At 36.6% G+C, this 72089-nt stretch overlaps 1 pseudogene; it reads left to right on the top strand.

Annotated features, from left to right (window-relative positions):
* The first annotated feature begins 26805 nt into the window (after positions 1-26805).
* LOC114097870 (PC-esterase domain-containing protein 1B-like) lies at positions 26806-51712 on the top strand (annotated as a pseudogene).
* Positions 51713-72089: the final 20377 nt, after the last annotated feature.

The raw sequence follows: 72089 nt of genomic DNA, 5'->3' as shown, positions 1-72089 counted from the left end.
TACTGAATGCCATCTATATATAGACCCCTGTGTTTGACCTTCAAGGGACCCGAGAGTACTAACAACTGAAAGTGCAAGATGGCTTGGAGAAGAGTGCAAATGGACATGGTGCAACCCATTGAAAGATTCTCACACTTTGCCTACCACAGAAAAGTGATCTGAACTAAGAACCTTGGCAGAAATGCAAGATAATATAAAGGAAAATCATTAATAAATAAGGACTGACTAGTGATGATAAGAGGAAAGAGTAAAAGTCTTGACTTCTGTGAGTCCCTACTGTATACACTGCACTGGCATTAGAAGTAGCTATAGCTTAGGGAATTAAAGTACCACCGATAAAAATATGGTGGAAAAGTAAAAATTTTAGGTAATTTAATAATATTGATTTTGAGACAATAATGGTAAGATAGTCAGCCAATAATATTCAGCTAACAATTGTTCTGGAGGGTAAAGACTTCAAAAATCATTTCTAAAAATGTGTAAGAATGAATGAAAAGGCAAAGAAGGAATAAATAAAACCTAGTGTTTTCCTCTTGTTGAGTGTCAGCACCTTCGAATATTCTCAATCTATAATTATATCGTCCTCACTATCTCTCCAACACCGGTTAATGTTTTGACAATTTTCACTAGGTCTCTCTTCCAAGCTTCCACCATAAATCAAACTTTATACTCATAAGGTTACGAGATTGTATTCCAGTGAATTTTAAAATTTGTCTACTTCCTGGTACAATCTCCTAATTACTCTGACAAACAGAAAAGTATTTTTATACTGTGGAAATGTACATGCAAAGTTTGTGTATTTTGGCACCTGGCCCAGTTAAACTGCAGGAACGTAACCCATTAATGTATAGTTGTTTACAAGCAATTCAGGCAATTAAGAATATCTTTCAGGTTTAACGAGTACTACAAAAACAGCTGAAACTGTTTGTAGTATAAACTCTGTGGACTGACGGTTGCTTTTGATGTTGAACCTGAAAAACATAGCATTTTAAGAATGAGATAAGGAGGATACAGGGCTCTACTTTTGCTAAAGGCAAATGATATCTACATATTTCTTTGAGTTTGTGACAGAATAATTTACATCATCACATCTCCGTGTTTAATGTGTATTTATATGTATATTTTTACATTTAGTACAACTGCATTTTAATTAAGAAGCCACCAAATTCAACAGGACTATCCGTGACTAGGATTTGGGTGGCCACAGTCTACTTTCAAAAGAAGCAAAACAAATAGTCTGGAAAATTTGAAACTTTGCAGGAAGACCATGTAATTAAACTCATTCATTCATTAGATAAATGAGTTGGTTTATAATAAAGGTATAGAGTGACAAGGAATGACAGAAATAGCCAGGGCCTGTGATGCATGCCTATAATCCCAGTGATTTGGGATGCTGAGACAGAAGGGTCGCAAGTTCAAGGCCAGCCTCAATAACTTAGTGAGGCCCTATCTCAAAAATAAAAAATAAAATAAAAAAGGCTGGGGATTTAGCTTGGTGATAAAGTACCCCTTGGCTAAATCTCTAGTGCCAAAAAAAAGAAAGCTCACTTTGCCTCATCTAGGGAATGAGGTAGGGCTCCCTAGAAAGTAACTTTTCAGCTGAGTCCTGAAGGATGAGCCATCCAGAAAAAGAAGAAAAAGAAAGCAATATATGGGTGGAGAAAACGAATAGATCTTATTCCTATAACTTCCCATCCTTAAAAAAAAAAAACAACAGATATATCACAAGTACAAAACATATTAATCAACACAATATTATACTTTAAAATCTTCGAGTGATCTTCACTATACCAGACTTATGAAGATAAGTTAGCTACTCCAACAATTGCAGGAAATTATTTTAAAACAAAGAAACCTTTCTATGTCCTTTGAAAAGGGCATTAATCAACTAAAGAATTTTGCTTTTTACCGTTGATCACATTTCTCACTCATAGACTAAAATCACCCCTGTCTTCCTTGGGGTTGTGTTGCTATTAATGGAAACCCACAGATAGGGAAACTTATAAAGAGAGGAGTATGTTTGGCTCATGGTTTGGAGGCTGGGAAATCCAAGACTCTGGTATCAGCTCCTTGTAAGGGCTTTCTTGCCATTTCATAACATGGCAGAGACAGTAAGCATGGCAGGTCAGGTCTCTCTTCTTCTTCTTATAAAGTCCTAGTGCCATGCTGGGTACCCCACTTTCAGGACCTCCCCTACTCCTAATTTACTACCAAAGGCCTCACCTCAAATACCATTAACATATGCATTTTAGAGATGATACTTCTACCACATGAACTTTTGGGGGACACATTCAAACCATGGCAACCCCCAAGTAACAAGAAAAAGAATTTGATAATACTACCATCTCCCCCCAAGGAAACTGTTTGCAATGTCTCCTAATTTTTATAACTCTGGCTTGTAGAATACTATCTGTTTTAGGATATATACAAATATTATCACATGTAAACAGCATCTAGAAATCCTAGAATTCATGTTTGATTTTAGTTGCTTTTATATGGATCAGACTACTACTATAGTACTGGAACCTTCCTGCTGATTTCTAGACCATGAAAATGATTAAAAATCATTTTGAACTGTTGTCTCTTCTAAATGACTTCTATGTATGTGTGTCTAACATGCATAATTTTAAGTTCCAACCTACATTAGTAAATGTGAATTTAAATGAAGGAGACTATTATTAGAGTTTTTTTTTTTTTAATTTTCCATGTTACTATAACATTTAAAATCATTATAACAAAACTAGCAAAAATAAAATGAAATAAAATTTTAAAATATCAAACATTTCTTGTTAATACAAAACAACAAAATATAAATATTCACAAGATTACCACTCAATGATGAATAAAAATAAACAGTCTACCTAATATAATCATTTTGACAAATCACTGGCTACATATTCAGAGGAATTGTCTTCGAATTCCTATCTTACCTGGTTATGTTACTTTGGACAAGTTTCCTGACCTCTTCAAACTTTGTTTCTTCATTTGTACCATGAAAGAAATAATTTTCATCTGTAAGGCTTTTGTAATTAGAAAATAAATTAAAGTACCTATAGATTTTGGAGCGATAAACATTAATTCCTTCCTCTTCCTTTTCTTTAAATATAGGGTTGAATTCTGTTAATGACAGTAAAATACTACTAAGACATGGAAATCCACATACTCTCAAGAACAATAATATTGGAACACTTAAACTTTCGATCCTTGAATTAATCCTGATTATTGATTTTAAAAATTTTATTCTTTCCTAAAATATCATCTTACACTGATGCCATCTAAATTAGTATTCATACATCAAGAGCCACCATACACTGAGAGAGTACTGGAGGTTTTTGAGAGTATTCATTCTGCTTCATTTCTTTCAATTCAGCATATGAAAAACATTAAGTTTTCTAAGGCCACATTTCAAGATGAAACAGAAACACTATATTTCACTCAAATATTTTCACAGTTATAACTTGTAAATATGCTTATATTTTCCTATGGTTGGGTTCTGGGACTTCAAACTGTCACTTTGCAGGCAATTGCTTGCAGTGGTGGCTGTTGCTGATGTTGCTGGGGACAACAGCTTTACTGGTGTTTTAAGTAAATTCAATAACTGAAAGTCTGTAGAGAATGTATTATGTAGTCTATGGAAGGGCATCAAGGTAATCTACTCAGAAAAACTTTCCAAAGATTTATGACTTTGTTGGAAGCCACAGATATCTGATTATTTTTCATAGAAATGTATAAGTAAAGTTAAATCCAACTTTGATCTCTCACATTTACAGGGGGACTTTAATATAAAGGTTAATACACAAAACTACTGATATTTGCAAACCTTATGATGATTTTATAAATTATAAGGAACTATTTTGAATTACAAGGATATGAGAAAAATAATTTTTATAAAAGAATTCTTTTTCTCATGAACCTAAAATATAAATAAATTCCAAGATAAAAATTAGAGACTATGAAATCTTAGCTATATTCCAAAAGATCTATGGCCCCCAAGTGGTCACTACTTATTATATTCCTTCTATCACATTGTGGAAGGTGTTTGAAATATATTTTACTAATCAGTTTGCACAATAGGGCTGTAAGATGGGAAAGATTATCTTTATTTTATAGATAAACTGAATTCGAAGAGTTTAAGAAATTTACTTGAAATCACACAGCTAGTAACTGTTAATGAAAACAGATGTAAATTAAAATTTTTCTAATTTCATCATCCAAACCCTTCTACCTCCAAGATTAGGACCAAGTTAGAATTTCTTTGGTAAGATCCTAAGTTATAGCCCCAAAGTTACAATTACTAAACAATTAAGTGTACATATAGCATCACAGAGTATATACTGTAGTGAAGTGAGAAGTAGACTCGGAGTATAGAAACTGATTTTAATCCAAACTTTAGTAGAAAATATAGCTATTATTTTATTCATTACTATGTGAATTCCCACAAGGCAGTTAACAAAGAAGAAACCTTATTACTGACTAGCTAGTCTAATCTAAGTGCTAAAATTCTATTATATGCAAGTGATTTGCTAGGTATTTTTGCACAGACTTCAACTTTTTTCATGTTTAAAAACTACACAAACAGTATATGCCAATGAATAAAAATTAATAATAAAGAACAGCTAAAGAAAAAATCTTCAAATCTGTAGTTCCACTTATCAGAAAAAGGTAAAGGTTCTTACATATGTATCCAACAAAGTTCCATTTCTATGATATATTTAGAAAGGTTTTATTGACCTATAACACAGAGAGGAAAAAGTACCAACTCATAAATAGAGAACTGATGAATCTCATAAAATGAACATAGTCACATTGAATTATCACCTAAATTCAGAAATGGACCATTGCAAGCATCCCAGAGCCCTCTCCCTGCCACTGCCAATCACACTCCTCTCCTGTCTCCTCAGAGAAACTCTTATCCTGAATCTTAGGACCACATATTAGTTTGTGTCAATAAATAGAATCATGCAAAGTATATTCTTCTGTTGGGCTATTGCCACTCACACTATGATTATAAAATTTAGCTGCCTTAGATTATTTTATTGCTTTTGATACCATGATACTTCTAATGTATAGAAATGCAGAATCAAGATGTTTATAGAATATATTATATTCAAATATGTAAACATATCATAGCTTACTCATTCTTCTCTTGATGGACATATGAATTTCCAGTTTGGGCTATTATGTGCAATCCTGTCATAAACACTTGGCTCAATTATTTTGCTGCACATATGTTTGGATGACTGTCGGGTATTTATATATGGTTAGAATTGCAGGGTTATATTTGTTATGCTCAACTTCAGGAGTATAGAGCTAATTTTTCAAAGTTTTACAAATGATGTCTTCTACCAGCTGTGAATATGAGAATTCCAGTTGTTTTACATACTCCTGATGGAATTATCACAATAATGTTTGGTTTCAATTTTAACCTATGTTGCTGGCTGTATAGAAGTAACTTATTGTGATTTTTTAAAAAATTTTTATTGTTGGTTGTTCAAAACATTACATAGTTCTTGACATATCATATTTCACACTTTGATTCAAGTGGGTTATGAACTCCCATTTTTACCCCGTATACAGATTACAGAATCACATCGGTTACACATCCACTGATTTACAATATTGCCATACTAGTGTCTGTTGTATTATGCTGCCTTTCCTATCCTCTACTGTCTCCCCTTCCCTCCCCTCCCCTCCCCTCTTCTCTCTCTACCCCATCTACTGTAATTCATTTCTCCCCCTTGTTTTTTTTCCTTTCCCCTCACTTCCTCTTGTATGTAATTTTGTATAACCCTGAGGGTCTCCTTCCATTTCCATGCAATTTCCCTTCTCTCTCCCTTTCCCTCTCACCTGTCATCCCTGTTTAATGTTAATCTTCTTCTCATGCTCTTCCTCCCTACTCGGTTCTTAGTTACTCTCTTTATATCAAAGAAGACATTTGGCATTTGTTTTTTAGGGATTGGCTAGCTTCACTTAGCATAATCTGCTCTAATGCCATCCATTTCCCTGCAAATTCTATGATTTTGTCATTTTTTAATGCAGAGTAATACTCCATTGTGTATAAACGCCACATTTTTTTATCCATTCGTCTATTGAAGGGCATCTAGGTTGGTTCCACAGTCTTGCTATTGTGAATTGTGCTGCTATGAACATCGATGTAGCAGTGTCCCTGTAGTATGCTCTTTTAAGGTCTTTAGGGAATAGACCAAGAAGGGGAATAGCTGGGTCAAATGGTGGTTCCATTCCCAGCTTTCCAAGAAATCTCCATACTGCTTTCCAAATTGGCTGCACCAATTTGCAGTCCCACCAGCAATGTACAAGTGTACCCTTTTCCCCACATCCTCGCCAGCACTTGTTGTTTGACTTCATAATGGCTGCCAATCTTACTGGAGTGAGATGCTAACTTAGGGTGGTTTTGATTTGCATTTCTCTGACTGCTAGAGATGGTGAGCATTTTTTTCATGTACTTATTGATTGATTTTATGTCCTCCTCTGAGAAGTGTCTGTTCAGGTCCTTGGCCCATTTGTTGATTGTGTTATTTGTTATCTTATTGTTTAATTTTTTGAGTTCTTTGTATACTCTGGATATTAGGGCTCTATCTAAAGTGTGAGGAGTAAAGATTTGTTCCCAGGATAGGCTCCCTATTTACCTCTCTTATTGTTTCTTTTGCTGAGAAAAAACTTTTTAGTTTGAGTAAGTCCCATTTGTTGATTCTAGTTATTAACTCTTGTGCTATGGGTGTCCTATTGAGGAATTTGGAGCCCGACCCCACAGTATGTAGATCGTAGCCAAATTTTTCTTCTATCAGACGGCGTGTCTCTGATTTGATATCAAGCTCCTTGATCCATTTTGAGTTAACTTTGGTGCATGGCGAGAGAAAGGGATTCAGTTTCATTTTGTTGCATATGGATTTCCAGTTTTCCCAGCACCATTTGTTGAAGATGCTATCCTTCCTCCATTGCATGCTTTTAGACCCTTTATCAAATATGAGATAGTTGTAATTTTGTGGATTGGTTTCTGTGTCCTCTATTCTGTACCATTGGTCCACCCGCCTGTTTTGGTATCAGTACCATGCTGTTTTTGTTACTATTGCTCTGTAGTATAGTTTGAAGTCTGGTATCGCTATACCGCCTGATTCACACTTCCTGCTTAGAGTTGTTTTTGCTATTCTGGGTCTTTTATTTTTCCATATGAATTTCATGATTGCTTTCTCTATTTCTACAAGAAATGCCGTTGGGATTTTGATTGGCATTGCATTAAACCTATAGAGAACTTTTGGTAATATTGCCATTTTGATGATGTTGGTTCTGCCTATCCATGAACAGGGTATATTTTTCCATCTTCTAAGGTCTTCTTCTATTTCTCTCTTTAGGGTTCTGTAGTTTTCATTGTATAAGTCTTTCGCCTCTTTTGTTAGGTTGATTCCCAAGTATTTTATTTTTTTGAGGATATTGTGAATGGAGTGGTTGTCCTCATTTCCATTTCAGAGGATTTGTTGCTGATATACAGGAATGCCTTTGATTTATGCGTGTTGATTTTATATCCTGCCACCTTGCTGAATTCATTTATTAGCTCTAATAGTTTCTTTGTAGACCCTTTTGGGTCTGCTAGGTATAGAATCATGTCATCTGCAAATAGTGATAATTTAAGTTCTTCTTTTCCTATTTTTATGCCTTTAATTTCTTTCGTCTGTCTAATTGCTCTGGCCAGTGTTTCAAGAACTATGTTGAACAGAAGTGGTGAGAGAGGGCATCCCTGTCTTGTTCCAGATTTTAGAGGGAATGCCTTCAATTTTTCTCCGTTCAGAATGATGCTAGCCTGAGGCTTAGCATAGATAGCTTTAACTTATTGTGATTTTAATGTTCATTTATCTAGTGATAATTTTTATATGTTTATTGGCCCTTTGAATATCTTCTTGAGAAATACCTGTTCTATTTTGCCCATTTAAAATATCAGGCTTTCTGACATCTTACTATGGGTTTGGAGGATTGTGTATGCATTTTTATTGTTACATGTAAGCACCATTTGACTTTTCTTATCATTCTTTTGATGATACCTTTAATGATTAGAAATTTCACCATAAAATTCTAAAGACTGGATAATAAAACACATTAAAACAATTAACCTATTAAAAGATGTTAAACACTTAGAAAACTCTAAGAAACTTTCAAGAGAAAATTTAAAATACTTAATATATGGACAGCTATGCCACGGTGTATTGGTCATAGTATGAAAGAGGCAATATTTTTAAGGTGTCTTCCCCCAATTGACAAATAAATTCAATTCAGTCTCAATTTTAAAATGAGTAAGTTTATAAAGTTGAAACTGATTTTAAAGTTTGCATAAAAATACAGAGACAAGAATATCTAGTGATCTTTAAAAAGCAGAGCTAAGACTGTACCACATATCAAGACTTATTGTAAAGCCAAGAGTAGTTAATTCATGTGCTGTTGGCACAAGGATAGACAAGTAGATCAGTGGAACAGAACAGTGAGTCCAGAAATGAAGCCACATATACATATTCAGTCTTGGTTTATGACAAAGGTGACAATGCAGAGTACCTGGGAAAGGAATGTCCTTTCAATGGATGACTATCCAAATGGGTACACAGTGTTCTAAATTTTCCTTTCTTTCTATTTAATAATCTATTTTCTTTCCATGTTGACAGGTATAAATCTAACTCATATTTAATAACTGCATAACAGCTCATAGTATGAATATATCTCAACTAATACACTCATTTTTGTCTTGATTAATGTTTACTTTTTTCCCATTTTTTTTCCAGTGGCACTTGGGAAGCATATCTACACACAGAATGCTGAATCAAAAGAGTATGGATAATTTAAAGTTAGTGACATATTTCCCTCTCAAAGGACTCCAGCCAAGTATGCTCCTACCAGGAGTGTATAAAAGTGCCCAGATTGTAACATAAATGACAGATGTTCCATTTTTGTTCCACTTTTACTGTTCATGACTCATAAAGGACTTTGTGAACAAATGTAATCACATTAACTACCAATAAGTTAGAATGAAAGTAATGCCATCTCTGCAGAGATGGAGGTAAGAGCTGAAAGAGTAAACAGTGTTAGCTATTCTGTGATCTGCATTCAAAAGTGGTCTTAGAGTAAAAATGGAGAAAACACAGAAATACCCTTCTGCAAAAGCAGATGGAGGCCACAGGACCAGAAGCCAGACATGGGCTAATGGAGAATTCTGGCCCATGAGGTAATATGCTGACTATGAGTGAAGCATTCCCAGCTTCTATACTGATTAAATTACACCCAATTGCCAGAGATTGAATAAATTGTGTCATCATGGAATTCTGTAGTATTGAATATTGTGTGGTATTTAAATAAGTGGGTCATCTGCTGGGGTGCAGAAATCTCATTAAAGCTTTTCACTGGAATGGTATTTTTGTAACTGGATTGGACTTTTATCACACATAAGCCATTCAGCTTGTGGTGTCTTCCTTGAATAAAATGACTCCCTTTCTCTAACTATACATATCCTCCTCCTTATCTTTCAAGGTTCATCTAAGTTCCATTTTCTCCCTGAATACTCCTCCTGAAACTCTATCCCCTAATGACAAAACTGTTCTTAAAATTCATAGTTGCATGTTATCAAGTGCAGTTTTGCAGTATTCTTTCATTATTTCGTGTCTATTGTATCATGCATGCACGTTTAGTTTCCCAAAATTTACTATGAGAGAAGGATTAGATGGGAACATACCTTGCACTTTTTATGTGCCAGGCACTTAAATGTCATATTTAATCTTCACAGCTACTCCCTACAGCATGTATTATTATCCCCATTTATCAGATGACAAAATAGAATTTCAGAGATAGTATATGCCTCACTTTATCATGCAGATGCTTAAGTGGCACGCTGGAATTCAAACTCAAGGTAATTTTATTTCAAAGTCACTTATCACAATATCCTTCCCAAAGACAGCTATGTATGCATTTTGTGTTACAGAAATTGCACTTAGAATGTTTGATGTCAGCATCAATATCACCACTAAAATGGGAGGAAATATCATGGGGTTCAAGACTAGAAACTAGAGCTCTAATTTTGGTTCCTCATCTCTAAACACTTTTTGAGGACTACATACAAAATCTATGCAAACACCAAAAGATGCATCTGTAACTGGTACCTGAGAGTTGCACATGGCTTCAACCCACTGCAGATTGAGAATATTCAGGAAAAGAAAATTGTGTTCACACTGAATATGTACAGACATTTGTTTTCTTGTCATTATTTCCTAAACAATTGAGAATACCAACTTTTAACATAGCACTCACATTAGATATTAGGAGTCAACTAGAGATGGTTTAAAGTATACAAGAGGACGGCCTAGTTAAATGCAAATACCACAACATTTTACATAAGGGATTTAGGTATATGTGGATTTTGATATCCCAGAGGGTCCTGAAATTAATCCCTGAAAATACCACGGCTGACTATACATTAACAATGTGAATTCTTCAGAAGTTGAGTAGAAGTTGAGTACCACAGTGTTCAACTTGAGTCTTAGTATAGACAGAATCTGGGTTTGAAGTTAGAATCTGCCATTCCTCAGACATTTTTATACCAGAGTTATTTAATTTCTCTAATCATTTATCCTCAGCTGTAAAATGTACAGAATTTCACTGGATCATTACAAGAATTAAATGAGGTTGTGTATATAAAGTTTTAAAGATGTTTCTGGGCCTTAGTAATTGCTTCATAAAACTATCATTTGTACTCATTCTCACTGGATTAATAGAAAAAGGGCATGTATGCTATAAGTATACTAATAATTATGCATTAACATATAAACTGCTTCAACAACAAAAAAAAAAGTTTGCAAAATAGGAAAACATTATTTTCATTTCCTTTAGTGGTGTTCAATACTTAGTTATGTCAGGGGCAAAGCCTATTAGGTGTAATGTAATTCACAGCTATGCAGTCAAAACTATATTGGGAAGTTTAAAAGGAAAAATCACCTTTTCCTGAATTCATTAGGAAAAAAATATTATCTAATAAGTTTATCTCAGTTTTCTTGTTTTATCACAAAATTTAGCAAAATGAATACATAGTAAGAGACATGTTGACTCAATTTATAAATATACATACATTTTAAAATTCTTGTATATTAGCTGAAGTAATAAAAATATAGAGGGAATAGGGGAGAAATAGATATTCAATAGATCATTCAAAGGAGAATGTCGGGAAGGGATGGGCATATGAAAAAGAAAGATAGTGGAATAAATCCAAAATAATTCTCCTATGTACTAATATGAATACACCATAGTGAATCCCACTATCAGGTACATCCATAAGAATGAGGTTGTAATTAGAATAAGATATATTCCATGCTTGTATAATTATATCAAAATGAATTCTACTGTCATATATAACTAAAAATAACCAAAAAAGAGATTAAAAAACATAATTATTTTTTTTCTCACTCTAGTCTGCATTTAAACAATAAACATAAAAGTTAAACAGATTTAGAAGCAGTAGAATGAATTCAGGTAAAGATGGTAGACATGGATTTTCTTTCTTTTTGATGAGAATTTTTTTTAAAACAAATGCAAGAAACCATGGTTTAGCCAAGCATAGTGGGACATTTATAATCCCAGGGACACAAGAGAGAAGTTAAGGCAGGAGGATCATAGGTTCTAGGCCAGCCTTGGCAATTTAGCAAGACCCTATCTCAAAATATAAATGAATAAATAGGGCAGGGGAGTATCTCAGTGGTAGAGTATCCCTGGGTTCAATACTTGATACTGAAAAAAAAAAAAAAAAGGACGTAAGCAAAACATTACATTTAGATGTGATCCTGTGGACCTATATATGGGGAGGGAACTTACCAATAGTTTTTAAGTTCTTTTAACAAATTTGAAGTATCTAAGGGATACAGATTCAACTGAGTTAAAACTTATCCCAAAAAACTTTGTAAGAACTCATTTGAATGCTGGCCTATCAAGTCAAACACAGCTATTGGGAGGCGGGGGAAACAGCAGGAGTTAAATTTGATGTACATTAACATGAAGGGAAATTTCTTGCCCCATTTAACTAATATCTTAGTTGGTACAGTGTGACAAACAAATTTTAGTTGTGAAGATCTATTATACCTGCTTTAAATTGTATCTCCCTATAGCCAGAGGCTCAATAGTTGGTTAAATTCAATTTGAGTTGCCAGGGGCTGTTAATGGGTAAGATTTCTATTTATTCTCTTAATTGTTCTTTATCTAAATTATCACTGATGATGAAATCTTATGTTTACTACATTTCCACATAATCAGATGGTCTAAATAATTTTTCCCCTTCAGCATAATGATATGGAACTAAAGACACTAAAGACCCATAAAAATCTTTAGGGATAGGGTTTTTTTGGTTGTTGTTGGTGGTGTTTTTTTGTTTGTTTGTGTTTTGTTTTGTTTTGTCTTTATATGTGCCACATTTAATTTCAAAATAAATAATTCCACTTGAACTTTGACAGCATTAACAAAATATAAAAATAATAAATAACGCTCAAATTCTCATTTCTAAACCCATAGTAGAAAAAAAAAAAAAAAAAAAACCCATAGTAGGCTCTTAATAAAAGCAAAAATACATGTTGATTATCATAGTTTATTTCTAACATTCGAATGCCCTTCAAATTTTGAAAGCACAAAGTGCTCTGCCTCAAGTGCAGCTTTATAGTTAATGTGTTATGTGTATGACACGACATTGAAATTTCATTCTTAAATTAGTTACTGAGTTTATGTTATAATAGCTACAGTAAAATGGGAACAATGAGTCGGAAAGGAAAATATAATGTTCATCTATACCTATAATTTCCAGCAGAGGTCTCTAGAGAGTAAGTAAAGTTATGGAAATATGGGATATATGTTCAGTAATTTAAACTGAAATTTTAACTCTTCAGCTTTATGTGAGCCTTTTCTTTTCACCCACGCCCCTTTCTCTTTTGATGTCTGTGCTCCTTCATCAGATAAAAGGCTGTCTAAAAAACTGATCAGAAGTAGACACAAGAGAACAGGTTAATCCCAAGTGCACCGGTGTAATGTGTCACAAAACAGACAATGTAATTATCTCAGCAGCCTGTTTAACCAGCTAATTCGGCAGCTTTGCATACCAGGGGTGAGCTCATCTGTTCACTATATTGCCAGCCAGGACTTTTTCACCAAGATCACTACAGTTTTACAAAAGCTTGTAAAAGCCTGAGGATTGAGTGTTTCATTGAATATAGTTTAACAGCTTTTTGCAATCTTTTATTTATAGGGAAGCAACAGACTAACAAAAAGAAGAAAATGCAGATTAGTATTGTACAATATTCCAAAATGAAGTCAATGATGCAAATATCCATATGTGTTCACTGAAAATCAAATAGCTCTCTTTTTACTGGGAATCTCTGAAGAAATGCTAAAAGACTTAACAGAAATGTGATTTTCATGGCAAAGACTCTAAGCCTGGTTTTGCTTTTCTTAGAAGTAAATTTGTCACCATCAGACACATTCTGCATTTTGCTAAACCAACACTATTTGGGGAATTTGTGTGGGCTTTGGAGTCATAATGACCTGGTCTTGAGTTCTACTACATTTTCATCCCTAAACTTGAGCAAATTAGTCTTACAGTTTCTTGACCTTTAAAGGGTGAATAATACACATTGCATGGTTGTCGAGGGGCTTATATCACGCATCAGGGAAATGCTTGGCAAAGAGATAGCTACACAATAGTAGCTATTTTAGTATATGAGATACATGAAATCACATGTATACATATATTCACATATAAATGTATACACACATACACAGAAACACATTGGATATATATATATATATATATATATATATATATATATATATATACCCATTAACCAAAAACTCAGGACACACTCATGTATTTACTCATGTGTTATCTAATGCTTCTCTTTAGAAATGACTAAGGAAAATAACTATCCCCTGTCCACAGCCACACCTCCACATTACTTGCAGCACAGTGCCTCATGTGCCTAATAATACTTGTTGAATGAAATAAATGTAAGAGATGAGGGGAAGAAAAATATTGCAGAACATATACAGCTAATCAAAATATTGCCACTATTTTAAGAGGTGTGTTTTGCTGTTCAATATTTTCAACAAATTAAACTTCTAAATCAAACCATAATAAGTTCTGTCGTCCAACAGGTAAAATGTCGGAGCTACCTGTGATGTCACATGTCTCATCATTTGACATAGTTAAATGTCAACGATGGCAGGAGAACCAAAGGCTTAGACAATGATTAAAACAGTCTCGAAGGGGCAGAGATAAATGGAAAGGCCTCTTGCTTTACTAGAGTGACGAGAAATGCATAAATGAATTACATCTTTGAGGCGGAAAACACCTACGGAGATGACATGAAGAAGCTCCATAGCCAGGGAGGTGACCTGGAAATAGGCTGAAGAGTGAGCCAATCACCATCTCCTCATGTGTCATGGCATGGAAGTGGTAGGCCTCCACCCCAAGTTCAAAATCGGGGAAAACAGAAAATCTGCCTTCAGCTTCCTTTCTACTTCCCATAAAGACTGTCACCAAAATGAAACTCACACCATGTCCCTCCTTTAAATCCTTATGTAGCCCTGCTGTGATTAAGCTACCTACATCTCCAAATTAATTTCAAACCACTCGTTTCTTGACCACTCCACTGAACCTACATTGGCCTCATTGCCACTTTTTTCTTATTTTTAATAATAGCCTGGCACATTTCTACCTATCACTAACTGTCAGGAAGTCTTCTCCTCTAACACTATTTGTTTATTTATTTATTTTTTGGGTGGTCCGGGGCAATCAAACTCAGGGCCTCACACATGCCAAGCAAATGCTCTACTGCTGAGTTACACCTCCAGCCCTTCCACTTAGACTTTTCGAAGTCTTGCTTCCTCCCCCCACTTTCTTCAGGTCTCTGCTTAAATATTACTTCCTTATAGGTGCTGGGATTGTAGCTCAGTGGTAGAGTGCTTGCCTAGCATGCTTGAGGCACTGGGTTTGATTCTCAGCACCACATATAAATAAATGATTCAAATAAAGGTTCATCAACAACTAAAAAAGTATTTAAAAAATATTACATCCTTACAAAGGTGTTTGTTCCTCATGTTTTCTAAAACAGGTTTACATTTTTATTTGCTTATGTATTTATTGTCTTTCACCCCACCTACCCGGATGTTAGCTCAGTGAAACTAGAAATTTATTTCATTTGTTGGTCTAACCAAGTGCCTAGAAAGGCCCTTGACACACAGCAGTCACTTGGTGCACACATTTAAGGAACGAATGGTAGGAAAGGTCAGTAGCCAAATGTCTATTTCCCCTACGTTTTGTCATTTTTGTTTCATTTTGTACAGTAATTGTGAATTCCCATGACCTGGTGCCACCATTAGTCTGTCAATTTCTTAAGTAGGGTAGGACTCAGATCTTATTCATCTTTGACTATAATGCCTGACACTGTGTGGCACTTGAGAAAATAGGTTTCTAACAAACAAAAATTTTAAAAATGAACAAAAAGAAAAATGGTAGAAAACTTTCAAAGTACTTTTTTACATTGAGAATCATTTTAAAATGTTATTTTTCAAAAGTAATTAAGTGCATTAGGATAATACTTCTGTGATATAAAAAGAGGCTGAGTAACATATCTCTGTCTCAGCGGTTAATGAAAAGTACTAGACACTGATTTTATCTTCTGTGATTTTCAATAGAACCCTAGCAGGGTCCCATTATTATCACTCCTAACTTTTAGATGGGCAAACTGAAGAAAATCATTGTTACGCATCTTGCCCAGAATCACACAGATAATAAGTGTTGGATTTGAGTTCTACTCATGTTAGCAGCTCTCTTTTGAAATTCTTCAATATCTACCATTCAGGCTGACCTTCTGATATTCCAAATATTATTTTCTCCATTGACTTCTGTCACAAATATAATTTTCTACTGCTCTCTTCTGTCAATCAAATTAATATCACAAAATTAAGGGTATTCCAAGTTAAGTGTTGCAAACTTTCATTTGGATACCATACTCATAAAACATATTTAATAATAAATGCATATCCCCCCAAAAGTTGGGTTAATGTGCTCTTTGAGATGGTAGAACTTTACTTTCATAAGAATCTTCTAAGCATATTAACAACAACAACAACAAAAAAAAACATGTTGCTTTACTAAAACCTGCCTTTCAAGGCATTTCTATGATTTACGAATTTCTCTCTTATAGAGAACAAGTGATACATAGCTGGAGTCTAATTCATTCCAACTCATCACATGTATTTTGTAACTCCATATCACCTTTCTAAATCAATAGGCAGTTAGCACTGAGTAGATATATTTGAGTTTGATGTATTTGAGATCCTTTTATGGGATCCTGTTTTATACTTTCATATGGTACCAGGTCAAACATCTAACTTGTTTTTAGACTCATTGCCCAGTATTCTTCAGCTCCTGTACAATTTGTACAATTTACTCTTACACTAATGCTTGCAGGTAATACTGATTTGCATGGGTTAAAAGAATTTTTAGTTTATTACTGAACATCTGTATAGCCTTCGGCAAAGATAAAAATATAAGTAGTAACTTTGTATGCCAAATTAATAGTCACTTCCTCAGCACCTTTACTTTTAAGGTTTTCTTAATTTTCCTTTTTTTTTTTTTGCAGGGGGAGTGGTGTGGTTTGGGGGGGGTTGAACTTAATAAAAGTGCTTTACCACTGAACTATATCTCCAGTATTTTTTTTTTTTTTAAAGTCAGGGCCCGACTAATTCACTGAGACTGGCCTGGAACTTGTGATTCTCCAGCCTTAGCCCACCCAAGCCACTGGGATTACATGTATGCACCACCGTGCCTGGCTTAATTTTTTTCTTTTGATACAGGATAATTTCTATAACTGTGTCCTTTAAATTCACCGTTGTGAGGTTCCTCTCCTTTATACATGTTTATTTATTCACTTACTCAAAAAATACCTCTTATATTTAAGCTTTGTGTTTGCACTGGGAATACAGCAGGGAAAAACATAGACACAAAGAAGGAAAACAATGTGCACAGACATATTTGAATGCCCTACTCATACAATTAAATGAAAAGTGACAATTTCTTTGCATATATTGCACATAATATATTCCTGAGGTTGAGGGAAATGATGCAGTACACTGGGGTTTACATCTACCCTCTCCACTAACTAGAGTGCTCTTTAAAAATACTGTCATTTTATATGCAGAAGCTATTCTAGAGTTTGAGCTCATGATATAAACATGTAATTTACTCAACATTTTTATAAATTACTGACAAAAATTGGAAATTTATTCATATGAAGCCTTTCAATTTTTTTTATACTTTGGTCATCATAATTTAGGTGTGTTTGAGATAAAGGGCAGAAGGATATGCTAATTTTTCAACCAAAACTCAGGGTATTCCAAGCAGAAGGAACTGTATGAAATGAGGCAGGGAGTCCAGATGCTCAGGAAAGCAGTCAATCACATTTGGTAAGTCACAATGATATTGAAGAACAGTGGGACATAATACAGTTTAAAAGGCGTGTTGAGGACTGTGCTTGGCAGATCGAGGAGTTTACCATTTTTTTTATTTTTAAAAATGTTCTAATAATTTTATTAAGTTATAATTGATATACAAAAAGCTGATATGGTGGCTATACCATATAGATTCCCACCAAAAACATGTGTTTGAATACTTCATGTCTACTTGTTTTGTTCTTTTGGTAATATCCATCCTAACAGGTGTGAGGTAATACCTCATTGTGGTTTAGACTTGCATTTCTCAGATCACTGGTAATATCAAGCATCCTTTAATGTATACATTGGCCATTTGTATGTCTTCCTCGGAGAAATGTCTATCCCAAGTCCTTTGTCCATTTTTAAATTGAGTTGTTTGTTTCGTTTCTATTAAGTTATAGAAATTCCTCATATATTTTGGATAGTAACCCCTTATCAAATACATGATTTACAAACATATTCTCCTAATCTTTAGGTTTCCTTTTAATTCTGATGACTGCTTTCTTTGTGGTGCAGAAGACTTTAGTTTAATACAGCCCAACTTGTCTATTTTTTACTTTCATTGCTTGTATTTTTGATATTATACCTAAGAAATCACTGCCCAAACCAATGTCAAGAAGCTCTTCCTCTATCTTTTCTTCTTTGAGTTCTACAGTTGCAAGTATTGTGGATCACAGATCCTGATAAAGACAAACATCCCTGGGATGCAAGAACTATTTTAAAAATACAAATCCATTAACATGATACACCACATTATCAGAATGAAGGATAAAAGTCACATGATCATTTACAACAGATACAGAAAAAAAGCACCTCACAAAACTCCACATATTTCCATGATAAAAACTCTCAACAAACTAGGTATGGGAATAATTTACTTCAACATAATAAAGACCATATATGACAAGCTAACTTCATACTCAATGAGATTAAAGAACAAAAAAAAATCATTTTGGCATTTATTTTTATTTTATTTATTTTTTTGCAGTGCTGGGGATCAAACCCAGGGCCTTATAAATGCTAGGCAAGTACTCAAGCACCTAGCTATAGCCCCAGACCCCAAACTTCACTCTCACTTTCGCTCTCATTCCCTTTTATTCCTTCAGTGCTGGGGATCAAACCCAGGGCCTCAGGGGTGCTAGGCAAGTGTTCCTTCTTGGTATAGGTAACCTTGACTGCTCTACAGAACAAATCAATACTATGAAGATATTTTGGTCAATAGTTATAACAGGTAGAGAACTATAGATGTTTATTTAATACTCACCACTAACTTGTATAATCATGAAGTGCCCAAATATATCATGCATTTGCCTTATTTTCCTATATATTATTTCCTCCCCAAAAGCATGTGAGCATCTTTATATACAATATCTGTTCATATAGAAATCATCCATAATTCAATGTAGCCTGAATAGTAACAATTTATAACAAAGAACTTTGTCCAGCTAATTTTTTCTCACAGAAAAAAACTCTGAAATGCTGTCATCTGCTATGTGATATGCATATCTTATAACTTATTTGTGGGGTCAGGAATGAACAGGAGTTAAGGGAACATTAAATAGTTCACAGCTTCTTCCACCACATTTAGATTGAAGAATGCAGATTTCTGTCCTCATCTTTGCCAGTATTGTTGCTACTGGGTATGTTAATTGCCTCATTTCCTCAATCTACCCTAATGTCAACCTTTTCTGTACCACATAACCATACAGGGGGCTAATCATGAGATTGTAGGTAAGACTACATCAAATCCTCTGGAAAAAAAAAATCTATGAAAGCATAGCATATTATAATTAAGACAATTTCCACAGCCTTCAAATCCTCCAAGGGCCCCAGGGTTGGTTTGGTTTGGTGCCAGAATATGTCATGTTGACAGCCAACAATCATGGCTTAGTTCTTTTCTTTTCTTTCTTTCTTTTTTTTTTTTTAATCAAGAGAAGCCGTCTGGCATAGTACTCCTGCATATTACATCACCACACTACCACAGGAGTTTGATGAGTTTCGATTGATTTAAGCCAGCACTCAATATAAAATGACAGCTGCTAGAGTGACACATGAGGACAGGACAACCATTTTTGTCCTTGGCAAAAAAAAAAAAAGATGGGAGTGGGGGACAAGGCTAACTTTTCTTTCTGCAACAATTCTGTGTTATTATTAACTACTACCCACTTACTTGCCCTTGACTTGAACGCAGATTCATTCAAATTAGTCTATTTCAAGTTCACACCTGGATTCACTTCCAAGAATCACTGCTTGTCTCTCTAAAAATGAGCTTTTGGCCTCACACTCTCCTCTCAGATGTATTACGTACACTTATAACGGCCCACCTCACACTAATAACTTGTTCTTATTAACTTCTACCCACTTACTACTAAAAATTTTCAAAAGCAAGAAATGCCGTGAAGATCTAAAAATACAGATACATATGAGTAAGTTATTTTCTTTATCACATCACATAAAAATATCTTTTTTAAAAAATCAATTATACAAAACAGTGAATTTCACTGTGGCATATTGTACATGAAGGAAGATGCCACAAGGAAACCCACTATTCTGTGTGATTATTATGTACCCAAAAATAAATTTTTAAAATGTTAATTTAGGATTAGAAACCTCAGAAGCAACATAATGTACTAGACAAGCTGAGGAAAAAGAGCTGAGGAAAGCTGGTCAGGGCAGTTCAGTGATGGCCACAGGGAGCCTTGCCATGGATGCTAAGGGGTTAACTAGAAGAGTATATTCAATTACGCAGAAGGAAAGTGCTTAATAAAGAACTCAAATACGAGAAAGTCTGAAAGTGACCACTGACTTTGACAGTGAGGGTGACATGAATTACTTCATGAAGCAACATTAGCATATTTGGGAACATAGATAGGGCAATGTTGTGTGGCACCATGAATAGTGACAATCTGGAGTCCAGAAAGGAGAGTTAGGGCAACCAGGAAAAAGACAGGGGCAACCAAAGAAAAATTCCACCGAAATAAAGTAAAGAAGGACATTTTTAAGGATGGAGAAGGGAGCATATTCATTGCCTAAAAGGAAGGGCCAAAAGAAGAGAGCAGATTGAAGACCCAGTTGAGAAAGGGGTATTCTGGGTCCATTCTGAATCGTATCTATGTGTTTAGGTACCACCCTAGATTCTGGGACTAATTTTTTTGTCCTAAGAGAAGGCCATAGCTCTAGGCTAGCACCTGAGCCTCCAGCTTCTCCTGTTACCTTCTTCTGCTTTCTGACTTTGTTATGGGTCCCGGGTTCTTGGGCTCTGACTTTATCCCTTGTGATGAAGCCCTTGACTTCAATGCAGATTCATTCACATTAGTCTAGTTCAAGTTCACACCTGGATTCACTTCCAAGAATCACTGCCTGTCTCTCTAAAAGTGAGCTTTTGGCCTCACACTCCCCTCTCTTCTCAGGTGTATTGCCCACACTTGTAACTGCCCACCTCACAGCCATTCCCCATTTCTTCTTCCTGATCAATATTACCATAATTCTGTTTGAGTCTTGAGTGACCATATGCTTTTAGGGACGCTAAGCCCCTCCCCACCGTAGGAAGGAAAATTTTACTTAGTCAAAGCTAGTTATGTAAATTCTGTTCTCCTGGAAGTTTCTTTCTTTTGAAAGAAGGTATGTCAAAATCTACTGGCAGTCTTCAGGAAGCCCTGGAAGAAACGTTTCTGCTTTTTCTACTGGAACTGGCTGTGTCTGGCATGTAGACACATCAGCAACCATGAAAGAACAAGGCAGGACTGCTAAGCAAAACCTGGGGCCATGGAATAGTGTTGAATGTTTGAATTGGCCACACCCAGAAATGCCCCTTCAGGCTGCGGATTATAGGAGGTAATTTTTCTCAGATACATATTAATGGATTTTCTGTTTCTTTAAAAAAGGAGTGTTTCACATAAAAAATATATATCAAATAAAAGCTATAAAAGCTGATTTTATGGAGGTCATACTACATCTCAGATATCTTGTAACCATTATTGATTTCATTTTATAGCAATGTTGTGAGATTCATATTTGATCACCATGTAAAGATGGGTCTGACTCAAAGGCTATATTTCCCCCCATGAATTTGGAAGTTCTGACCCCTAATTTTAATATGAGCTATTAATTATTGCTTCTAGCCTTCCCTGATACTAGTTTCCTAGACTTCAAACTTTTCTTTTATGAATATCAAAGTTCTGCAGGAGAGCATGAGACTATGAGTATAAGTTGCAAAAAAAGACAGACGGTTTCAACCTTAGCGCATTTATTGATGAGGTGAACTAAGAGTACTTAGATCTTAGAGTCTACATTATTGTCTATAAAAGACAATAATAGTACCCACCTACCAAAGGTTATTTTAAGTGTTAAACTAGACAATGCCTATAAAACATCTAGCAAATAACAACACCAATTAAGTCATGTAAAAAAATGTGCTCTAGTCACATTAATACTCCTACTGCAAAATACATCCTCAATTTTTCAAATTTCATCCTAGCATTTTAGGACTACAAGAGACTGAAGAGATAAAATTTTGTGATATCCCTGTTATTGAGAGACAAATTTAACCTATAATTTGAAAAATAGCTCAGAGGAAAATATATAAATGGCCTTCTTATGAGTTTCTTTAAAAATTCTAAATGGAATGAATTCATACTGCCACTAAACTTATGATAACAATCATTTGGAACTAATGAACAGTTAAATAAACACTGCAACATAGCTCAGTGGGGGAAAGACAGTGAACTCGTCTGGTAAAAATATAAGAACCTGGTAATTTTCACTGCACTTTACCATGTGTGGATGACAACTTTGTAGTGCTGTTCAGTTGAAAGAACACTGAATTTGTAATCAAAGATGTAGCTGGGATCAAGCCCCTTCTTCATTATTTATTAGTCCTGTAACTGTGCACAAATCATTTGCCATCTCTAAATCTCAGCTGTTTTATCTTTAAAATGGGGGTGTTGATTAAGTCCTTTGTTTATTTTACAGATTGATTTTTAAGAATCAAATTGCATGTAAACAAGCCTTTTGTATATGGAAATGTGAAGCAGACATGTAAGGAAAACTTCGCTGATCACACATAGTGGAATCTTCAGATTCTGCAGCTTGTAACATGTTTTTTAGGTTTGTTTCTTTGGGATATTTACTCATTACTGATTCTGAGGTGTCAGCAGCCTTTCTGAAACCACAGAGTACAACACACAGCACAGTGCCGCGGACGGTGATAGATTCAACCAGAGCCTTTTGATGCTGATGATCTTTGAAGGTTTCCCATCTCTAGAGCTGCTCTCACTTTGCTCTCTGTAGTTGATAGAATGAAACTACAGCCTTAGCGTGTGGTAGTCAGTTTGAGTCAAGGTTGGAAATCACTCAATCAAGAAACCACTCAATCACTCTGTCTAGAAAACAAATGGATTAGAGAAGAAAAACCAAGATGACTCAGACTCAATTCTGAAAGTGTTTTTAATGGGACATTGATTCAGCCTCTACTGAATATTTACTAAAAATAAAAAATAATATTGGCAATACTCTGTGGAGTCTCTTCCAGACAGCTGTGACATCTGAGAAACACTTGGAACATTGCATATATTTTTTTTTTAAAAAAACCCTCTATAAATAACAGTATCATCCTTATTGAGGATTATTTTTCTTATTCCCCAAGGCCTTAAATAAAAGTTATTTTCCAGGAAGTCAGAAAGCTCTAGAAATCAGTAACTCAGGCACTTCTACTCACTATTCTATTATCACAATTGACATTTGCTATGAAAGTCCAGAACCTCCTTTCCCAAGAGAAACTCTGCTTTAAATACTGACCAGATTTTTAGGCTGTTCCAAAAATTGACTGCAAATCTAATATGGGGTAAAATGGGAAGAGTCTGCTCAGAAAGTGAAGGTAACCATGAACTCATATTAACAGTGAACACCATGTGAGAGGAAACACAAGCTACAACTGGGGCTACATGTGAGAAGGAATATGTCCAGAAAAGACCAGAGAAACATAATTAGATACTGCAGTTTTCTCTCTCTTCTTTTCATAAGCAAGCATATGAAAGGAGCAATCAACAGTGATTGACTATCCTCCTATTTACTGAAAAATGCTTTATATGGTATTTGATGTATATATAAAGAGACAATCAGTTTGGAAATATTACAACTATATTATACATCCAGAAATGTAATCACTTGATCAGAAATGAAAATTTCCAGGTTTCAAGGAAGCTACAAACTATTTTCTGAAGTTTTTGTGCCAATTTTTTTTATCCCAAAAAGGGTGAATAAATTTTCATGAAGTTGTCTATCCTTCCCAATACCTGATATAATTTTACCAATTTCTGTCAAACCAATAATGGTGACATTATACACGATTATTCTATTATCTTGCATTTTCCTGGTTACGAAAGACATAAGATATTCATTTTTTCCCCTAAAAGACTTCACATTTAAGCCCTTAATCCTCCCCCAATTGATTTCTGAGCATGGTGGGTCTTCCAATCTCTTCACAATCCATGCATTTTTAATTATGTTGCAGTTCTCCTCAATAATTTTCTCAGATTCAGGTCATAACTGTCTTTTATGTTATCAAATATAATGTGTCATTTTCTATTTCTGATTTTTTAGTAGCATTTTAGAATCTCTGCAACCCCACCCTTCTTGAAACTGTCTTATTTCAGCTGTGACGGTGTTCTTCCAATTTTCCTTCTACCTTTTCATGGGATTTTGTTTAGCCTTCACTCCTTCCTCCATTTGCCTCCCAAATGGTGATGTGACTCAGAGTTCCATCTTCAGCCATTTCTTTTCTCATCTATTTAGTACTTCTTTTTGTCCTTCCTATTCCCATTCTTTATGTGACTCATACATCCATTAACTCAAAACCAGGTTTCTATCCATAATACTAGATTCCTCTAGCCAAATTACTACTTGACATTACTTTTGGGACTTCCTAAAAGCATCTCAAAATCAACATCTTTAAAAGAGAATACTTCTTCCATCCCTCCACCTTCCAAATCTGAGCCTCTTAGTCCATGACCTAGACTAGAGATCAACACCCCCTTACCTGGTCAACAAATTAGAAACAGGAAGCCCATGACATTCTGTTGTAGAAACCTGTATTCTTCATTGTGGTTTTTATCCAAGATTTTCTGATTCTTTCCCCATTTGTTGGCAATTTCAACATCTGGTACATTTTCAAGCCCTTTCATCAACACTCCTAGCTATGGTTTGAATGTTTGTGTTCTCTTAAAAATTCAAATGTTGGAAATCCTAATCCCTCAGGTGATGATATTAGGAAATAAGGCATTTGGTATGGTGATTAGGCCATGAGGGAAGAGCCCTTGTGAGTGACATCAATGCCCTTATAAAGAGGCCTGAGAGAGGGGCTGGAGTTGTGGCTCAGTGAAAGAGTGCTTGCCTCCTAAGGGTGAGGCTCTGGGTTTGATTCTCAGCACCACATATAAATAAATAAAATAAAGGTCCAACAACTAAAAAATATTTTTTCAAAAAAGAGGCCTGAGAAAGATCTCTTCCTCCTTCTTCCAGGTGGTGACACAGCTAGAGGGTGCCATCTATTTACCAGAAAGTTAACCCGTGCCAGACACTGAACCTGCCAGAATCTTGATAATGGAATTTGTAGCCTCTAGAACTGTCATTGATAAGCCATACAGTTACAGTATTTTGTTATAGCAGCCAAAACAAACTAAAACAAACACACAGGAAACCTATCCAAATATTGACAGCTCATTGATTGACCTAATCCCAAGAAACTTCCAATGCAACTTCCCTTCTCACCATATACATTCCTTTTCTGAGCCATCTTGTCCTATCACATGACTCAAAGCATAATTCCTACCAATTCTCTGCTTCCTATGTTGAGATGTACATTAAACTCCTACCGAAAATCACCCTTTTGATGCTTCCTAAATACTTTGAACTCAAAAATGAATTTATTATATGCACTTTCCTTCTTCATTATATCATATCTCAGAAAATGGCACTACTCTCTACTCAGTTGCCAAAGGAGACATTATTTCCTTCTCTTTGCTCACCTTCCAAATTAAATCACTCATTGAGTCACCATTTGCCAAATATATCTCAAATATCCCCCATACTTTCATTCTTGTGCCACCATCCTAAAGCAAAACTTTGTACTTCCTTGACTGATCTATAGCAACAGCCTTCCCTGATTGATTTCCCCTTTTGCAGCATTTCTTTGTTTTAACATAGCTTCATATGGCATGGTAGCCAGAGTTATTTTCCAAAAATGCAAATTTGCTCACATCCACCTTTAAACCCCTTAATAACCTTAGCATTACTTTCTTGATATATGGTAGAATAGGGGAGAGACAATTCATGCCCTCTAAACCTCTTACATTTCTGCATTAGCAAACATATGGGATTTGGAAGCCTTTGTAAAGTAATTCTCTACTTCAATCTAAAGTTTCAGTTACTCAAAAGCATAAGAAGGTCCACAAGGGAGGTGTGGAAATCCAGGGAGAAGCCTTCCAACCTGTTCTACCAACCTCCCCAAGCATCCTCATGGCCACCCTCAAAAACTTTTAGCTCTTTTGAACTTTGTGTCCTCCTCCCCTGGACAAGTACTCTATGTCCCTTTTCCCCTCATTCTCAGGGTCATACCTCTTCTTGTGATGGTTGTCCGGTCTGTTGAATTTCCTGCTAGGTGCAGATGGAGAAGAGATAAAGAGAAAAGCAGCCCCACACTGCTCAGCTGTCCTTGAGTTGGCACCTGCAAGAGAATGAGAATTTTCGCAATGCACAGAATTTCTATAATAATTTGTTATGAGTTTCTGCCTTTTCTTTTGTCCTGCTTGGAATATGCTTGACTCCAGAAAGGAGAACAGAATTTTTTTTTAAGGTATCCAGATTTCCACAAATATCACGATTTTTCAAACATCACACTGACTTATTAATTATCTCAATGTTCCTGGACAGAAGAAAGTGGCAAACACATGTGCCACTAGTAAGATAGTTGTGTATCAGAGTGATAGAGAAGCCTATAGAAATGATTACAGATCCTGTTGTATTAGTGAAGTTTTAGAGATCCAGTGTCTGGAAGTATGTCTGGATCTTCCCACAAAGTTAAAGGGCAAGTTCATACATGTTGCCCCTTCTGCCACTCATAAAAATAAACAAATAAATATTTTTTTAAAGTGTAACACTCAATAGACCTCCTTATACCTTAGATGCAGCATATGCCACATTTGAAACTATTTCTCCTACACATTTATAGGATAATATGGATAGCTTCCAAATTTGTCTAGAGACTAGAAAAAAGAAGTTTGCAGTAAATTAAAGATGCAGTACAAACATCCTGCCACTCGGCCATTTGAACCACCAGATTCCGTTTTGATAAAGATCGTTAAGGTAGATTATGATGCTTTGTGGAAAGTTGAGATTGTTTTTCGCAAGGCTATTTCATGTGCTGCATTTAAAAAGCAGTTGGTGAGCTACCAACAGAAACTAAGTGTATAGATTCTTATAGAAGCTCAATTCAAGACCATGGGAAATCAAGTGATAATGAAAGAGAAAATGCTCATCATTAACTGGTTATCTTCACATCTTTCTATAACACAGTAAAAATCCAGAGTACAAATCCAAATGGTCCCAGTTAATATGAAGAACTAGCCCAGACACCTAAGTTGCCTACCCTTCTTCTTTAGGTAACATATGTGGTCCAACAGAGTATGTCTTGTCATCTATAAGCCAGATCTATGCTAGGGGCAAGTGATAGATTAACTGTTGGTACACTACAGCTCAACTCAGGGCTAGCTGTTGAACAGTACACCTCATTGTCAGCTTCATGGGGAAAGAGACCCAAAAGTTCAGACCACTCAGACATGAAGGAATGAAGCTCTGGGTAATCTTACTAGGCAAGAAATTTAGATTAGTGAACGTATTGACCAAGGTGATGGAAAATTAGAATGACTGGTAGAGGACACAAATGGTATATTTCAAATTTGACCTTGAGACCAACAGCAGCAGCAAAGACTTGAGAACTAGTCCCCCTTGTTTTGTCATATAATGAACGACAGTCTTGAAGATTCATTGTTAAAACAATGACCCCATAAGGTATGTCATTTGAATATACTTGACTGAACGCTCCCACAACTGTGCATGAGGGTTACAGGAGCTTGTTTTAATGGATATGCTGGCTAATCTGGAAATGTTGAGGAGTTAACATCCCTGAGAAAAGTCTGCAATCAATAACATTTTGGATTTGATCAATAAATACTCACTCTTCCTTGCCTCTCAGATAAAACAATTCTGAAGCATGCTATACACAGTCTTCCAGAGTTCTACAGTAGGATTGATCCCCAGGTGTCCAAATAGGTAACTTGATCATTAATTCAATCTGCATTGGGCTCTTGCTTTCCCAATCTTTCTTTTCCACTCTCCTCTGATCACCTCCCAAATAAACTACTTTTACCCAAATTTTAATCATAGGGTCTACTTCTGAGGAATCAAAACAAGATAACACTGATCTTTATTTCAGTTCTGCAAATTATTCCCTGCATTTTTTTTCCTTTTTTGGTATATTCCCCTCATTCCATTCACCTCTACCTACCAGGTTCACCTAGCTAAATTTTGTTTTTTAGTCTTAGCATAAAGATTACTGCCCTAGGAAGGCTGACCCTAATCCCAGGACAAATTCAATTCTGGAAAAATGTGCTCCGAATTACTTTCTGTAAGTCCTTTATCATAGCACCACATTTATTTTTATTGTTTGTCTTTATTTTCCAATTGACTCAGCATTAAGAAGACAGCAGTTTTGTTCACAAGAAATAACCGATATCTAGCATAGACCATGGTATGTACTAAGAACCTCATAAATATTTATTAAGTATTTATTAAGTGAATAAATGTTGTCCTGTTGTCTCCAGCTGTTCCTAGAGAGAAGCTCCTCTCCAGGGAATTCAACTGCAGTTCCTGCACACTTCAGTCCATACTGTCAAGGCTTTGCCTGTTTGTTTCTTCCCCTCTTACAGTATTCCTCTCCCCTCCAATAGGTTTATCCCTACTTATCCTTCACATCTCAAAGTATAACCATTTCTGGAAATCCTTCCCTAATGCCCCAGTATTATTTAGAGACATCTTCCCACTCCCAGAGAACCTGAAGCATAATTCCATCATAATTTGTTAACATGCTAGGATCATTTTTAAACTTAATTCTCTTCCATCCCAAACCTATAAACTGCCTAAAAAAAATCTTTGGGGTTTTTATTTTTATACAGTGTCTAGCACAGAGCCTGGGGAAAGTATGTATTCAACAAATATTTTCTGGGAGAAGATAAATATGAAGAAATATGAAAGTACTAGAGATGACCATGAAGGAGGAGATTAGAAAAGCAGGGGATCTGTTCTTAAGCATGTTAGGGCCATCCACAGAATTAAGCATCACAACCTAGTTGCTTTCTTCAGTGCATCAAGGCTAACTGCTTTCTGAGTTTGCAGAATTAGATACTGAGGATGTAAAAAAAAATATATATCTTCTTGGTTGCAACAACTGCTAATATATGTAGTTCCTTATATCAATTACTAAATGCTAGTGTTGACAGTTAACAGTTTGATATGTATCTGTACTTGTTAACAGAAAAGGCCTTGGAATCTAGCTGTCTGGGTTCAAATACTAGCCCTACTTCTTTTTTTATTAAATTATTTTTTATTCTAATTTGTTATATATACATAATGGCAGAATGCAGTTCATTTCATATTACACATATAGAGCATAATTTCTCAAGTCACTGATTGTAAACAAAGTATTTTCACACCATTCGTGTCTTCATACATGTACTTAGGGTAATGATGTCTAACTCATTCGACCATCATTCCTACCCCCTTTACCTCTCCTTTCCCCTCCCACCCCTGTGCCCTATCTAGAGTTTCTCCATTCCTCCCATGCTGCCCGCAATCACCATTATGAGTCAGCATCCTCAACAATTCAATGTAATTTTTCAATACCTCGGTTTCTAGATCTGAAAAATGGGGTTAATAAAAGTACCTAGCTCCTAGGATTGTTGTGAAGCTTAAATGAATTAACATATGTAAATCCCTTAATATGGGATATATATGTATGCTATAATAAAAGTTAATATAAAATACAAAAATTATTCAATCCATTAGGCAAAAGCAGTTATAATGTATATAAATGTCAGAAAGGATATTTTGACTTAACATAGAAATTATTGTCTCACAGTTTATACTATCCAACAGTGGAATTAGCTGTCTCACAATAGTAAACATTATACCACTAGAAATTAAACCATCCAACCAAGCAGTAGATATCTATTCTGGGATGTAGTAGAGTTATCCTGATTCCATAACTGCCCTAGCACCACATTGTGATAGCATGTTCCAATTTATACAGAACATCTCTATTTAGAAACCTCAAATTCTTTATATGTTTAAGTTTTCTTCTCCCTTTCAGAGGTAGGAAATTAAACATTGATCCAAGGAAGAGAAAGAGTACATTTATTATTAACTCATTGTTTAATGTCTCTTCCAACTAGATAACATGAACTACTTGGCCAAAGAAGATACTACTAAAGGCTGGCTGGAACCTAACAATCAAAACATAGGTACCAATCTTCTTTCTGCCAATCTAATTCCTCAGCTGAGATCTTTCCTGGGCTTTGGCAGTCTTCTTAAAACATACTGGTAGGTCACAAAATTGATTCTTAGACTACCATGTGCATAGTTAGGGGGATGCTAGAGAAAAGGAAGTTTCTGTTTATACACACACTCACACACACACATATTTTGTACTTGGACACAATAGCTTTATTTAATTAATTAATTAATTAATTAATTAATTTATTCTTATGTGGTGCTGAGGATTGAACCCAGCTCCTCGCCCGTGCTAGGTGAGTGCTCTACTGCTGAGCCACAACCCCAGCCCCAAGAAAAGGAAGTTTTAAAAAGTGTGTGGGAATGCACAGGAAAGCTCATTTGTTAGGAGAGCCTGCCTGCCTCATAAAGAAAAGCTAAATAGCAATTTACTAAGGCCTACCTCTGAGGTCTGATCTGGAAATAAGCACTGTTTTGTTTTTTTTTTTTTTTTCCAATTCCCCATGTTATCCAGCATCCCCCACCATTACCACCCTCTTCCCCAGATAATAATGTATCTAACCCAGGACACACAGGAACTCTCTACAGAAACAACCTCTATTTTTTTTTCCTGACCAAAAAAATATGAGAATGTAGTTCTTGTTTCACCACATTTTTATTCCTTCCAGCAATGTTTTGGATTGCATAAATCCAAGGTTTAGAAAAAGAAATTGATACAGGGATGAATTGAATCACTCAAGCAGAAGGGTCACTTTGAAAGTTTTCTAATGACATTAGTGCAAGAACTGGAATACAACAATGAAGTTTCTAAAAAAAAGTGTAGGTCTTATTGCTTTATTCTTGACTATTCTTTAAATGGAAACTGCACAGAAAAGGAAAACCTCAATTACCACAGAATTGGTCTCTCCCCAAATCATTGAAACATGTCATATCCCTAAAAAGACAACTTTATTAACTGTACCTATTTTTAAAAATTGATATCATAATCTCCTCTCTTATCATATATACTAATTAAAATTTTCTCTGTAGAAAACACTATTTAGAATTTCTGTTTGGTAATTTTAAACAGTATTATTGAAAAACTGACCTGAAACTTCGGGGTATGGAAACCCAGGTAGCCTACTGAAGAAACAGAGGCCACTTAGAGACCTGATATGACCCAGTTAACAGCCAGCACCAGCTGTGAGAAGTGGTCATGAGGCCATCTTGGGCATTCCAGCAGCTCCAGTGATTATGCAATTCCAGATACTCCCATGAGCCAAGACAAAGCATCAGAGGAACCACTTTGCCAACCCTTGGACCATGAGGAATAATAAGTTAATTCTGACTCAATGATATCCCAGAGTTCTGGGGTGGTTTGTTACCTAGCTGAAGATAACTGGTACATCCTATGAGAAATTCCCATTTCCTCTAACTCCTTCTGGTTTTCTGATATTTCTGGAAGAATAATGTATGTTTCTTATCTCTCCAGTTCTGGAAAAAGGATGAATGCAAGAGTCAGAACCTGGATTGATTCATAACTTTCAACTTTACTGGTTTACCTTATACTGTTAAGATGTCCTCTACTGTTTTGAATCTTGAATGGGAATAATTCTTCATCATTAGAAAAAAATCTGAATTTGGTTATTCAGGAATAAATTCCCACTATTTTTTAACTGTAATTTTATTCAGAATGCAGGATAATAGATGACCATGGCTAGGTAACTAGCAAACTATCTGATGTGGAAAGAAGTTTAGGATTTTTGGATGGTGAGTCCCAGTCTATTGTTTCCATCTAATGATAGCCTTGTGGTCTATTCTCATCTTTCTGACTCTTGCCTGGGAACAAGGAGATATTCTGGTAAAATGCCTTTACAGCTTTTTGAAGGTGATGCAATCTGGACATGGCCAGAAGTACAACCAATGAAATATTAGGATCTCAGTATTATTGAAAATACATTCCCCCATTTTCCAACAGTCATAGTGTGATCAAAAAGGAAGAGGTAAGCTATTTTGCTAGGATTAAGTGACCATTTTGTGATTTGTTTGTTCTATCTACCTAGAAACTGCTTCAGCACAACACAGTCAAGGATTTTGTAAGCAAAGAGCTGTTTTGTTATAGTCGATTCAAAAAAGAAAGATAACGATGTGGTCTAGTGGTTTCCACATGTATTTCAGCGTCAGCAATTCTGAGTTGTAATCTCATCCAACTGTCTTTTTGGCTGACTCAGATTACTTAAGAAAAATTACCTAACTCTCTCTCAGTCTCATTTTCCCTACCTACAAAACAGAAGAAAGTGTCCTTATTGTACAGAGAGACTTTTAAAAAAAAATTTAACTAATATTTACAAATATCCTGAAAATACATGTTCTGATGATCCCAAATGTGCACACGTGCATGCACATGCGCGCATGCACGCGCACACACACACACATATTTTTGAAACTCTCAAATTGCTTTTACTTCATTCAAAATCTTATGGGGAAAATTCAGATGAGAGCAGCCATGTGAGTCTCCTTTTACCATTTCAAAGGCATCTTCTGCCTAGTTCCACAGCATAGAGAAAGGTATGTTTCAGCTCCTGTGCTGGGCAGTCATTCAAACTCCCGAGGTTAGTGGCAGCATCTCAGAGAGATTCTAAGAGATCTTCAAAGCTCCATTTTCTTTTAATTAGTTTCCTCTCTGCCGCAGGCAACAAATCCAAGGAATCAATAGGTTAGACTGAGTACAGACTTTGTAGATATCAGGAGCTACAGTATGTTGAGACTTGTCAGACCCTGGACTGAGGTTCCAGGAGGTATCAGTGGTCCCAAATCATTTAGAAAGGAGATTTGAACCACAAGAGGCTCACAGGCTCCTGGAGACTGTCTGACCACAATTCCTAGGAGGGGACTGTTATTACTTTCAGCCACACATTGTCCCTGCCTACATCCGAGAAGCTCCAGGGCTACAGACCTAGTTAAGAGTTAATATCCCACTTGAGAGAAGCTGTACACATGAATTCTGCTCTGGTGTTAAAATACTCATGGAAGGGCGCTCAATCCCACATGTGGCCTCTCCCCCTCCTCTGATTATTTCTCCTGTCAATAAAGAGGGTTCCTCTACACCTAAAAGATATTCTGAATTTGGTCTTTGCGCCACATTTTTACTTCATGGGGCATAAATTTAATTTATGGCATTGTGACATCTTGTTTATTATAAACATGAGCTAGATGCAAGGCAGACAACATCTCTGCCAAGTGAGGCACGGTGGATTCGTTTTCTAGAGTCCCAGACTCTAGTGAACAGTTCCTGCTACTTTACAGGTTCTGGTAATTGTTCTGGAGCAAATTATACCAGTCAAGGGCAGAACATTTGGAAAGCTTTGTCAGTGTGCATTATTTATGCAGGGAACAGAACTCCAAAATTCCTGTTTTAAAAAATCAGATTAAGTGGTGTGGAAAAAATGAAAAAGACAAAGCCTCAGTAATAAATCAGTCAGTAGCTAAGATTAAGTGACAGTAAATACCATTAGGCCCTGTTGTGTTGGAAGCTTCGAGCTGTATGTCCCTGAGTGTTTGAAAGTCTCACAAGCTCTCTGAAAAGATGAGAAAGAGGAAGATATTTTTAAATTGTATGTTAGTTATATTTTCAAAGTAATTTGCTCAAAATATTTTTTTGTGTATGGTATCTGTAAATTTTCTTTGTAATCTGGAAAAATACAGTGAATGTACAAATTAGTTTCAAAAGAAAAAAAAAAGGAAACATTCTGGAAACATGAGGAAGAAATGTACTTACTGTATTTTTTTTTCCCAATTAGTACTTGGGCCCATTGCTTTAAATTTCAAATATGTCACCTGAAGACACATCTGAAGGTTAAACAAAACCTTATTATTTAAAAATGCAACCAACATACTGTTTGACAATGATTCAGGAGGTTTGGGAGACCCTGAATATTAGTAAATGATCCAAGTTGCTCATGCCAATTATAAAACAATGGGCTTAACTAGAGGTAATCAATTGTTTTAACAAAACTAAGAAGAAGGTTGTGGGTGTGATGAGAAAGGAAAGTAGGACTGTAATAGGGTATGGTAGCAATTGAGAAAGTAAAAACTTACTGTATGGAACTTGAAAGAGAGATTTGGGGACAGGAATTCTGTTCATTCTATGATAATATAGAGTCCTGGGCATTTTATCAGGTGTCCCCTTGGCTGAGACAAAACATTCCCTGAGGCAAGGGTAACCACCACCTCACCTAGTTTACAATGCTTGCTCTTAGGGAAACTTTTACAAATTCTAATTTCTGCTTTCCAGATTTCTCAAGTCTGGGGAAGGGGTGTTTTTGCCATATTGATGACCACATAGGATTTCTCTCTCAGCCCTTGTTCTGGTTTCAATTTTCCTTTCTAATGTGTTTGAGACCAAAGTAAACATAGTTGATATTTGGAGCTTAGAACAGAGCACCATTAATTATAGTTGCAGAGATCAAAATATTAAATATGTCAATTCTTCTGTGCCCTTTTTCCTCCTTTCAATCCTACACATTAGACATGTCTTAAACATTGGGTGGGGGGGAAGAATATGTGGACAATACATAGGAAAAAAATTAGCTATTCCAGGTCAAATATTTCAATGATTGTTTCTGGCCACCAGATAGCTATTCCTAAGCCCTTCAACTTTGTGATAGAGTTAGCAATGCAATCACATGTCAGGTCTGTCTGTGGTGGCTCTATATAGGTAGAGATGCCAGGCAACAAATCTTCCCTTGTCTGATTAACAGCAGTTTCTAATTAACTGCTATTAGTTAATTTTTTGATACGAAAAATGAAGGACTGATCAACAATGATTAGAAATCTACTGACCATATACTTTAGAACTATTATTTTTATTTATTGTTCCTTTTATGTGATTTCTCAACCTTTATATTTTCTCCAGTGCATGTCACAACCACTCAAAGCAATGAGCTACCCCTACCCAGAAGATAAGCACTGGCTTAGGTTGTGTTCTCCTCTGATGTGTGGATAGTAAATCAAGCAGGCCTGTCAATGCTGATGACACATTGATCCAGGTGCATCCTAACTCATATCAGACATCGTTCTATTGTGCATTTGATTAGCAGCATCACTCTGCATTCCTCTGTGTAGTAGTAACAAGATAAGGTTTTCAGATCTTCAAATTTGAGGATTAGGCTCCACAATCTGACAGATTCACATATAGGCAAACTATTTTTTTTTTTTTGATGTCTGAAGCTCTCATTTTGCTTTTCCACATTTTCTTTAACAATGTCACATGTCTCTGAACACGTTTAGAATAAGGTTTGGATCAAACCCTAAAAAGGATAAGAGCATCACTCATATTCCATGTTTTTCAAAGAAATGAAAATGAATTTAAAATGTTTATGTAAATAGTGTAATTTGAAGCCAACTTTCTAATCATTTTCATGGTCACATTTATTTCTTATTTATTTCACTTTTATGTAAATTGGTGGGCAAATTTGACAGCCCTAGAAAGAAAGGCACTAATAGCAGTGTCAAGGGCCAAGGATTGAACAAGTGTTCCTGCATCACCCCTGTGTCTCAACCAGGGGTGTAATGATTGTCTAATTTTAGTATTTGGCTCAACACCAAACACCTGGAAATGGCATTCAGCCAGAGATGAACACAAAGCTAAACAGTGGGTGAGCAAGTACATCTGTCTCCTCTTGTTTTCCCCTTCTTGGCTATTAGGTAAATAAGGTAGTTATTAGGTAAATAAGGTAGTTATTAAATGATGACTTATGCAAAGGCTACAATTTTAGGGTTCACATTTCATCTCACTAACATGTACCAGGCTGTTCAGCAAGCAACATTTTGATAATATTTGTATGAAAACCAGTTTGACTTCCTCCTCAGTGCTATCTTTGAGGAGGGATTGCAACCTGTTTTCTTCTCAGAACAGAATACATACAAGAAGCACGTTAGCTGTTGGATTTGCTGAAATGGAAAATTCAAAACTGATAAGTTTTCAGTCCCTGGTTTCTGCATGAGCACATTCCTCTACACATGCTCATGTCATAGCACTCAGGACTCCTGACTCCATTTCTTCACCCACAAAAACCACATTTCCTCTTACTCCTCACTTCACCAATCCGCAAACCCTTTAACTACCCCTGAAATATGGAGACGTTTCCCGACATCTCCACAAACATAACAGAAAGCTTTCGTGGTCTCATGTAACCAAGCTCATAACCATATGCACGCCTCGTGTGACCAGGAAAATCACTCATCTCTCAAGCGTGTCCAATTCAAGATTCTTTGCAATAGACCATGGGACCTGGAATTGGAAGGCCAAACCCAGGTGCTATAGATTTTAAGGGAAGAGGCAAACATGCAAAAACAATGAGAGTGATCCCACATTTTATCTAATGCTTTATCTTTCAATGACATAGTCTGTTTTACTTGTTTTTAAAGACTAAATTTGCTTATTCCCTGCAAGAAACATGGCTATTTCTTTCTAGTATCAGAAGAGTTTGACGGAACAGAACGTGATATAAAATAAAATTTGTAATGCAATTATGAGTTCATGAACCATCCTAATGAATCCTACACAAATCCTACATAAATCTAGTTTTATCCCTGATTATTATTAATAACAACTTTGCAGTTTTAAAAACCTTTTTCATTTGTATCACCTCTTGTGTTCTTTTTTAGCTTCTTTGGGTTTCATCTGTCATATTCCAGACATCAAAGTGACCACCTGATCTTTCAACATTCCACAGCCTGATGGCCCTTTCCTCCAAGACCCCACTTTTCACTTGCCACTTGGGACTCTTATGTTGACTCTTCAACTTGGGGACAAGGAAGAAAACTTTCTTTTCACATATAAACACCACGGATTGGGTGGCTTAATGAACAATAATGCATTTTTTTTTTCAGTTTTGGAGGTGAGAAGTCTAAGATCAAGGCATCTGCAGATTGGGTTTCTTCTGTGGCCTTTTTTCTTGGCTTGTAATTGGTCACCTTTTCACGGTATCCTCACATAAACTTCCCTCTACATGGCCAAGTTTCCTCTTATTATAAGAACCCCAGGCAAGTTGTATTAGGGCCTACCCTATTGGCCTCAGTTTAAATTAATCACCTCTTTAAAGGTGTAACCTCCAAATCAAGTCACATTCTGAGGTACTGGACGTTGGAGCTTCAGTATATGAATTTAGTCGGGTTTGTGGGAGGGGGAATACAATTCAGAATTCAATCTGTAACATCTCCCATGGGTGAACAATGCATAAGAGGAAACTGATAAATTCCTCTCCGATTCTTCCCCTGACAGATGGTCCTGATTCACACATCACTAAGGCTTTCAAATAGTGCTTAATGGTCAAACTAGTAGGCACCCATCACAGTGTTGATTCTACTTCCTTCTTTACCTGATTTCCCCTCCCTCACCCCTTCCTCTCTATAGCATCACAAATGCCTATTAAAAAAAAAAAAACAACTTGTACTCAGGCTTTGCACCCTGAAGAGCCCAGATTGATACACATAAGTTGTGTCACTTCATCTTTACAACAACCATGTAAAATATGCCTTATTGCTGTAGCTTTCAAATTGAAAGAGTTAGAAAACAAATGATTCGTACAGTGTCACACAGCTGGTGAGTTACAAAGTCAGAGTTCTGATTGACATCTGCTTCTCAACTACAGTGGTTCCCAGGTACCACAATATCTCCTAGCAATTTCTATGCATCATCCGAAAATATTTAAGCCACTTTCCTTGCCAATTTTTAAAACTGTTTAAATGGACTAGAGATAAGACATCCCAAGTACATAATTTATCTCCCTATTACTTAAGTGCTATCTTTTTCTTCCTTCCCCAAAGCTACAAATTTGATATTCTTTTTTCAAAGCCTAACCTATATCAGAAATTACTATTGAAAAAAAAATACATAAATTATCATCTATTGTTACTATTAAAAACTGTATCTTTCGAAGGAAACCACATCTCACAGTCAAATTAGGGAGGCTCTTATATCTTAATCAAAGCTTAACAGTTTAATCGTTCATTAAACATGAGAGTAATTTAGTGTCCTACTATGCAATCATTATTGTTTCCTGAAAATCTGAAGTGATGAGGTACAATAAATGCAAACTGAAATATTGCCTGTGGAAGGTTATTTATTATTTCTTCTAGCTAAAAACATTCATAACTGAAATTTATTGGTCCATACTCCCTTCATTATAAATATTTTATGTTCTGCCTGAGGGATCCATGTCTTAGCATTTAAATGTCTCAATCTTGTGTCAGTAACAGGAAGAACAAGTTCACTGGGTAGAATTTTTGCCCTTTACTTCAGAATGTTACAATAATAATAGGCTATAAATATGTTATAATTATGCCTTTGATCACTGCTGTAGTTTTCTAGCCTAAATGAATCAAATCCAAAACTAAAGCTAAGCTGGTAGACAAAAATGACAGTAGTTATTTTAAACTAAGATTTTTGCTAAAAGTTTTATTAATACAGGGAAAATATTTAGAGTAGCCAGGATAGCATATTTTTCCTATTATGTTCACCTTAATGTGAAATATCAGCTACACTTTTCACCATCTTTATATACCAATAATTATTTACATATATACTAAGAGTAAACTTTATATTAATCATTCTTTTATGTTCTAATCACTACAACTACCTTTAGGTAATGATGATAATTGTTATAACCTACATTGCTCCAGTGAGAAAATTGAGATTCAGAAAATTTATGCAGATGCATAATACTTATTTTGATTTAAAATTTTATAATCTTGATACAGTGAATTGTGTAACACTGTGACTCAGGATTCTATCCTCTGTCAATCTCATTTTGGGTTGGGGGTGAGAGGGTATAGTGAGAAAGCCCGTGTCCAAAAGGAGAAGACATGACCAGGTGACAAAACAGCAGATGACAGGTAACCCTGTCTAGGGTAAGTGAGGATATGAAACAGAGAATGTCCTATATTTTCCCAGATCCATCTCCCTGGGTAAAGCCTGACAACAGATTGCTGGGAGATTCCTAGAACTGTGAAGCTTTCCTAGAAGTCCCAGCCAGCAAGAGCACCAAGAACTGTCATCACTGATATAAGGCTTATTACATCACCTTTGTTAATGAATAGTTTAAAGTTCCAAATGGTAGACCTTCATGGAGATCCTTATCTCACTCCATTCTCTTTCAAATAAATTCTGGACATTAATTTTTGAGACCTATCCTTCACCTTTCATATGGGGATTTGCAAACAACAATAACAACAACAACAACAAAACCCTGAATTTCATTTCAGTTAAAATTGAAAATGAAATCCTATATCCTGGTGTATCATGGTGCCTTGATGGTTTTATTCTTCTATAACAAAATACCTGAGAATGATAATTTATAAACAAACTGAAATTTATTTCTTAGAGGTCTCAAGCATGGGAAATCTAGGATCAAGACTCTGGCAGGTTTGGTGTCTGGCAAAGCCTGTTCCTCAGATGGTATTGTCTAGGTTTTCTCATGTGGAAAGATCAGAAAGACAAAAGGGGATGAATCCCATGTCATCAGGTGGCAGAAGAGCAGTACAGAAGGAACATACCCATTCAGGCCACTTTATGAGGACCCTAATCCCATAGCTGAGGGCAGCCTCAGAACTTACTCGGCTTCTCAAGCCTTCATCTCTTAATAATAAGACATATTAAGTTTCAACACATGAATTTTAGGGTTCACAAACATAATATAGTATCTGATATGAAATTATCCATAGAAAAGAAATACACAAAGAAAGTACTAGTTCCTGTTAGTGTATGTAAACATGTTGACTGAGGAGATTTATGTAATAAATATCATGTAATTTGAAGAAAAGATGGTTTTTAATAGCTTAGATCCAGGCTAACTTGGGCCAGAATTCTTTTATACAATCCTGGGAGACCAAATCCCCTCAAATGTATCTCTTAAAACACTGATTCCCTAGGATACCAATAAAGCCCACATGTAAGAGTTTTTAGGTGAGTATTCTACTCACTTAAAATAATTTCTTGATAGAGCAAAGCTGATTTTAATTACTAGTGAGTAAGGGAGATGGTTACACTGATGGACTCTTAGTAGCATCAATCATAGGGAGGAAAAAAAGTAAAGATATTAATGAAGTTTCTGGGATCTGGTTAAAGGTAGGTCTTTCAAAGTGGAAGTTTAATTAGGGTTGCAGAAAGTTCATGAAATATTATTAAAGGTTTATGAGTGGAGCCCAGATATAGTTTCAAAAAAAATCTTGAGAAGGGAACATCTTTTGGTTTCATAGTGTCCCCAGTAAGAGCATTTTACCTGATGAGGGTAAGTGGATTGTACAAGTACATGGGTTTTCTGGGAGTTCCTAAAATGAACAAAAAAGTTACTTGAAACTGTAACTACCTGGGCAAGTCTTCTGATTTTCATATAAATGAAAATCACCAAATGGTAAAATCATCTCAATGCAGAATACAAAGAAACTGTAGGTGCAAAGGGTTTTGGTTCTCAACATTAAGTTTGAAGATTCCTGGGTTAAACCAAGGTAGACAAATGCATTTATGGCAGAATTTTCCAGAGTCCTTACTCTATGGATCTCAGCATAGTCTTCAAGGAAGGAATATATTTTTGCTATGACTTGAAAGTATCCCCCCAAAATGTACATGTTGGAAATTTAATACTCAATGCTACAATGTAGGAATTATAGTCTAATGGGAGTTGTTTAGGTCATGACAGCTCCATCTTCATGAATGGATTAATGCTGATTATAAAAAGAATTGAGGCTCTAAGCACAATCATTTGCCTTTTTTTCACTTTCTCCCCTTCTGCTGTGGGAAGATGAAACATGACAGTCCTCATCACAAGTGGGCTCCTCAACCTTGAATTTCATATCTTCCAGAACTGTGAGAAACATATGTATGTTCTTTATAAATTATCTGGTCTCAGGTATTCTGTTAGCGCAGCAGAAATACTAAGACAAATAATTGGTGCCAGAGAAATGAGGATGTTGCTATTACTAATACCTGAAAATATGGAAGTGGCTTTTAAAGTGGGCAATGGATAGACCCTGGAGGAATTTGGAGGAGGAACAGGCTAGAAAAAGTCTAGATTTCCATGAATGAAGCATCAAGAGTAATTGTGATAAAGGCTCAGAAGAGAAGAGGTATAAATGGAATCTAAATCTCTCAAGGATTATGTAAGTGGTCATGATCATAGTGTTAGGGGAAGTATGGACAATAAAGGCCACTCAGATGAGGTCTCAGATGGAAATGAGAAAAAGGGTAATAGAGACAGTCATCTTTGTGGTACAGTGCAAAAAACTTGGCAGAACTACATCCATGTCCTAGGACACTGTGGAAGGTAGAACTTAAGGGTGAAAGCTATGGTTTGGATCTAGTGTGTTCCCCAAAGGCTCACATGCTGGAAGCATGGTCCCGAGGGTGGTGATGTTGAAAAGTGGTAAAACCTTTAGGGAATGGTGCCTAGTGGAAAGCAATTGGGTAATTGGATTATTAATGCCCTTAAGAAGGGATTAATGTAAATTTTGCAGGAATGGATTAGTTCCCACAAGCGCAGATCATTATAAAAGAGCAAGTCTGGCCCTGTCCCATATCATGCATGACACCTCCACTCCCTCACACACTCCTGCCACTTGATACTGTTTACCCTGTCATCATATATCCAGAAAGCCCGTACAAGAGGTCAGACATAAATGGCTGTCTGATTTTAGACTTTCTGCCTCCTAAACAAATAAATCTTTTTTTCTTTTGAAGTACCCCATCTCATGTATTTTTGTTACAGCAACACAAAATTGACTAAGACAGGAATGAACTAGGATATCTAATAGAAGAAATAGGTAAACAGAAAGTATTCATGGTGGCTTATTTTAACCACTAATAGTAAAATGAGGGAAAAGAGAAATAAAGTTAAAATCCATAATTAAAAGGGCAGCAAAATGGAAAGATTTAAAAATATCTCATCCCATAAAAATTAAAAAAAAAAAAAAGCGCTTGTTCAATTGACAATACTAATGGAGTGGCCAAGCATCCATTTGCTACAGAGATTGATAAAGGAAATCCAGGTTCTACTCACCAAGACAATGGGAAAAAGCATTTCTGATACCTTCCAGCAAGCTAGGACCTTGAGGGCAAGTCTAGAGATACATTCATGGAACCTCAGCACTCGTGCCCTGTGCTGCCTCCATACTCTGATCAAATTCCTCATCACCCCAGCAATGATTCAAGTACACCTCAACCTACTGCTCCAGCAGGTACTAGCACTAATCCTGGGCAGCATCCATGCAATGCTAATTCTGCAGTCACACAGAATGCAAGACTGTGGGGCCATGGCAACAGCTACCTACATGCCAAAGGACATCTCAAACAGCCTGGGGGTCCAGGCAGAGAGTTGTCATGGGGCATAAACACTAGACAGAGCCCCCACAAGGAGCTACAGTAGCAAGGCCACCATAGAAATCTCCACTAGGGCAATGCTTAGGGGAAATAAGGGAGTGGGACAGCCATGAGACCACAGAACTGCAGGGCCACAGTATGCAATGCCAACTTATAAAATCTCTAGGCATAGACTTCAACCTGGAAAAGCTGCTAGAGGGACTTGCAAATCCATAGGCATGCAGGCTACCTTAAACCCTGGGATCCAACTCCTACTCTAGTGACCCAAGATGCAAGACATGAAATCAAAGAATATTATTATTATTATTATTATTATTATTATTATTATTATTATTAAGGTTTAAGACTTAATGTGATTTTTCCTATTGGATTCTGGACCTACTTTGAAATCAGTTATCCCTTTCTTCTTGCCTATTTCTGAGTTTTGGAATGGGAATGATCATCCTATGCCTGTCCCACTACTGTATTGTTTTAAAGCATGTAAACTTGTTGCTTTCACAGGAGCACAATGGGAGGGGAATTTCCCTGGGGATGAATTGTGCCTTGAGTTTTATATATATCTGACTCTGGATTTTGGCTTTGGTCCTCTAATGAGTTAAGACTCTGTGGCTCATGGGATGTAATAAATGTATCCTGTATGTGAGAAGAACATAAATTTGGGGGCCAGAGTCGGATTGCTACAGTTTAAATGTGTACTCCCAAAACATGTTTAGTAACATAATCCCCCTATTACAGTTTAGGGAGGTGGGGCCTCATAGCAGGTGTTTAGGTCAGAGGATTAATGCTGATTATCAAAGAGATGGAGATGCAAGTTTTATTGCTCCCTCTCTCTCACCCTTTCACTTTCTGCCATGCCATGATGCAGCCAAGAAGGTCCCTGCAGATGTGTTCCCTCAGCCTTGGACATCTAAGCCTCCAGAACTGTAAGAAACAAATCTCCACTTTTTATAAATTACCCAATCTCAGCTATTTTATTATGATAGCAAGAAATGGATTAAGACAATAATAAATACCATTTACTATATATTTACCATAATTTTTTTAAAAGTCTGCCTAAAATTTAGCAGAATTTATATTCTGCTAAAAGTAAAATTGGCCAGGAAGTGTATCCCATGGAATAAGGTTGCAAGAATGGTTACCAAGATTTTAGGATGTTTATTATTTTTTTTAATGTAAGTTTGATTTTTTTTAATGCCAGGAAATACTGAGATGGAAGATGATTTCAGGAGTTCACATAAATGTAATTCTAACTGTGTAATTGCAAATAATGAAGCCACAGAGGAAGAAAAGGCCCAGATATTTTAAGGAAACCAATGTGGTTACTGAGCTCAGATTTTGAAGGAACATATATACAATATAAACATCACTGGCCCTTCCCATGGCTGGTCTGAGCATGGTGATATATGCAACACAGTAACCACCAAGAAAGCTTTGAGAAGTGATTCAGATCTATATAGGAGCCTCTTGAACAGACAAATGTGGCAAAACAAGGCAAGGCAGGCCTCTTGTTTGCTATCTCCATTCTCAGGACAGTTGCTTCGTAGACACCAACCTCCTTCTGAATTATTTCCTGTAACTTTCTCCCTAATACCTTTAGCATTTTAGTCCAAACTTGAATTTCTATAATCACTTCTTTTCTAAGCCTTTTTCTTTTGAAAGTAATCTGGTCTTTCTCTGTTCTGAGGACCCCATTCAGAATGACAAAAGCCCAGCCATAAAGATATAGGAACAATACAGAAATCCTTCTTTCTTAGAACTGGAAGAGCGTGGGGGCTGATGTAAGTCTGTGAATTTGTATGGTAATATTTTTGTCCTCTCCACCTGTTCAAAAGATCAGATGAAACAAATAGTAAAGGAAGAACTCCTACTAGAAGGTGGCACAGAATTCATAGTTTTAGGAAGTCTGTGGCAGCAAATAAGTGGAGGTTGGAAAAAAAAGATCTTTCAAACTTTATATCAAAGCAAGGAGAAGGTAGCAAAGGGAATATTCTCTGATGTCAATAATACCTTGACTGATGACAAAGAGAAAACGAATCTTTGCTTGGATTGAAAAGTGACAAAACGTGTTGGTAAGAGGGAATTGGCACTCTAGCTGCGGAAGGATAGGTAAATTTCTGATCCTGAATATTCTCTAAAGGTCTCTAAAGAACCTGCAAATTAGATCATTAAACCAAACATTGCTGGTGGTCTTTGGGGAACTATCAGAACAGCAAAGGAGAATATATCAACCAATTCTGAAAAATGGAACAAAATTGATTTCAGCGAAGATTTTAGAATCCTTTTTATATGAAGGAATAGGTGTGGAGAACATAAAGAAGCAACAATCACCTGGAGCCAACAAAGGCTCACAAAAACAAATCTGACTCACCTTATTTCTTTGTGTATTAATCAGGGCCCTGGCAGGGAACAGATGGCACACATAACAAAAGAGTATAATTGACTAGAGTTTAGAAAAGGGACATTCCATAAAAGCATGGGGCAGGGTTAAAAACCTGGAGGGATAGTGAAGAACCGTGGGGAACTGGTACTATCCATAGCAAGACTGACGGCATAATTTGCAAGTTGCCTTATTCCAAAATGATTAGGAATTTCAAGACAGGGACCACACATCATTAATCAAGAATGGAGCTTTGTATGATGGCACAGGTTGCAAGTCCATGCAGCTGGCCTTGATCCTTTGGTTTGAAGGAGCAGGGGAAGTGATGTGTGTGAAAACCTGGAGAGAAAGGCTATCTCTTCAGGAGAGTCCATTGGAGGGACACGGTAACCTTTGGAAGAACTAAGCTGCTTAGACTGAACTCTTAATGATCTGTGAAGGGAGGATCTGGGGAAATACATAAGGTAATCTTATTTCCTGCTCTCCTGAAGCCTCCTGCCAGTGCAGGACAAAGGATTCTAGCTAAATCAGTACACAGCAGACGGCTTCCAGGACAAAGCAGTGCAGAGAGTGGACTGGCAGAAACAGGGAGAATATCCCACATACCTTTGCAAGGTTATGCTGTTAGAGCTATGAAACATGGTAAGCTGAGTTTATAAGGACTCTAGAAAGGTGTCTGATGCAATTTTTCAGAAGCTTCTTTTGAATAATATGGAAAAAAATGTGTCCTTGAAGTAAACATAATTATGTGGATCAATAATAGGTTAAACAATTATATCCAAAGGCCATGGAATACTGAAGAAATGAAAACCTGAAAGGAGGTGTACATGCACCACAATCCCTTTCTTCTGTCCTATCTAGTTCAGTATTTTCACTATGGAGTGCAGATATAGAAAAAATTCTGATCAAGCATGGTTTGCAGACTGCTAAGGAAGATACTGAGTAACCAGGATAAAAGAATTAAAATCCAAAAAGATTTTGACAGGCTGCAGCAATGGAATAAAAAGATTCTGGCCAAATGGAACAACAGAATAAATGTAACAGTAATAAGTCTTCAGAATTGCTCTCAAATTTTAAAAGGCAGAGGCATAGGTTTAGGACAGGGAAGACAATTTTTATTGTGTATTAAAATGACTCAGTTGAGTTTAGTGGAAGGTAAAGTCAATGTGAGTCATGAGCATGGTCAATGCTCCAAAAAAGCAGATTAGGTTTCAGGCAGCATTAATGTAACAAAGGAGGTGATAATCCAAATCTGGGATGGTGTTGATTAAACCACACCTGGAAAACTGGGATTACTTTTCAATGTCATATTTGACTTGTGATGCATTCTGACAAAAGAATCTAGACATGGAGAAGAGACTTATGAATTAGGACCAACCACAAAAGCCAGTCTGGCTTCAATAACTGATGTAAATGACATTTTGAAAATGGTGGTATCCAGACGACTGCTCAATCAGCAAACAAAAGGGGCATACACAGGGTCAAAGGGATGTGAGTGGATGGGACAACTCTTGATTCTCTATTCTCCCCTGCACCCTCCACAAGAATGTGCAGAGTTCAGAATCTACCAGGGATAGAGGATCCTAGAATCAAAGGCTCACTATCCTTTGAAAGGAAAAGAGGGAATTATTTAACAGGGATCCACTTTATTATCATACAAATAAATCCTTGTTGGGCCATGGGGACATGCTTCTGAATTCTCTTTGTTTTGTTATTATGCCTCTTTTAGTATTGAGTCATATGCTAACACAAATGGAACTCATGCCTTAGTTGTAGTAATTGAAGAGATTTGGGGCTAGAAAGAGACCACTCAGGAGACTAATAGTATCTAAATGTGTCCAAAAATATTAAAGATTGCCATATGGAAGAGTATTATCATTATCCTCTAATGTCTCAGGAATAAAGCAGAGTCTTTAAGGAAAAAAAAACAGAGAGAAACTTATAATGGTCCAATTTTCTGAGGACAAAATTAATGGCTATGGCAAACTGAGTTTCCCATAACTAAACATGAATGAATTTAAGAACTTAGACTGGATGACTCTTCAGTAGATTTGTTAATTAGGCAACACAAGCATTAGAATTGTTTTTAAAGCTCTTTTCCAATAATGAATTTCCATGGTTAATTTTTTTTTCTTTTATTCCACAAGCATTTATTGAGAACCAGTCACACACTCAGTATTATCTAAGAACTAGAGATACATCAATAAACAGAAACAAGCCATTTTCCCATGGAGCTTAAACTGATAAAATAAGTAGATAATAAACAAATAATTAACAAAATGTCAGGCAGCAGTTAAGGTTGCAAAGAAATATAATGAGGGATATGGTGCTTCCGAGACGCACAGAGGGGAAGAAGACATAGGTTGGCAGGAACGGCCTCTCTGCCCAATGAGCTCATCTCTTTACTATAGTAAATGCCTCTAAATCTTCAATCCTGGTGCCTTCTTTATATTAGATTACCCTCTATATTGTTTACTCTTTAATTCCTACACCCAGAATAAGCTCAACTTTTAAACCCAAAAATCTAGGTAGTGAAACTGTTATAGTAGAATGTAAAAGCAGGCTGTGACTAGCATTTATGGTTTTATTTGGAATCATAGGTATCTTTATAAATCTCATACATAGTACAATTCTCTTTCCCCACCCAATACTTTATAATATTTGGCTTCAGGTCTGTTTTTAATAATCTTAAGACTTTTTATTTCTCTGACTAAAGAAAAACCATTTACTTATATCTTCTGCCCATCTGAAGAAAGTTTTAACTCCCTTTAATCTGGGTCATCCTCTTCATTTAGTGAATAAATTGAAATCTCAATGTTTAATGGAAATTTGCATTTTATGACATAGGAAGAATCAAGATATTCTAATGCTAACATTTAACCAAATCTGCTATTAGACAAAGGAAAAAAGAAACAAAGTAGTATTATACCCCAAGCTTAAAAGCTCAGAGGAAGACAAAAGCATTTGGATCATAGACCCCAAATACATGCAAATACAAATAATTTATGAATTTAAAATTGTTTTTTCTTTTCCATTTTTCTTTTTGTTTTGTTTGTTTGTATATGTAGGTGCTAAAGTGAATATATCTGGAGAATCATTTGAAAAGATGATGAAGATAAGAAAAAATTTTCTGTTAATGTGTAAAGAAGTTATTGTTTAACTTTCTAACCATAGATTCATAAAGTCATACACTGAAATAGGGTAAAAATTACCTTACAAGTAATTTACTTGTCCTGCTACCAGGCAGGCAACCTGGAAGTTTTAGCAAAAAAAAAAAAAAAAAAAATTGTACAAGATCATATATTTGCTTCCACAACCAAAAAATTAAATGGATGGCATTCAGTTCAAGATGGATAAACCAGAAAAAAATACTTTCTTCTTATTTCTGGTTACAGTGAAATTACAGAAAAATTTTTTTTAAAAAAAATTGCAGTGTGAAAATTGAGAGATTCTGATGATAGCTGCAAATACTACAAAAGAAAAAGCAGATTCAGGAGCTGATCACTGGAGAAAATAGAGTCAGTAAAGCATGACCCTGGATACCCTAAGTAGAAGGGGCCTATCAAAGAGATCCTCAAAGATTCTTGATACTCAGAGAATGCCTACACAGAGCAAGAGTAGATGATACAAAAATATCAAAGTAATTAATTATAGAACCTCAATGAAAAAGAAAGTCTTCTTCCTCTTACTTCCCTTTTCATAAATATGAAACAATTAGTGATGACAGCTGAGATTTTAGATCTCAAGAGAACAACCTAAACACCCTGCATGTATTTGTCCAGTTACATGCCTTAAGTATCAGGCTCCTCTCACTGCTTCCATACATGAGTGAAATACTGTACTGCTGGGTTTTCCAAGTAACTGCTAAAGGACCAAGATGAGACAACAAAGCAACACTGGAGTTAAGCCAAACTCTATGGAGCAAATTCTAACAAATGGGAGACAGAACCCATGAAGGCATGGCCGGGGCGGGGGGGGGGGGGGGGGAATTCTCTTTATCTGACTTACTGGAGTGGACTTGCTTGAGCAAGGATACAAAAGATTATAAGGTTTAAATGTACAGGATATGAGTATCTATAGCCCAGAGAGAAACTCGTTATTCAATAATTACTGATGAGAATATGAAATGGTATAGCCACTCTGGAAAACAGTTTGATCATTTCTTAAATTACCAACTACACAACCATCCCAAGACCTGCAATCACAGTTCTTTGTCTATCCCAGAGAAATAAAAGTCTCTGTTTGCACAACAACCTGTACAGAAATGCTTACTACAGTACTTTTGTTTTTCTTTTTTTGTACCAGGAATTGAACTCAGAGGTACTTAACCACTGAACCACATCTCCATCCCTTTTATATTTTATTTTGAGACAGGGTCTCACTGATTTTCTTAGGACCTCACTAAGTTGCTGAGGTTGGCTTTGAACTTGTGATCCTCCTGCCTCATCCTCCCAAGCTGCTAGGATTACAGGTGTGGGCCACCAAACTTGCCTACAGTACACTTTTTAACAACTAAAAATTGAAAACGCTGTAGACTTTCAGTGGGAGATTTGATACACCAGCTGTGGTATATCCATACTGCAGAATAGCACTCAGCAATAAAAAAGTAACAAAATATTGAAATATTTATATCACTGGAAAAATCCCTTCCTAGTACAGAAAACAGGTGGTCAGAGTTTATAAAGTGAACACTCTGATGAATCTCCAGAAAACAATACTGAGTAAAAATGTCTCCCAAATGACATATATAGAATTTCATTTGCATAGAACTCTTGAAATGGCAACATTCTGTCAATGGACAATGGCTTAGTGGTTGCCTGGCATTCAGAGAATGGAAGAATGTCTCCTTCAGACAGTAAGACTGAGAGGAGAATTCCAACCTTGCCATTTTCAAATGGCCTGTTTGTCCAGTGTTCTGAGGTACTATAGTTCTCCAAGACAGTGGCCCATGGAAAGTGCATAAAGGTACACAGGGATCTCTGAATTGTCTTACAAGTACAGGTGAATACACCTGAGCTGGCTGTAAATACCTTAAATAGTTGGGTCCTACAGTGTTTGCCTAGGAATCACTCGTTCTGCCAACCACTGGGTGGACATCCTAGCAGTTGATCAGTCCCCAGGCTGGGTTCTATCCCTTGAAGTGGTGTTCTTCCCATAACAGAGACATTCCCCAAATGCCACAAATACAGGAGTTGGCTAAGAAGGAGAACCAAGCCAGTACTGAAGAAATTCTCAACTAGAAATGGGAACACGTACAGAAAGAGTTAGCAGCAACAGCACGAAGAGGCATCTAGATGGAGCACGGACCCCATTAGTGAAATATTGGCATGATAAGAGAAGGGTATGGACTGGCTGTGCCCTGAGTTCAGGCCATGCTATGTGAAAGCCTGGCTCCTCGCTCCTCAGTGATATGGGGCCGCGGGTACCCGCTGGGGTTCTGTGCCTCCGCTCCACCAGGTGGAGCCTGGGCGCTCAGGAGTCCTGGTAGTTCAGAGGTCAAGTCCCGTCCCGAGGTGAAGTACAGTTCAGCTGAGGAGAGCTGCAGGGCCCAAGGGAGCCCCACCTCGCTTCTCCTCACAGCATAAGCCAAATCGACCCTCTCCTGCTCTGAGGGTCTGCCCTTCTCCGGTGCTGTCTTCTGACCTGCCCTGAGAAGAGACAGGAGCTCGGCCACCCATCCTGCCCTCGGCCACCATGGCCCACCTGTGAGCCTGCGAAGTCAGGCAGCTGCTTCACAACAAGTTCGCGGTTGTCATGGGGGACTCCATCCAGCGGGCGGTGTACAAGGACCTGGTCCTCCTACTGCAGGATTGCCAGCTGAAGACCAGGGGCGAAATAAGCTTCGAGCGTGACGTGCTGCTGGAGGGTGGCAGGTGAGGCCGCATGCACAACAGCCCCCACTACCGCGAGGTTCGCCAATTCTGCTCCAGCCACCACCTGGTGCGCTTCTACTTCCTTAAGCGTGCGTACTCGCCTTACTTCGAGGATATCCTGGGAGAGCTGCGGTGGGGCCCGCATGCCCCCGACGTGGTCATCCTGAACTGTTGCCTCTGGGACCTCTCCAGATATGGCCATGATTTCCAAAGGAGCTACCGGGAGGACGTGGAGAGCCTGTTCCGGCGCCTGGACCAGGTCCTGCCCCAGTCCTGCCTCCTGGTGTGGAACACAGCCTTGCCTATGTCAGAAGTCGTCTCTGGAGTCTTCCTTGCCTCGGAAGGCGAGACTTGCTGTACCAGCCTGCGGAAAGACGTAATGGAGGCCAACTTCTACAGCTGTACAAAGGCGGTCAGGCGTGGCTTCGACATGCTGGACCTCCATTTCCACTTCCGCCACGCGGGGCAACACCGGCAGTCAGATGGCGTGCACTCGGACGAGGCGCGCACCGGCACCTCTCCTAGCTCCTGCTGGCCCACGTGGTAGATGCCTGGGGTGTGGACCTCCCAGGCCACGACCCAGTGGGCAGGTGGATCAGGGATGACCTTTCGCTTGTAGGCAGACATGCAGGACCAGCAGGCAGGAGGCAGCCCCAAGACAATCCAGGTGACCCAAGAGAACCAGCCTTTTCCTGGCTCCCACCCACTCCCCCTTGGCGACCTTCTGTGCCTTTTCCCCAGGCTCAGACCCTGTTCTCACACTACCATCACAGCACCCTTTTTTCTTCAGATCCACCTTTGCAGCTCCAGCAACTTTTTGATTCCTCAACGCGCCAAGTCAGTTATACCAGGGAAGCTCACACCGTGGTAGCCCGTGAACCAAGGCTGGGCCCCATCTGCCGAGTGTCCACCCAGCGCTCAGGCCATGCATCTCCGCCTTACCCACCGCGGCACCCCAGTGGCCCACGCAGCCGCCACGGAAGGCACACAGAGAGACGAGTCCATGCACATCCCGAGACAAGGCCAGAGTAGCCAGCCTGAGACCTAGGCCACTTGCACTGGGACATGGCCTTCAATGACCCTTCGGTTCTTCAAGCTGCTTACTCTCATCAGTAAAGAGCCTCACGCAAAAATCTCTTTGCCAGTGCTTCCACACCACTTCTTGGAGAGGAGCCCCAGACCCAGAGCACCTCACCCACACAGAAATGAACTCCCCATAAAAAAGTACTCCACTAATTAAAAAAAGCCTTAGCTGAATGTGTCTTCAAGGAGTATTCTTCACTGATATTCTTCCTTAAAAAAAAAAAAAAAAAAACAGAAAGGTAAAAAAATTGCAAACCTTTCTATAAGACTTCAGTATCACCATTAGTTCTTGCTGTGTTCATAGAACTTAACCTCCAAAGCTTTCACGATAAGTTGCCTTGCAGATTTTCTTAACATTTGCCTGGCCCTTAAAAAAAAAGTATTCACAAATGCAAAGTGTTTATTTTTCTTCTAGAACAAAATCGTTACTAAAGTTCATCAAGTACCTAGCATCTTTCTTTTTAATAGACTTTTCAAAGAATCACAGCAAATTTGGGTGGGGTTCCCCGAAACTTCTCGATTCCACACAGGCACAGTCTCCGCCACTATCGTTATCCCACATCAGATGGCACATTCAGTATAATTGGTGGATCTATGATGATGGATCATATGACCCCAACTGCACAATTTACATTGGAATTCATTTTTGGTGTGGTGAATTCTGTGGGTTTTGACAAATGTTTAATGACACGTATCTGCTCTAAAAATCCTTTCTGCTCTGTGTCCTCATCCCTCCCTCCTGGAAACCATGGATCCATAACTGTTTCTGTTAGTTGCCTTTTCTAGAATGTTATACAGAGTCTTACAACATGTATCCTTTCAGATTGCCTTAGTAATGTGCATTTAAGTTTACTCCATGTCTTCTCATGGCTTGATAGCTCATTTATTTTTAGCACTGAATTATATTCCGTTGTGTGGATGTGCTTCTGTTTATTGATCTATTCATCTACTGGAGAACATCTTGGTTGCTTTCAAGTTTGTGTAATTATCAAAAAAATGACTGTAAACATCTGCATAGGTGTTTGTGTAAATGTAAGTTTTCAGATGCTTAAATAAATATCAAGGATGCTATTGCTAGACCTGTAGTATGAATATATTCAGTTTTGTAACAGACTGCCACACTGGTGTTGTAGCTCAGTGGTAGAAAATGTACCTAGCAAGCATGAGAGAATCTGGGTTCATTCCCCAACACTGAAAAGACAAAGAGAAGAAGGAAGAAGAAGAAACTTCCAAATTACGACTTTTTAAAGTTTCTGGGCCATTTTTCATTCCCATCAATGAGTAAGATTTCCCGTTGCTCTGTATCCATTCAAGCCTGGTGTTATCAGCATTTTTGGTCTTTTTTTTTTTTTTTGCACATGGATGTTCAATTCCAGTACCATTTATTAAAAACGTTATTTTTTTCTCCATTGTATTACCTTTGCTTCTTTACCAAAGATCAGTTGATAACATATTTGCACACGCTATTTCTGGGCTCCCTATTCTGTAATAATGACCTATTTTCTATTCAAATACATATTTGTGAAAGAATATAAAATAGGTAAATCTTGAAGTACTGTCAGTACTACTCTTAGTTCTTCAAAATCGTGTTGGCTATGCTAGGTATTTTGCCTTTCCACATAAAATTTTAGTCTAAATCTATGTCTACGAATAGCTTGCAATCTGTGTTGGGATTACATTGAATCTACAGATACAGTTGGGAAGAACTAACACATTGATTATATTGTCTTCCTATCACTGAACATGAACAATCACTCCATTTATTTAGTTCTTTGATTTATTTGTTTTTTAGTTTTCCTTATATAGGTTTGTACATATTTTGTTAGATATATACCTCAGCATTTCATATTGGGAGATGCTATTGTAAATGAAGGGTTTTTTTCTAATTTAAAATTTTAGTTGTTCATTGCCAGTATTTAAGAAAGTGAAGGATATTTGTATATTTACCTCATATCTTCCAACCTTGTTATAACCACTTATTCCTTTCAGACGTTTTCTTGGTTGATTCATTTGCATTTTCTACATGCTGTCATGCCATCTCTAAGCAAGGACAGTTGTATGTCTTCCTTCCAAATCTACATACCTTTTATTTCCTTTTCGAATTGCATTAGCCAGGACTTTCAGTATGATTTTGAAAAGGAGTTGTGAGAGGAGACGTTGTTGCCTTTCTAGTCTTAGTGGGAAAGTTTCTGGTTTCTCATCATTAAGTAAGATATTAGTGGTAGGGTTTTTGTAGACTTTTTTCATCAAGTTGAAGAAAATCCCCTTTCTGATATGCTGAGTCTTTATCATGTGTGGGTGTTAGCTGTTGTCAGATGCTCTTTCTGCAGCTATTAATCTGCTCATGTGATTTTTCTTCTTTATCTTGTTGATGTGATATATTATATTAATTGGTTTTGAATGTTGAATCAACTCTACATATATGGTATAAATCCCAGTTGGTCATGAGGTATAATTCTGTAATTTTGTTTACACATTGTTGGATTTGATTTGTTAATATTTTTTTGAGAATTTTTTGTCTTTGTCTTCATGAGAGATATTGATCTATAGAATATAGTGTGTGTTCCTGTAATGTTTTTGGTTTTGGTATTTGAGTAATGCTGGCCTTATAGAATGAGTTAGGAAGTATTTCCCATACTTGTGCTTTCTGAAAGAGATCCTAACAAAATGGTGTGATTTACACTTTAAATATTTGGTATAATTCACCAGTGGACATATGTAGCCCCTTGTGGACTTGGTGTTTTCCATTTTGGAATATTTGTTATTGTTGCTGTTGTTTGGTTTGGTTTGGTTTTAGTACTGGTGTTGGGAATTGATTCTAGGGCCTCATGCATGCTAAAAGTTCACTGTATCACTGAGCTATACCGCCAGTATTTCTGAAGATCTTTAATTATTGATTAAAATTTTTAAAATTTTAGATTTTACATTTATTCTTTTGTGAGTTTTAGCAGACATTGTTTTTCAATGAATTGGTTCATTTCATCTAAGTGATCAAATTTTGGGTGGGTCATGGATTTGTTCAAAAATATTCTTAAGGTATCCTTTGAATATCCATAATATTTGTAGTGATGTCCCCTCATTCACTTATTAATTATAATAATATATATATATTTTTTCTTTCTGTCTGAGATGTGCTGGTTAGACTTTTACTGATTTTTTTTAAAGAAAGAGCTTTTGGTTTTGTTGATTTTTCTCTATTTTTTTTGTTGTCAGTTTTTTAAAATTTCTTTTCTTTTATTGTTTCTTTCCTTCACTTTAAATTTAATTTACTTTTTATGAATTTCTAACCTAGAAATTTAGATTCTTTATTTTACATCTTTTTTTCCTAATTTATGTATCCATGCTATAATTTCTCTCTAAATACCACTTCTGATGCATTCCACAAATTTTGATACCTTGTATTTTCATTTGAGATTTGAATACAAACATTGTTTAACCTCGAAATGTTTTTAAATTTTCTAGCTATGTTTCTGTTATTGATTTCTATTTTAATTTAATTATGAACTGAAAGAAGACTGTATGATTTCTCATCTTTAAATGTATAAATACATTTTATGATCCATTTTTTGGCCCAAAGATTCCTGGCACATGTCCCATGTAAGTTGAGAAGAATATGTATTTTGCTATAAGTCCACCCTGACTGAAATTAGTGGAGCTACTTCAAGTTTCTTTTGATTATTATTATCATATTTTTCTATGTCCCTTTATATTTAATATATATTTATTTTTTATTTTTTTTAAATTGGTTGTTAAAAACATTACAAAACTCTTGACATATCATATTTCATACATTAGATTCAAGTGGGTTATGAACTCCCATTTTTACCCCAAATACAGATTGCAGAATCACGTCGGTTACACATCCACATTTTTACATAATGCCATATTAGTAACTGTTGTATTCTGCTACCTTTCCTATCCTCTACTATTCCCCCTCCCCTCCCCTCCCATCTTCTCTCTCTACCCCATCTACTGTAATTCATTTCTCTCCTTGTTTATTTTCCCATTCCCCTCATAACCTCTTATATGTAATTTTGTATAACAATGAGGGTCTCCTTCCATTTCCATGCAATTTCCCTTTTCTCTACCTTTCCCTCCCACCTCATGTCTCTGTTTAATGTTAATCTTTTCCTCCTGCTCTTCCTCCCTGCTCTGTTCTTAGTTGCTCTCATTATATCAAAGAAGACATTTGGCATTTGTTTTTCAGGGATTGGCTAGCTTCACTTAGCATAATCTGCTCTAGTACCATCCATTTCCCTGCAAATTCCATGATTTTGTCATTTTTTAATGCAGAGTAATACTCCATTGTGTATAAATGCCACATTATTTTTTATCCATTCATCTATTGAAGGGCATCTGGGTTGGTTCCACAGTCTAGCTATTGTGAATTGTGCTGCTATGAACATCAATGTGGCAGTATCCCTGTAGTATGTTCTTTTAAGGTCTTCAGGGAATAGTTCTAGAAGGGCAATAGCTGGGTCAAATGGTGGTTCCATTCCAAGCTTTCCCAGGAATCTCCATACTGCTTTCCAAATTGGCCGCACCAATTTGCAGTCCCACCAGCAATGTACAAGAGTACCCTTTTCCCCACATCCTCGCCAGCACTTGTTGTTGTTTGACTTCATAATGGCTTCCAATCTTACTGGAGTGAGATGGTATCTTAGGGTGGTTTTGATTTGCATTTCTCTGACTGCTAGAGATGATGAGCATTTTTTCATGTACTTGTTGATTGATTGTATGTCCTCCTCTGAGAAGTGTCTGTTCAGGTCCTTGGCCCATTTGTTGATTGGGTTATTTGTTATCTTATTGTTTAATTTTTTGAGTTCTTTGTATACTCTGGATATTATTTATACATATACATACATATACATACATCTTTGTATTTAAAGTGAGTTCCTTGTACATAACATATAGTTATGTCTTTTGATCCACATTGACAATTTCTTCTTCTTTTTTAAATATTTTTAGCTGTACACAGACACATACCTTTATTTATTTATTTATTTTTATATGGTGCTGAAGATCGAACTCAGTGCCTCACACATGCTAGCTATAACCCCAGCCCGACAATTTCTTTTAGTTGGTGTACTTAGACTACTGATGTTTAAAAATGATTATTGATGTTTTTAGTTTAATATCTGCCATAGTTTTTGCTGTTTTCTATCAGTTGTCTTTGTTCTTTGTTTCTGTTTCTGTCTTCTTTTTCTGCCCCTTGTGGTTTTAATTGAGAATTTTATGATTCTGCTTTTTCTTATTCCTTAGCATATCAATTAGCACTTTTATTTATTTTTTTCTTTTTTGTGCTTGCCATATATTTCAATATACCTTTATAACAAATCCAAGTCAAATAACACTATACTGGTTTGCAGTACAGGGTTAGGGTTAGGATTAGGGTTAGGGTCTTTGGTTAGTATTTTACATTGCTTACCCTGGCTAGAAATTCTACCCTTCATATAACAAGGCAAAATTAGGTTTGCAGCAGGCTTCTCTCATTCTCTGTCATTGCACCTGGCTTAAGTGAAGCATGGCATAGACTTGGGTTAGAAGCCCTTCAGCCAGGCTGCATGTAGCAGGATGACAAAGTAAGCAAAACAAACAAATCACCACATATTCAACTTTATTACATGAAGGGGAAATTAAAGGCAACATTTCCATCACATTTCCTCAATAATCAATGCCATGGAATTTCAATGATGAAAGATGGAGATGAATACGTTGTGATGTAGAGTGTTTTCTGGGAACTAGGCTATTACCTGGAAATAAAAAATGGTTGAACATTCCCTTGGTGTTAAGGTTGTTTTGAATCCCCTTATGTCTTCCTTGTTATAATTCTCTGTAGCAGGTTCCTTTGAAAAAGGCTCCACTCTTACTTACCCACCCTTTTGTTAGACTTCTTCTCCTGTTTTCATAGACCATAAACTGGCTAATGCATACACATGACAGGGACCAAGTCTCATCTCAATGCATCTTGTGTCACAGTGCACCCATCAATCCACCATATACTGTGAAAAAAACTGCAGCCCCACAACCTCTTTACTGGGGTTTTGTGCATGCTGCTTAATTTCACTGCATCTGTCAAGCCATTCTTTATCAGAGAGTCTAACAGCCTTTGAGTGCACAGTGCTCTATCACTTATGTAGGGGTTATATTGATCTTTCTGGTGTGTGCTGTAAAGTGGCTGGCATCAAAAGCCAGTGAGGCAGCCGTTTTGAGCAGTATGGGCCATTTACAAACTTCAGGATGAGATGCCGCAGGATGCCAGGGAAAATGTTTTTGTTTTTCCAGAGGGAACGATAGTTCATGAAATGTGGTTAACATACCATTTTTGTATACCCTTAAAATCATTTTATAACCACACTGAGTGCCTCTAAACATTAAATATATTTTATAAGTAGTTGGTTAACTAGCTGTTGTATGCTTTAAATAGTAAATAAAATGGAAAGGCACTAAACAGTGACTATATTTCATAGAGTAAGATGCTTTTCTAGCCACTCAATAATTCTCAATGTTAAGAAAAATTGATTTTCTAACTGCTGAGTGCCTCTAAAAATTAGCATCTTATCTTCCTACAGGGGATGCTTTTCAGCTAGTCTCCTTTCTCTCAGCTTTTTACTTAATGGTCTCTGAAGTTCCTTTCTTGCTAAAAAATTCTGTAGGTTCTATTGGGTTATAAATTTACTTGGACACATATATAATTAACTGGACAAAATATAAAATAGGAGACAACTGCATCTTGTCTTTTTGCATGTTAATTGCAAATGAGTAGTTCTTCACCCTCTGACTGTTCCTGAACTCCTCCCTCCTCCCTCTCACTTAATAGCAGGACTGCAAAGAGGCACCTAGGGGCAATGACATAGAATTTAAGAGTACCAATTCCCACAGCACTTCTGAACAATGAATGCATTTTGCACTCGTGAAAGGCTAGCAGGGGAAAGGAATTCCCTACGAGGTGATAATAATCATATTTTTTCATGGCAAATTAATTCATTTTTCTACTACTTTATCAACTCTGTCTGGCCTTTAAGAAAGTCATGTTGCCAAAGCTGAAACTTTCCAGACAGATAAAACAATGGCTCAGAGCAACACAGAAGTTGAGAATTGACATAACCAGGTACTACAGCATTAAAAGAAGACTCAACTCTTAGTTCTGCAAAAACTACCACCTGCTGGGTGACCCTTGGGATGTCACAGTGCCTCCCTGAGAATGTCATAACCTTGTTGATGTAACCTCCTCTGTGAAATACATGGTTTAAGCTAGATTCTACAATCTGGAGACGGGGTAGTCTCCCTGGGTCCCTTTTAGATCTAATAAATTTTAATTTTAATTTTCTTCCAGCCCCTTATGTTATTCTGAAGAACCATGTGTCTCAAGTGTCTCAGGTGTTCCATGGCAGTAAGTGGCTGGCATGTTGAAGCCTGAGAAAGAACAGATAAGCATCGAATTTCATGTACATGTGCTTATATTTAGAAAGAATGCAAACAGTGAACAAAATTCCTCTCAGATACACCCTCAAAATTCCCACTGATGTCATTGAGCACCTTGTGGGATCAGATGAGGACAAGTTGCTGATTTGGAGCACCCTCCAGGAATGAGCTCTCACTCATTTGTCCTGTGATATGCTTGTCTGGTCCACAGGCTTGAGAGATGTGGCCAGAAGCAAAAGTCCTCAGGAAATGGTATGCTCTCTAGGAGGAGGGCATTTTCGGTGTCACCATTGTCTTCCTAGCATCTACTCAATAGCAATTGCTTAGTGAACATTTGTGAAACTAAACTGAATCCCTTACACAAATGCAGCCTACCAGACAGAAAATGTACAATGTCTAAAATGTAAAATCCCAGAAGACTTATGACAGTACCCAACATGAGCCCTCTATTCAAGTGTTACAAGAAGAATGTCATGAAACTCATAATTGTCCAAACAAGGAATCATTTTGCTGATAGAATTTAATCCGGAAACTTATTTTCCAGCCAAAAAGTAGAGTGGAATCTCACCCTTCTTCCCACACACAGGCATCTTAAAATATAGTGCAGAGACAGAGAACATAGATACGAGAGTATATTGTTGGGGCAAGGACAATATCACCTCACTACTGAAGAATATGATAGTAACTAACATTAGTGGATGGCTTACTGGGTATCAGCTACTGTTCTAAGAGATCTATGTGTATTATCTAACAAATCTCACTAGTCCTACTACATAGATATTATTGTTATCATTTTATAGATAAAAAACCAAACATGAGCATTTTGAAAAAAAGCTCAAATATTTGGCAATTTAGAAGACAGATGACTAAATCTATAGCAAGAGTCACTACAGATAACTCTACATTTAAAAGCTGAACTTCTAGTGGTCTATCAGTATGCAAATAGGAGTATTCACCAGTTAATGTAAAACTCTGTGATGTGAGAAAGCATTATAAAAGAACAATATGAAACACAGGAAATGAGTCAGCAAACCAGAAGTCAAAAATGATGTGGCCAGGAAAAGAAACAATTACCATAGCCACAATTGGAGAAAGATTTTATCTGTCCCATTGGGTATGATCTCAGTGTGTATAATCCCAGTGATTAGGGTATGTGGATATTTCTAACTTCTGATGCATTAGAGAAAGAAAGGGGATATTTTTTCCATTGCTAGTCTTAGGCAAAACTGTTGCCTGTGAATATCAGATTTAGGTATGAGTTGTGACTCTGTTACCAACAGGTCAGATGTCTAGGACTGTTCTGATAAATGTCCATTTCCCCTTCCTGAACAGCAACCAGGGCTCACTAGGATATTTTAATTACTCCTTTTAAATGTGGAATGCAAACATATTAATAAAATTCAGAGAAAAAGGTAAATAAACAAGGAGAAAAGAGTAGTCATAACCTTTAACACCTCTAATAGTTTCCTCTACTACAACTGCATAGAAGACTAACCCTGACTATTGTCTCATTCAATCTTTGGCGAATAAACATTTGCTGAAACCAATGTGTCAGGCACTAAGTAGGCTCTGGGGATAAATTAATGAAAAAATTCTCTATGCTTTTAATCGGAGAGATTAACAAAACAGTGATGTGCTAAATAAAGCTAGTAAATGATGTGGAGAAATGAAAAGTGATATAAGATGATCATGGGATGCATAATGGAAATTATACTTAGTGTTGACTTGAAGGAAGTGCAGGACCAAACCATTGTAGCTATTTGGGGGAAAGTGTGAAATCCTACAACTTCCAAGGAGATGCATGCAGTCACTTTCAATGAATAGTAATGGCAGAAGGATCAAGTTGAGGAGTGGTAGTGAGTTAGCTCAGAAGAACAGCCATAGCCTTGCAGACCATAATCAGCACTTTGGTTTTTATACTAAGTGCAATAGGAACATGGAAAAAAAAATGGTATGGCATGGTTTCACTTAGGTTTTTAAAGGAACGTTCTGGCTTTGCACTGAAAATGTGAAGGAGGTAGGATAGAATGAGGGAGACATGTTTGGAGACCATTGCAACTCAGACTTCCTTTCAAGGGTTGGGAAAAGGTGATTTTGATGGAAGTTATGAGAAAAGTTTGACTCTGGAGATGTTAGAGATTCAAGGCTCCAGCTTTGCTGGTGGATTGGGTTCAGGGTGTGATGAAAAGGAAGGAGAGAAACATCACTTAGATTTTTGCTTGAGCAACCAGAATGTTCACTAAGTGAATACAGTATAGTCTTGGCCTCATTTCCTCAAGGTAATATGCTTAATGTTTCAGAATAGTTATGGCACCCCACAATTTTTCAGCAAACACATACAAAAGAATTGTTAGTGAATGATGTCGAACTCTGACTCTTAAGAGGTGTTGAGGGCATTTATGCTATTAAAACCCAAATAAACCCAAAAAGTTGGAATGTAAATAAAAAACATGAGCAAATAAAATGGTAAAACATACTGGGAAGACAAAAGAACCTAGGAAATGCCCCCTATTTTTGTTTCTAGTTGCAAGACTGTCTTGAATTCTAGAATTTCAAATCAAAGAATGTGTTCCCCCAGATGCTCCATCTAAACTTAAATAGCTGTGTAAGTCCTGCCTTACAAATTAGAATTAATAGCTTACTTAGGTAGACTGACACCTGTACAGAGGGACAAGTACCCCAGAGAGAGAGACAAGCGGTCATTCACCAGACTTGGATTCATAAAGAACACTTAATTAGCCATTTTTCTACCCTCAGAACAGAACTCCTTCCTGACATCCCTCTGCTCAGTTGCTGAGGCTCAGATTTCTAGGTGAATGGTTCTTTCCTTTATTCCCCAAGTCTTTCTTGATTTCTGGGAAGTTTAACATTTTCTCCAACCCATTTCCCTCATATTAATACCCTGTGAGAACTGAGACTGCTGGGTGTTCTGGGTGACCCCTTTCTACTCCCAAGATCTTTAGCCAAAGTCCTATTATAGCAGAAAAGGGCCAACATGTCTCCACTCCCTTTTTTTGGGGGGGGTGGGGAGTTGAACTCAGGGACACTCAACCACTGAGCCATATCTCCAGCCCTATTTTGTATTTTATTTTGAGACAGAGTCTCACTGAGTTGCTTAGTGCCTCACTGTTGCTAAGGCTGACTTTGAACTTGTGATCCTCCTGCCACTGGGATTACAGGAGTGCACCACTGTGCTGGATCTGCTCTCTTCTTAAAGGAATGTATGAGAGTATTTCCTCTGAGCCATTGCCCCAATGCCTGATGATTACCTAAGGAACCAACAAACTTCCAGGTTCAGTCCAGCTCTCCACGCACTGTATGAGCACCCTTAGAATTTAAAATCTCCAGCACTAAGTTAGTATACTAACCTTTTCCAACTGTCTCTAATAGAGCTCTGTGTTTTGGGAATTGAACCAGACTGACATTATTGCCTTAGCCTTAATTATTTTAGCATAGGATCTGATGAAGAGGCTCCAAAAGTACTATATAATTTCATTTGTCTTATAAAGTTTCAGGAGCTAGAATCACAAGAATGGCAATACTCCAGATTCCACCGTCAATGCCCAAATTCCCATGGACAGGGTCTAAAACTCTGGATGTGACAAGGGAGTTCAAAATGCTTGAGATGAGGCACAGAAGCCAACCTTGTATGCTACCTGGGACATTATGATCCCCTTAATGATTAAACCTAGTTATTTTTCTATTAAGGTAACAAGGAGAAGCAGCATCTCCAGATTCCTTTTATGGAACCTGTGATACCAGGACCAAAAAGGCCAACATAAGTGAGATAACCAAAGATAGCGATTCCTGAAATAAAGGTTAGGAAATGGAAACACGCTAGTGTAATGCCACCCTTCCCACATATAAATGCTGTCCTTGTTGTGGGAATAAAAGGACAGCAAATTTCTCCTCAGAATGAGTCACAGACATTGGCATGGGGATGTTTTTGAAGGTAGCGTCCTATAGCTGTCTTTGGAAAGCTCTATGTCCTTGCGATATAAATCTTTACCATTATTGATAATTTTTATTGATCACTTATTATGTTCCAGGGACCCTATGATTTCTTTACTTACAGATATTGGTGACTTTAGGGAGTATACATATTGGTAACTGTAGGGAGCACAAACATACACATGTATTCCTTTTTCTCAGACTTGCGTTCATCTAGTTCTAAACCTTCTTATCCATATTGTTTTAAAAACTTTAGGGATAAGAACATCTGGCATTTGATGAAGTTCAGAATAAGAGTCAAATGAAAATGATTTAAAGACACTATAGTCTATAGTGGGTCCTAATTTCACCTCTTAGTCTTATATAGGGATGATTATAGGTCTCCTGTAACCTTCTGGTTACTTAGTTTAAAACTTGTCCTCATTCTGAAATTCAGACTGGATTAGAAAAATTACAGGAAGATGTCCAGTATAGATACTCAAAACACGTTATGATGAGGAGATCCCAGGGGTAGGGATAACATCATCTAAGAACCAAACAGGCCCTTTACTGCAGCTCTCTGGTATTTGAACTGTCCAAGATGATTCCTGAAGACTCCAATTATGCCTCTCATTTGAAGGAAGAAACTGGGATTTGTGTGTGTGTGTGTGTGTGTGTGTGTGTGTGTGTAACTCTGCATCCAGCACAGGGCCATGTAGAAGATGCTTGGTTGTGATTGTTTTTTAGGAAAAAAGGGGAGGTCACAAAGGAGGGAAGGACACATATTTAAACATAGGAGAAGACCTGTAAATAGCTATTGCCCTATGACATGTCTACTCTTTAATCTTGAAGTGATTTTTCAAATTTTTAATTATTTAACTTTTTATCACTTTAATTTTTTCTTTTAACAGAAACTTGAGAACAAAGATTTGCCTTTTTTCTTTTCTTTTTTTCTAGTGTTTGTTTGTTTGTTTATGCCCCCTGGCAGCAACTACAGTTTAGCTGAGGGTTTAAAATACTTACGATTTGACTTGCTTGCAGTCAATAGTTTTTCATATTGAATTCAATTTTTGTTTAAAATCTATTCTATGTTAATCTCTATCTAGAAGCTTTTTTATGCTTTTCAAAAATAATTCTTCAGATTCTTCTGAATCATTTGTCATATTTTTTTCTATTTTCTAATAATTAATTGACATAGATTTTATGTGGACTTTTTAAGTTTACTATAATACTACCTAAAGTCATTAACTTAAAATATATTACACATACAAATACAACATTATAAAGAAGTCTCTAATTTTTTCTTTCAGTTTCATTAATTATACTTTTATTTACCAGCAAAATGACAATGTTTGTGTGTCAGTTCCCTAATTAAAAAACTTTAACAGTATACATGTACCCTAAAGAGAGCCTATAGCTCCAAAAATTACAGATAAGCTTCCATAGAGAAGATAGAATTGTTTTAATCCAATTATTATAAATTCAGGGGACAAGACTATTCTTGATTTCCTAAGCTGTACATACTAGATTATATCAGTATTAATAATAAGCAGGACAAGTTGACACTTCATCCCTATTAACACTTGGAAATCTACATAATAGTCAAGATCAAACCAACAGGATTTGTTACTAGTTTGGAGAGGTAGAAAGAAACAAAGGTTTGTTCTAAGAAATCATAAAAAAATTGTGGTATGGTTAAATTCTAAGTTCAATATGTTAGCACAGTTGATTTAAAACTTATGGTTATAAAAAGTTGACAACACTGGTTGATTGTGTTGCTGAACCTAAAGCCAACTTGTGTTTCCTGAGTGTCTACTATTTCCTGGATATGGATAATGGATACAAAGAACTATTAAATGCAGTTGTTTATTCTTTACATGAAGCTTATTGTTTTAAAAAAAGGGGGGGAAAAGCATTCATACATAAAAGTTTACTGGTAACTGCGAAAATTAGTTCATAGTTCCCACATTCTTACTTACTCTTTTTTGAAATCCTCAAGAAGCAATATGTAACTTCTAGAAAAGGTGATAATTAAAACAGTGTTTAAAATCTGGCAGAAAGAATAGACCAAGATAAATATTTAAGCTCTAAAACTCAAAGCAAATGTTAAAAATGCATTTTACAAGCAGAACAAACAATGAAATTGTATTTACTAAAACTCAGATGATTAGAAAAGCAATTGAGGAAGCTGAATAAAAGAATTTTCAGTATAATACTCCTGTAAGAATGCAGCCCTTGTACAAGGAAAGGTGTCTAGAACCAGGAGAGCTTCGATCAGACAATTTCCTATCTCTTAGGACCCCACAGAGTCTAAAACCTTTATGGGTGCATTGTTAATTATTTCTCCGTATACCACAGAAGCATGGGCAAGCTTTGAAATTCTAGCTAAAGCCAGGTGTGGTGGCACACACCGGCAACTCTGGAGGCTGAGACAGGGGAATCATAAATTCAAGCCAGCCAAGGCAACTTAGCATGTTTCTGTCTCACAAAAATAAAAAGACTGGAGATGTAGCTCAGTGGTAGAGTGGTAGAGTACTCTTGGATTCAATCCCCAATATCACACATCACAAAAAGAAGTTTGAAGTTCTAGGTAAAGAATAAGATCTTTTGTACTTTTGTACTTATGTTTCAAATGGAGGTACACATGAAGTTCTTTCATACTTACAAAAGTAGAGTTCAGTAGAGACTGAACTCTTCCTAACCCCAAAAGCTAAGCTAATCGGGGTAAGAAGAGGTCCCAGACTATATATACCATTCACTATGTGAGCAATAATATGTTTAAGAAGGTAATGGATGTGGATGCCTGACTCACGGACTATTCATTGAGAAAGATTATTTTAATGAAAAGGGAAAAAATCAGTAAAAAGTACTAGTAGACCACATTTCCATATAAAAAATGTTATTTGTAAGTAAAAAGAAGTTCACTTTTTATGACCATGTCACAGTTACCTTGGGAACAATTGTGTTTGGGAATTGACTATAGAGACAGAGCATCTTGTGTTTGAGGATAATGGAGAAAATCATAAGGCAGATAAATTATTAAACATTAAACACTTACCTCCCACTAAAATATAGCAGATGTTGGAAAATGCTAAAGCAAATGAAGTGAAGATAAAGAGTTAATTAAGGAAACAAAAGAAAATCATAAATATCAACACAAATGTCATAGCAACTAAAGAACCAGGGGGGGGAGAGAGGGCGGGGGGACAGCGAACAGAGATTAAGAAGTTTCAGTTTTTGGATTTCAATCCATGAACAATGGAGGGTCCATTAAAGCTTGAGAATCCAGGAAAGCCAAGGATGGAGCAAACCAGATCATGTGAATGAAACTTTAATTTGGAAAGATTTATCTAGCAAGGTTGTAACATCACGAATATATGTATATATTTGGTCTCTCCCCCTGATTGCTGGAACAGGGTTCTTAAAACCTTCATAATTTCCTATGCAGTGCAGGTTCTAGGTGTATCTTTTATTCTACTCTTTGTTTTTTGCCCCAGTTTCTGACATGGAGCTCCCATCTCTTTGATTTCCTGGTGACAGATAGGGACATATTTTTAAATTTATTCTAATTTGTATATATGACCACAGAATGCAATTTAATTCATATTACACATATATAATACAATTTTTCATATCTCTGGCTATACACACCATAGAGCCACACCATTTGTGTCTTCAGACATGTACATAGAGTAATAATGTCTATGTCATTCCATACATGTACTTAGAGTAATAATGTATATGTCATTCCACTCCCTTTCCTACCCCCAGACCCTCTCCCTTCCCCCGACTCCCCTTTGCCCTATCTAGAGTCCCTCTATTCTTCCCACTCTGCCCTCCCATCCCCATTATGAATCAGCATCCTTATGTCAGAGAAAACATTTAGCATTTGTTTTTTTTGGAATTAGCTTTCTTCATTTAGCATTATATTCTCCAACTCCATCCATTTACCTGAAAATGCCATAATTTTATTCTCTTTTAATGCTGAGTAATATCCCATTTTATATATATATATATATATATATATATATATATATATATATACACATACATATACATATATATACACACATACACACACGTGTGTGTGTATTTTCTTTTTTAATTTTTTTTAGTTATAGATGGACAGGATATCTTTATTTTATTTATTTATTTTTTATGCGGTGCTGAGGATTGAACCCAGTGCCTCATGCATGTGAAGTAAGGGCTCAACCACTGAGCTACAACCCCAGCCCCCACATTTTCTTTATCCATTCATCTTATGAAGGGCATCTAGGTTGGTTCTACAATTTAGCTATTGTGAATTGTGTTGCTATAAACGTTCATGTGGCTGTGTCCCTCTATTATGCTGTTTTTAAGTCCTTTGAGTATAAATGGAGGAGTGGGATAGTTGTGTCAAATGGTGGTTGCAGACTTCTTTTGTCCTCCTGTGGGGAGGAGAAAGGAATTCAGCTAATATCAGTCATACTTATGTGATAGTCTCAGGAAAATCCCTGGACTATGAGACTCAGAGAGCTCCCAGGTTGGGGGATGTACCTGTCTTCTGGGAGGGTGCAACCTAACTCCATGGGAACTGAAGCTCCTACTTCCAGGAAACATCTAGACCTTGCCTTGTATGTTTGTTCATCTGGCTGTTCATCCTTATCATTTAACATATTCCTTTGCACTAAGTCAGCAGTAGTAAATAAACTGTTTTCCTGGATTCTGTGAGTCACTCTAGCAAATTGTTAAACTTGAGGAGAAGGTTATGGGAATGTCTAATTTGTTGGCAACTTAACCAAAGTAGAGAACCTGTGGAGTTACTACTTGTGATCAGTATCTCAAGTGGAGAACAGACTTGTAGGATTGAATCCCTGATTTATGAGGTCTGGACTAACTCTGGTTAGTGTCAGCATTGAATTGAATTATAGGACATCCAGTTGGTGTCCACAAAGAATTGGAGAATTGGCTGGTGTGGGAAGAGCTCCTGTAAAAGTGTTGACTATGACTACTTGAGAATAAATTTTTTTAAAAAAAGTTGTATTTTTTCCTATTCAAAGATGAGTAACTTAAATTAAAGGAACAACAACAAAAAAACCCAGAATCTGAAAAATTAAGAAACTACTATAATAACCTACATATGAAATTATTAGGAGACACAAAATTTTAAGAAAGAGAAATTCCCTTGGGATGGAAAGAAATTCTTCTTTTGTGGGAAATGCAATAATTCTGGTTTTGAAATGCTGTGTTTTAAGTACATGAGGAATGCCACAGGAAGTTTTACAATTTAGAAACTTTCAATTTATGTCTGGAAACTCAGGATACTGATAACAGCTTCAAGTATAGATTTGCAAGTCATGTGCATGAAGGCAAAGGTTAAAGCCATAGAGAAACGCCCACTGAAGAAGACCAAGAGGAGAGTGTCCAGATTGAAACTGCTTTAGGGCAATGGAGGAAGAAGGAGAGTTTAAAAGTAAAAGAATGGCCTGGTAAGTACAAATGAAAGCAAGACAAGTGCCATGGTAGGAAAAAATTTCAATAGCTGTTGAATGAGGGCAAAGAGAATGAAATCTGAAAGGAAACTGTGATGACAGTCTTGAAACCAGGAGGACAAAGTACTAAATGATAAAGATCATGAGAAATGGGAGAAAAAGTTATTAGAGAAGCTCAATAGTGAAACAAACAAACTTAGAAGACCAATCACTAAAATCTAGATAAACTATATCCGTGGCTGCCAAATTACCTCCATATGCAACTTTTCATATGACTTTTCAAGATCAAAAGCAAACAGAAGCTCTTAATTATTCTAAGGATAAGGAGATCTAAACTGAATCCTAACACCCAAGACCCTTCACAACTGGGCTTGCTTATATCTTCTATTCTACAGTAATAAATAACCCTCCCACTCTGTTATGGTCTGAATGTGAGGTGTCCCCCAAAAGCTCATGTATGAGACAATGCAAGAAAGTTTAGAGGTGAAATGACTGGGTTAACAGAGCCTTAACCCTATCAGAATTCATCCCCTGATGGGATTAACTGAGTGGGAACTGAAGGCACGTAGGGCTGGAGAATGTGGGCATTTAGGGCACATTTTTTGAGTACATATTTTGTATCTGGCAAGTACAGTCTGTCTGTCTCTCTGCTTCTGATCATCATGTGAGCTGCTTCCCTCCTCCACACTCATCATATTCAGCCTCACCTTGATCCCTGAGGAATGGAACTGGCTGTTTATGGACTGAGACCTCTGAAACTGTGAGCCCCCAAATAAACTTTTCCACCTCTAAAATTGTTCTTGTCAGGTCTTTTAGTCACAGAAGCAAAAAGCTGACAAAAACACAGTCTAATCAAACAAATCACTGTTGCCATCTTAACTGTTGTCTTTGTTATCTCAGTACCATTGCTAATTAACTTCTATTAATATCTTTTGTTCTCTTCTACATGCTTAATGTTTAAATCTTTAAAATCTCCCCTTTCCTTCTTGTACTGTGATTTTCTTTTTCCAGGAAATTTTCCCTCTTTCACTATCTCTGGGAGGACCACTCTAGTTTCATTGAAATGCTGCCTAGTATTTAAGAGAAGAATGTTGATGGTGTTAACCTTTCTGCTGTACTTGTCCTGTAATTCACCTATAAAAAATCAACTCTTTTATCTTCTGTATTCAAGTTCTATAACTTTTTCACAGTTGGTTCATTTTAATGTCTTTAAGATGCCCCTAATTGTATTCAGAGGCCTTTGTATCTCTTTTCTCAGTCCCATTCCCCCCCCCCCAACTTCTTAAAATTATCCAGTAGTTACTCAGCATCCTCCTCACTACTCCCACCACTTCTTGGACATAATTGATTAGCAAGCAAGACTGATAGTCTTCAGTTTTCTCTCCTGTCCCCAAGGTATGAACCAGCCCATATTCACATCCATCTTTAACCTTTTTCCTAGGAGAATTTTTCTTCTCACTTCTCCTAGGGCCTAGATCTCGTTTCTCTCAACTTTACCAATTATCCTTTCTGAACTGACTCTTGATTTTTCTTAAACTTTTGCCTTCTCTCTCTCTTTCTTTCAAAAGCAAGTTTTTTTTTTTAAGAATAATTAACTGTACATACACTGTCTTCACTTTCTCTCCTTTATTCAGTACTTAATACATTATATTCTGGTTTCTGATCTCCACTTTGAATCGGATCTGATCAGAATCATTGTCCACAATTATCAAATCTAGTGACCATGTTCATGATTCTCTGACATTTCACAGCTGACTACATCTGCACTCTTTTGTGGAAGATTTCTGGAATGTTAGAGCATGACTTCTTATATCTCCTTCTGTTTCTAAAACTTCTTTGCTTGTGTTCTTTCTCAGTACTTTTTTCTTTTTTTTTTTTTTTTTTTTTTGCTGTACTACCTCTGCCAATCAACTAATGCTGCGGTTTCGATCCTGACTGACTTTTACAATTACCTGGATAGTATTTTTAAAATACTGAGTTAGTAGTATGAGATCCACCTCCAGAGAATCTAGTTCAATGGAACTAAATGAAACAAGGTAACACTTCTTTTCAAATCTCCAAATGATTCTGAAGTGTGCCTGTGGTTCAAATCCTCAGAGGAATCTGGGGGCAGTTGTTAAACATAGTATGCCTAGATCCCTCCTTCCTGATATTGTCATTGAACAAACCAAAAACCATTCCCCCATTCACATCCTCTCCCATTCACATCCCTTGGACAATACCTACAGTTATAGCCTTTTGGAGCATCTACTATGTGCCAGGTAACATACTTATTTTCACATTGAAGCTTGTATGGAGTGACTGAAGTTGAGAACTTTCTTCTAATACTTTCCACACATTGATTTCCTTGTTCATATCTCCTTTACTTGACTGAGTTCCTGCAGTGCATGGATTTTCTTATTCAGTTCATATCTCACCATGACCAGCCAACTGTCCAGCACATATTAACTGAGATATATATATATATATATATATATATAATATATATATATATAATATATATATTATATATATAATATATATAATATATATATATATATATATATATATATATATTACACATACCTATATATAATATATAAAATGAGTGAATGAACCATTATTTTCATAAACATGATCTATTTCTAACAAAAAGTATAGATGGTGTTCTAAGCCTTTTTTGTATTCTTGGTACTTAAATAATTTGGGATAGTTTTCATAATTATGAATGAGAATTATTTACAGTCTGTATTAATGTTTAAATCTTTAAAATCTCCCCCAAGCCTTTTGGATTTCAATCCATGAACAAGAAGGGTCTAAAATCTTTCTGTATTAGTATGTTATTCATTATATTGTGTTTTTTCTTTCATATCTTCATTTTTTGGTACAAGTTTTAACTCAGCCAGAAGACTTATATGTGTTTGGTATATTTTTAAATTCCTTTTGTGTGAGGTATATGGATTTTTGAATCAAATATATTTGGACTTCTGTCTCTTTCCTTCTCATTTGTATACTGAGGATGAGACTTACTTATTGAATATTATAGATATGAGAAGCACTGGCCAGTTCTAAAATTTTTTTCTTGGAAGGTCTATGCTTCTATGAGAAAGACTATGCAATTTACATAAACCCAAGGGACAGTTTTGCTTCATCTGATTTTCTCGTTAGCTTGCCCCACATATGTGCAACTATTTTTCTCTACTAATCCTTATCTTTTTATCCATAATCTAAAAGGATGTTTGCCTCCTCTTCCTATTAAAGCCAAAATGATCCACCTGTTTATTTAATCACTTGGCCTCTCTTAGAATGCATTATGCCCTTTGTCTGCCTGGTAAATTCTGATTGGTTCCTTATATCTTTCCTGATACAGGGTTTATCATTTTTCCCTCCATGCAGCTGCTGCCTGGACACAGAAATTCTTACTTTGCACGTATCATAATTGATTTTTATTTTTATGTACACATTATATTCAGGAAATTTTGAGTTTCTCTAAAATAAACAGTTTTATTACCTGTTTTTTT

The sequence above is a fragment of the Marmota flaviventris genome, chromosome 11 (assembly GCF_047511675.1).
Source record: "Marmota flaviventris isolate mMarFla1 chromosome 11, mMarFla1.hap1, whole genome shotgun sequence".
Taxonomy (NCBI): domain Eukaryota; kingdom Metazoa; phylum Chordata; class Mammalia; order Rodentia; family Sciuridae; genus Marmota; species Marmota flaviventris.
Note: the sequence above shows the minus strand (reverse complement) of the source record. Positions and strands in the feature narration are given on the sequence as shown.